General features: G+C 35.5%; 5 protein-coding genes and 1 pseudogene across 11 annotated transcripts; 3 read left to right on the top strand and 3 right to left on the bottom strand.

Moving 5' to 3' along the window:
* Positions 1 to 13,781: 13,781 nt before the first annotated feature.
* On the bottom strand, positions 13,782 to 19,514 carry LOC114177562 (protein NRT1/ PTR FAMILY 8.3-like). 2 transcript variants are annotated; one of them, XM_028062956.2, is made up of 5 exons: positions 19,343 to 19,514; positions 19,019 to 19,124; positions 18,720 to 18,937; positions 17,900 to 18,456; positions 13,782 to 14,791 (listed from the first exon to the last, which is right to left on the bottom strand). In XM_028062956.2, exons 1-5 carry the CDS (start codon positions 19,391 to 19,393, stop codon positions 13,969 to 13,971), a joined length of 1,755 nt encoding a protein of 584 aa, XP_027918757.1. In that variant the 5' UTR covers positions 19,394 to 19,514; the 3' UTR covers positions 13,782 to 13,968. The 2 variants fall into 2 exon arrangements, with proteins under 2 accessions (XP_027918757.1, XP_085527351.1); XM_085671225.1 differs by lacking the exon at positions 18,720 to 18,937 and having other exon boundaries at positions 19,020 to 19,124; positions 19,343 to 19,506.
* Positions 19,515 to 20,603: 1,089 nt separating this feature from the next.
* On the bottom strand, positions 20,604 to 26,452 carry LOC114176463 (protein NRT1/ PTR FAMILY 8.3-like). Its single transcript, XM_028061510.1, has 5 exons — positions 26,139 to 26,452; positions 25,105 to 25,210; positions 24,811 to 25,028; positions 23,571 to 24,127; positions 20,604 to 21,776 (listed from the first exon to the last, which is right to left on the bottom strand). The coding sequence occupies exons 1-5, from the start codon at positions 26,187 to 26,189 to the stop codon at positions 20,954 to 20,956; spliced, it is 1,755 nt and encodes a 584-aa protein (XP_027917311.1). The 5' UTR covers positions 26,190 to 26,452; the 3' UTR covers positions 20,604 to 20,953.
* Positions 26,453 to 29,758: 3,306 nt separating this feature from the next.
* LOC114175095 (pentatricopeptide repeat-containing protein At2g34400-like) lies at positions 29,759 to 31,192 on the top strand. The gene is made up of 2 exons (XM_028059854.2): positions 29,759 to 29,838; positions 30,691 to 31,192. Exons 1-2 carry the CDS (start codon positions 29,759 to 29,761, stop codon positions 31,190 to 31,192), a joined length of 582 nt encoding a protein of 193 aa, XP_027915655.2.
* Positions 31,193 to 38,619: 7,427 nt separating this feature from the next.
* Positions 38,620 to 53,448, top strand: LOC114175303 (pentatricopeptide repeat-containing protein At2g13600 pseudogene; annotated as a pseudogene). 3 transcript variants are annotated; one of them, XR_014993774.1, is made up of 5 exons: positions 38,796 to 40,333; positions 42,823 to 45,625; positions 47,053 to 47,263; positions 47,836 to 47,930; positions 52,859 to 53,448. The product of XR_014993774.1 is annotated as a pentatricopeptide repeat-containing protein At2g13600 pseudogene, transcript variant X2 (transcript). The 3 variants fall into 3 exon arrangements; XR_014993773.1 differs by lacking the exon at positions 52,859 to 53,448 and having other exon boundaries at positions 47,836 to 48,141; XR_003602814.2 differs by lacking the exons at positions 38,796 to 40,333; positions 47,836 to 47,930; positions 52,859 to 53,448 and adding an exon at positions 38,620 to 38,756 and having other exon boundaries at positions 47,053 to 47,192.
* On the top strand, positions 48,593 to 51,543 carry LOC146887535 (pentatricopeptide repeat-containing protein At3g57430, chloroplastic-like). 2 transcript variants are annotated; one of them, XM_085671122.1, is made up of 2 exons: positions 48,623 to 48,818; positions 48,919 to 51,543. In XM_085671122.1, the coding sequence occupies exons 1-2, from the start codon at positions 48,790 to 48,792 to the stop codon at positions 51,395 to 51,397; spliced, it is 2,508 nt and encodes an 835-aa protein (XP_085527248.1). In that variant the 5' UTR covers positions 48,623 to 48,789; the 3' UTR covers positions 51,398 to 51,543. The 2 variants fall into 2 exon arrangements, with proteins under 2 accessions (XP_085527247.1, XP_085527248.1); XM_085671121.1 differs by having other exon boundaries at positions 48,593 to 51,543.
* On the bottom strand, positions 51,671 to 53,386 carry LOC114175305 (uncharacterized). 2 transcript variants are annotated; one of them, XM_028060087.2, is made up of 5 exons: positions 53,313 to 53,386; positions 53,031 to 53,203; positions 52,821 to 52,914; positions 52,413 to 52,577; positions 51,671 to 52,151 (listed from the first exon to the last, which is right to left on the bottom strand). In XM_028060087.2, the coding sequence occupies exons 1-5, from the start codon at positions 53,320 to 53,322 to the stop codon at positions 51,871 to 51,873; spliced, it is 723 nt and encodes a 240-aa protein (XP_027915888.1). In that variant the 5' UTR covers positions 53,323 to 53,386; the 3' UTR covers positions 51,671 to 51,870. The 2 variants fall into 2 exon arrangements, with proteins under 2 accessions (XP_027915888.1, XP_085527249.1); XM_085671123.1 differs by lacking the exon at positions 53,313 to 53,386 and having other exon boundaries at positions 53,031 to 53,228.
* Positions 53,449 to 71,464: the final 18,016 nt, after the last annotated feature.

The raw sequence follows: 71,464 nt of genomic DNA, 5'->3' as shown, positions 1-71,464 counted from the left end.
AGATAATATTGTAGTTGGAAATGGATTGTAGAACCTGTGATGAAACTTTATACTGAAACAACTTATGTATCCACCATTGAAGACAAGAAGATTGCACTTGTTTGGTGTTATAAGGATGTAGGTCCAGACTTTGGATCATGCCAAGCTAAGGAACTTCTTGATCACCTTGAGAGTGTGCTTGCAAATGAACCAAAACAGTTAAAAGTAGCCAAAATAATGTAGAGGTTAAACCATAGGTGTGTACACCAATATTCTCTAGGAATGATTTGTTTTTGTATATTCATTTTATTTCTTGGATATTGATATCAATGGCAACTTCATCACTTATATTTTTGCATCAATTAATTCCACATGAAAACTTGTTTTGCAAGTTAGCTAAACTTATCTTTCATCAAGGCATTTAAAAACCATTACTGTAGTTGAAGTGTCTAGTAAAGGCACCACAATAGGATTAATGAGCCAAAATCAAGTTTGAGTGTCATTTTTTCCTATGAGTTCTTAGTTTAATTAGTACTCTCTTTTGTCCTTAATTATTAAAGAAGACATTGTTGGTCTCTTTTGTAACACATTTTACTATTTCCATACAACTTCAAATACTAGTTAGTGTACTGAATTTCTTTCACCTGTTTTTGTTAAGTAACATAAAAGGAAACATATTGAATGTAGACCCTCTCTTGGTTCACTTTTCGCTTTGTGATTTTGTTTTTGAGAAATTTCAAGTGTTTTGTATCATTTTACTATTTCACTTGTAGTCTCTAACAAGTACATGTGGTGATGTAGGGTGTGAGCAAGGGACTAGTGGCAAACAACTACTTTCTGCCATGCAAGAAAAAGGAATGTACCTTGGTTTTGTTTTGTGCATAAAAGATTATAGGTATGATGAAGGCATGTTTGAGATGATCACCAGATCGTTGGGGGTCGATGATTTTGTTATGTGCATAGGAGATGATATGTTTGATGAAGACATGTTTATGATCATTTAAGGAGCGTGCAGAACAATGATTATAATTATATATTTTCATTGTTATGTATTTTTTTTATATTTACATTGTAATTTCCAATTAATGCACTTTATCTTAAATCATCAATAAAATTAATTTTGGTTAATTTTTGTGAACTAATTTATATATTTTATTTATTATTATAATTTTTTTAAAGTAAATTAAGAAATTATAAATGCAGGAGGGTAATTATAAAGGAGGTGGGCAAATAAAAGAGGTTTCAAACCTCCATAATATAATAGTCACCAATAGAAGAGGCTAAAACCCTAAAAATAAAAACCTCTGCTACATAGCTATGATAAATGTTTTCTGCAAAAGATATCACTAAAATAGGCAAGAATAAACGAAAAATTAAATATATTATAAGAGATACATAGACAACGCTTGTTGAGTCAAACGCTATATATAAGAGCACTGATGGAGAACACTTTTCTTAGGAAGCATGGTCTTTCCAATAATACATACACAACGCTTGATAAGCCAAAAGTTGTCTATAATGTGTCATTAGATAACGCTTTTTTACAAGCGTTGTCTATTAATAGACACCGCTCCAATAGACAACACCTTAAAAACACTATCTATTAGAAAAAAAAACATTGTCTATTAACAATTTTGGCGTAGTGAATATTCCAAAATGTATAATCCTAAAGTCAAAATTGAGTTGTTTTTTCAATTTCTTAGTCCATATTTAAGGTAGTTTAATTAAAACACAATATTACATTCCTTATTGTCACTACTTCACTAATGATTTTTCTTTTATAAAAATGAAATCAAAATTTAGAGTAAAATATCAAATGAAGTTGGTAAGTTATCTCACAGATGAAATTGTGATATTTAAGACAATAAAAGATGAATTAGTTAAAGGTTGAGGCTTTTATAATGAATAATGTAAGTAAAAATTATAAGAAATTTATTAGTTTATGAGAGAAATTAACGAGTAAAAATATTTCTTACTAATTTTTTTGCTAATTAATGAGTGAATAGTGACAAAAAAATATCAAAACTAATTTAAAATTATTTAGTTGTGATATGATAAAAGTATGTCTTTATGTCGTTGTTTCCTCGTTGAGTTCAACATTTTGAGTTACAAAATAAATTATAATCCAAAACTAACACCTATATAATATTTATAAGAAATATCTTATACTATGTTAGAAAATAATCCTGAAGCGATTTTCACACTAATTTATTTATTACAATTCAATCACAAATAAATTAAAAGTAAATAAATTTATTAAGAAAAATCAATAAAATAGATCAACCAAGGATTATATCATATATTGATATATTTTATATAGTGGAGGTTTTTGTTGTGGGTTAAGCCGGATAAACCTAAGTAGGATAGAGAGTTAAGATACTCAACTTGTCCCATACGTTTTCTAGCGGGTTGGTAGGTCGACCCTTATGACCCACCCTAAATTATCATCATTACTCAATACTTATTTAATTAGCCAACAAATAGTTAGTTGCATAGTGAAAGTTAAATTGTAAAGTATTATAACTATTAAAAGAACCTACATTTAAACATTGTAGTCACGAAATGTAGCACAATACATTAACATATTAAACCATTAGATATAAAAGTAACGAGATATTTGTATCCTTAAATAAAATTCAACAATAAAAACACATTAAATAATTACCTTTAGACTTGATTATAAAATCATTGTCTTTACATGTTACAAAATACAACAATCCAAGAACATACTTAAAACTTACTCTACTCAATTCTCAATTTTAATATTTTTTCACGTGTCCTCAAAAGTAGCATCCTCTATTGGATGGAATAGTTACACATTCTCTTTTAAGTGGAGTGATTGCTATATCGTTGCTTAAAACAATGCTAGTGTCCAAGTCAAAAATTTGGGATTAGATTCATTTGAAAACTTAGTTAACAAATCCTATAAAAAAAATACATGGCATTAGACTATACAAACATTGAATGGTTCATACGACAAATAATTTTGTACTATAAAATAATACAACTGCAAAGCAAACACAAGAATCGTCATTGCCTAAATATTTTATTCTACAAAATTGTCCATTCTCCTAATACACATCCTTCACACACATATCATGTAACCATTCACAACAAATTGAATGTGAATAAGAAAGATATATAACTATATATATAAAAGAATGAAGTACTTAATGTTAACTTCATGCAACCATCATTTAACTTTTGAATGATTTTGTCATCAATACAAACTTTTTAAACTTTAAATGATTGCTAAAATATGAAAATTTTCACATAATAGTTGTATCCATCAAAATTGCAAACTCCTCTATAATATGACCAAAAATAATGTTCTAAAAGAAAAAAGCATTGTTTAAGTCATTCAATATTAAATATGTATGTAATTAAAGAAGTAGAAAATAAATAGTTTATCACATAACCTTGTCATGAGATTCAAAGATCTTTCCCCACAATTTCTTGAGCGTGTGGTGTCATCATTGTAAAAAAACCCAATTGGTTGAATCTATTTGATCAATTATACAAACCTTGATCGTATGCCCTACATAAACATGTCAACATATACACATATATCCATTATATAATAATAGAATGTTAAACAAAAAATTTGGAACTAACTTTCATGACACTCTTCTTGCATTTCTCACCAAAAAAAAAAGAAAAAAAATGGAGTTTAGGTATACCATTTTATTATAAATGCAAGCAGTATACCACCATTCATCGTCATCAATGTTCAATAGTACCCAAAACTACAAACACACTTTCTTGTAACAATACAACAAAATTACTAGGCATAGGGCTATCTTAGTAGTTAAAGTTGAAATAATAGGATAATTGTTTAATCGTATAATAATATGAATTAAAATATCATACTTCTTTGTGATCTTTTAGTCCTCATATTGTATTTCTTGTTGTGATAATCAAAATATTGCAAAAAGAATATTGCATTATGTGGCTTTAACATAGTATAAAATAACTACAATGTATTGCTCCTTTTATGCAACAAAAATCTAGTGGTACCTATCTTTTTGTATATCCAATCCATAAAATATATAAAATGTAGATAAGATTGAAATCTAGATCCAATAAAATGGATTTTAAATGGATTATATCAGAACAAAAGTGGATTGGATCAAGAAAATTGAAATTTTTGCCCACCCCTACTTTTCGGATGAGTCTTCTGTATGCAAAGAGTTGTAATTGGTTCATCAATTAAATGTTGCAAACTTTTTGCTTCGCAAGCCACAATGGTTGTGAACGTTGGGTTAGCTACAAATTTTCCTCCATAAGTCATGAGATATTTGGCCCATCATAAACCCTCCTACACCTATAAATAGGTTCCCAATGCTTCCTCCGAAAACACACACAACTCACATCTCTTCTCTCTATTTTTCCTTTCTTCTCTAAACATCTCAGGTTCTAAAATATTTTAGAGTTTCTTACTAGTTTTGAGATCCTTAGAGATATTTGAGAAATTCTTATTGTATCTTGGGAGACTTGTGTAACACGCAACAAATAAGTCTTTAAAGGACAATGAATATACACACCTAAGAAAATCCACTTTATTCGTGCTCTTTATCAGTTCTACAACATTTTTAAGGGTGGGTTGAAGGAACTCATCTCAAATGCTTTTTTTAGAATATTCAGACAATTGACTAATCCTTTAATGGCAAATCAACACTTTCCACACATATTATACAATATAAATATCAAACTACATTACATATCCTATTTCACAAAACTATTATCCTAACAAACCAAATATGAATTATAAAGTTACTTTTTTTAGTTATGTTAGCTTGTCACAAACCACGTTCTAAAATATCTATGTACAATCAATACAATTTTGAACATACATTTTATCTGAATATGAAAAAAGTAATGTTATTGAAAAATAATGAAACTTTGACGCATTATCCAAAAACTAAATATATTTGTTGATAGAATATACCTTGAAAAAACTTGAATTTGCAAAACTGTATATACTAATAAAAATATTTTGAACTTCTCCACGTACAAGGAATGCAAATAGTTCATCAACATAGTTTCCAAATAGAATGCCTTTAATTCAAAAATTATTTTGGAAAAGTAACATTGGTTAAGCAATTTGAAGAAGACAATATCATTTCTAAAAAATATGTATGTTACCCATCAACCTCAATGGAGATGACATTCAACTTTATCCTTTTTTTTTTACTTTTTTTTTCTTACTCTCTTTCACTTCCAATACCTATGAATACTCTCTTGACGTTTTCACAAAAAATAACTTTATTAAACTACAAAAATGTAATTGACTTGACATGTTCAACTATAATAGTTCAACTTATCCATTAAATAGTCTATGTCAAAATTAGGAGCAATAATTACAGAAAGAGGTATATGGTGTGGATTTGTTTCTAGAATCAATTAACTATCAGTTAATGCTACCTTTTTTCCAAATTGAAAGTTAATTTTATAAGGTTGGTGGTTCCTTTTGTAACATCAACCATTTGAAACAATATTGATAGGTTGGATAAAATGCACACTACTTTTAGCAATTTCATTTTAGAATTTGTAAATTAAAGACCTTCTTATTGAAGCATAAATTCTAACTTCCTACATGAAAACTTAGAGTAAAGAAATTACAAATTAGAAGACCTTTAAACTATATAGAGAAGTATAATAGTCATTCTATGATGTAAACAAATTGCGAGATATTACCCACCTTTGCACTCGAGGGTCAATCTTCGTCTGGCCTAAGAAAATCTTTGCACGCCTTCGGTACCTTTAGGGAGGCTTATGACCATAGAAACTATCTACTTGAGATTGTCCCTCGCACACAGGTCTTAGCACAAAATTAGAATTCTAATTCTTTTAGAGTGGTGAATTCTAACTTTTACCACATCTAGATATAAGCACATATATATTATATTAAGATGAAATGTGTATGCACATGTCATTGTTAGAGTAAAATGTAGACATATTATGTAACATGGTCCTGTACAAAATAAATAAAAAATGAAATTGATGTTAAAATTTTTAAAAACACACACATGTATATTATATTAAAATGAAATGCATAGCATAGGTCATTGTTAGAATAAGATGTAGACATATTATGTAATATGGTCTCATGCATATGCATAGGTCATTGTTAGAATAAGATGTAGACATATTCTGTAATATGGTCTCATGCATATGCATAGGTCATTTTTGTTTTTGTTTATTTTTAATTTGTATTAAAAAAATTCATATAATTATTATTAATTTAATATATTATTTATTTATGTAATTCTATAATTGTAAATATAATATTTAAATAAAGAGTTGAATGATATGAAAAAGATTTAAATAAATAACTATGGATGTTTTTATAACAAATTAATTAAAAATTAATAATATTATTTTAATACTGAACTTTTATGTTAAAGTAATAGATTATAAAAAAAATACAACTAATAATACCAAGTAATAGATAATAATAATAATAATAATAATAATAATAATAATAATAGTAAAATTACAAAATAATATTTAGATATGAATTTTTTCCTTTTAAATTATAAAATTGAGAAAATTGATTAATGATGTATAGTAAAATAATATTATTATATGATTAAATTTAGAATTAAAATTTTAAATTATATATTATATTAGAATGAAATATATATATATATATATATATATATATATATATATATATATATATATATTGTTGTTAAAGTAAAATCTAAACATATAATGCAAAATATTCTTGTAAAAAATAAATTAAATTTTTTAAATAAAAACATACGTAGGTAGATATAAACAACTTAAAGGTTGATAATAGAAATACATATAGATATAAACGGACAAAAATATATCAAAAGACATTCACATTTGAAATCATGAATACTTTCTTAATGATAAAAATTAAGATTAAAAATAATATTTTTATATGAATTTATTAATAAATTATAAAATTGACATAATAATTTATTAGTGATATGTAATTATATAATTAAATTTAGAATTAAATCTTTCAGTAAAATATTATATTAAATAAAATAATTTACCTTATTATTTGTTATTAATAAAAACAAATTATTCATATAATTATATTTAAATGTTCTAATTATAATATTTTAATTATAATATTTCAGTAAAGAATATGATAATATTAAAAATAAATAATATTGCTCTAGTATTGAATTTTTTATGTTAAAATAATAGATTATAGAAAATATAACTAATAATATTAATATTGATAATAGTAATGCATCCAAATATTATCCTAACTGAGTATATATATATATATATATATATATATATATATATATATATATATATATATATATATATATATATATATATATATATATATATATATATTTCTCTCCAAATTGAGATCAAATTTGTATAATTATTAATTTAGTCCTTTAATTTTTTGGTTTGATTCAATTTGGTCTCCTTATTATTGGTTGGATCAATTTAGTCATTCAATTATTTAAAAATGTTCAATTTGGTCATCTCCATTAAGTTGCAGTTAACACCGTGTCCGTATATGATACGTGTCAAGCCGTGAAATTTTTAATTTTTTTAAAATTTTTAAAATTTTTTATTTTTTTTAAAATATAGGAAATGACACATGTCAAGTTACTGTCGTGTCACAGGGTAGTTTACCGTCGTGACACGTGACAATGGTAGTAGTTGTTTTCAATTTAGTCTTCTATTTAAATTTTTCATTGAATATAGGACCCTTATCTTTTAAGACGATCCAATTTTGTCTCCTCCAATTTGAGACTAATTTACTAAATAAGCTTAATTACAACTTATATATACATGTTAAAATAATTTTTTTTTTAATTTATTCATCAAATCACTACACCTAAATATTTAAATGATTTTATTTTTAATAAGTGTAAAAAATTATAAGGGTAAAAATGTAAAAATAAAATAAAATAATTTGAGTATTTAGGTGGAATGATGTGATGTATAAATTCAAAAAAAATATATTTTAACATGTATATATAAATTGTGATTAAGTTTATTACTAATTTAGTCTCAAATTAAAGACGATAACGATGAATCATTTTAAAAAATATAAGTACTAAATTAAACCAAAAATTTAAATAAAGGAATCATGGTGCAAGACTTGGGTAGCCATATCTTCCCCTTAAAAAGTATGAGATCCTCATATAAAGAGTAATCAGGAAAGGAAAAAGGGGAGAGTTTAATATCTTACACTTGAGTTTGTGAAAGTCATTATTCCCACGAACATAGTGTTTGAGATCCTATAGGAGATCCATCCGAGTAACAGAGATAATGTATAAAATAGGAGGAACGAAGTCTTCATTAGGTATCACTCTAGAAAGTGCATTGGCTACAATGTTCATTTTCCCGGATTTATAGTGGATCTCAAAATCGAATCCAAGCAACTTTGCTACAAAAGATTGTTGATTTGGTGCAAGAACACTTTGGGAGAAGAGCTCCTTAATGGATTGTTGGTTAGTATATATTATGAAGTGGCTTCCCAAAAAGTATTGGCACCATTTTTGAACCATAGAGGTGATGTAACATAATTCAATTATATAAGTCGAGGAGTTCCTTAGTTTGGGGCAGAACTGTTTGCTAAAGTATGCAATAAGGTGACCCTGTTGGGATAAGACAACCCTCATGCCTACACCCGAGGTGTTTGTTTGGACTGTAAAGATAGAGTCAAAATGGGGTAAAGCCAACACTGGAGCATTAGTAAGAGCCTTCTTGAGATCAATAAAGGTTGTGGTAGCAGACTCAGTCCATATGAAATTGTCTTTTTTCAACAAAACTATGAGGGTAGAGCAATTGACGCATAACCTTTTACGAAGCATTGATAGAACCCCATGAGGCCAAGGAAACCACAAAAGGATTTCAATGATGATGGTATGGGCCAGTCAAGTACAGCTTGGATTTTAGAGGGGTATGGACAAACACCTACTTAAGAAACCACATGCCCCAGGTATTGGATTGACTGTTGCCAAATGGAACACTTGGAGCCGTCTTTCTTTTTGACAAGAAGTACATGATAGGAGAATGGACTTGTGTTGGGAATGATGAAGCCAACATCCAACATCTTCTGAACTTGGATTTCAATTTCTTGTTTTTGAAAGTGTGGATAACGATATGGTCGAACTGAGACAAGAGGTGTGTTAGGGAGCATGTTAATGGTGTGGTCGGTGTTATGGGAAAGGGGCGGGGAGGTAGGTGCAACAAAATGGGAAGAGTATTTGTGGATCAATGTTTATAATTAAGGGACGGAAGACAATGGTATACTTGGGGAGATCGTATTAGTGGAGGGTTGTGTTGGGGGAGTAGGTAAATGGGGAGAAGGCTTTAGAGAAAGTTGGAATGAGACTTCCACACAGTTTGTGTGTTAGAGGCACCGAAGCTGGTGGGCCGTAATGGGGGTAGGGTTAGGGCTTTGGTCTCCCTTAAACTCCGCCATCTTATTTTCCCACGTGAATCGCATAAAGGGCCCATTATAGTCCATGATGAAGGGACTAACTTGAGTGAGCCAGTGAACGCCTAAGATGATATCAATGTAAGAGAGGTAAAATGGGAAAAGATCGACGCGAAATTGTAGGGATGTTGTAGTGGCTTAGGCTTGTGGACAAAAAGTGTGCATGGAAAAAATTCTCCATTGTCGCCCATTACTCAGAATGGGCTTGGTGTGTGTTTCAAAGTAAGGTTAAGAAATTGGGCTACCTTAGATTGAATGAAGTTATGAGGTTTTCCACTGTCCATCGTTATTTAGACCTCATCCATTGATTGAACCAATGATCTTAAAGGTTTTAAGGCTCCACTAACCTAAAAAAGAGAAAAAGAGTGCAAGCTAATTAGATCTGCTTATAGGAAAGTGTCATCTGGTGGTTAATCATCCGAATAAGGTATCATCGCGATCATCAATGATTAAGAGAAGAAACTGGGATTTGCAGCGGTGGCCCTTTATGTATTTTTTATGCAATTGTAGCTAAGATTTTTTTTTTCTCTTCGGGCTTGCATCTTTGCTTCTATTAAGCGTTTAATGTGTATTTTGGTAGAAGGGGTTGGAAGTAGAGGGGCAAGTGGTTTGGGTAAGGTTGGGGGTGTTGGTGGTCTAGAGAATTCGAAAAAGGGTGGTGGGGACAACTTATGCCTATCATCGTGGAGCTTAGGAATCGGCACTGCTTGGGGAATGTCAATGGGGGTGTAACGCTGTAACTTTGTGGCAGAGATGGCACTTGAGACTGGAAGTGAAGTAGTTGAGGTAAAATCTTTTTGGGTAACCAGAGATCGATTAGCAAGTGATTTAAATTTTGAGATGTAGTCTTCGAGCGTTTGAGTCTGTGAAAGCTTGCACAGGGCAGCGATGGGGTCTTCAAATTTGGAGGGGGAAAACACAACTCTAGAGCTCGAAGAAACGCGTCCCACGAAGTGGGGAGGCGATTGGTGTGCATCCACTATTACCAGGCTAAAGTGGGCCCTTCAAGATAGAAGGAAGCTATTTGAGTGCCTTGATTAGAAGGAGTATGGTGGTAGTCGAAAAACTGGGTGATCTTGAAGATCCACCCTAAGGTGTCCTCGTCGTTGAACGAGGAAAGATCGAATGTCGTGGGGAGGGTGTTGGAAGATCCACCCTAATGGTGATGGGGAGGAAGCAAGTTTGGACTCTAAGAGAGAGATACAGGCATCAATGTCGTGGAGGGTGTTGGAAAAATTGGCTTGGGCAAAAAGAATTTGTTTGAGCTTTTTGTCAAGGTAGGAAATGGCTTCAGCCATGAGAGAAGAGTAGGGTCAATGAAAACAACAATGAAAGGTGTCACAGTGAAGAGAGAAGAATAATTTAGAAATTTGTTATATATTTATTGTTCTCCACTCCAATCATTGGGTGGTGTTTATATAATGTATTTCATGCAACATGAAAAACAAAAGGAATATAAAGTTAGTTATGCTCACTATGACATGACCAAATCCTTCTATAACTGTCACATTTTTACTTGGTCACGTAATCCCTGAGGTAAGGAGGTTTATTCGTAATTCTTTGTGACCTCTCTCCATTGTCAATACCCTTTTGGCCAGAATTTGGGCTCTTTTGATTCATTGGGCCTAACAATGAGCCATACTTTGTATACTAGATGTGCCACGGGGGCTTCTCCCTGCACCCCCAACCTTTCTCATGTACTCCCAATAATTACACTTTTGTCCCTAATTAATTTTACCTACCTTGGTGGTTGAAAGCCGTGAAAGAAAATTTACTGCATTGCTACTGCTCCTCTTCTTTTTATTCTTGCAAGTGCCTGCACCCCCAACTTTCCTCTGTTCCGTTCTGTTTTCTTCAGTGTTCATTTCCTCCCAATATTTGTGGTGCTCTATGTCCCTGTGATCCTTGTCTCTATGCTTCAAGCTCCCACCTATGGTCTTGTTTCATTCGTGCTTCAAGCTACTTCTTCCATCTGTGCTTCAAGCTCTTTGAGTGGTGGTCTTGTTTCATCAAATCTCTTAAAAGCTCCTTTCTTCCAAGTTAGTATTTATAATCCCATTGTAATCATACATTAAAATTTACTTTTTATTACCATTGCAAATGTTGACATCTGCTTTAAACAATTGATTTGTAGATATCGACATCCGTTTCTTTTTTTTTGTATTACAGATATCGACATTCGCTTCAGAAAATTGTGTTGCGGATGTCGACATCCGTTATGTAATACTTTTTTGTTTTATTATCATTGTGGATGTTGACATCCGCTTCAGAAAAATGTGTTATGAATGTCGACATCCGTTTCCTTTTTTATGTTTTTTTTTGTATTATGGATGTCGACATCAGCGACATCGTTTCAGAAAAATGTGTTGCGGATGTTGACATCCAATTTAGTGTTTTCTGTATTTTTAATTCATTACGGATGTTCACATCTACTTCAGATATTTGATTTGCGGATGTTAATATCTGATTTACTTTTTTTGTAGTTCTCATGCATTACTATTCGTTATTTTTTTGTTTGAACGCACAACGAATTTTGACATCCCGTTCTAGAAATTGAACTACGAACGTCGACATCCGGTTTTATGTGGTTTCATTTACATCCAAACCGCGGTGGACTTAAAGACGCTCGAGGTGGTGGTGGCTCGTCGACATTGACAACGGTGGGATGCTGGAGATGGCAGGACCCACATCGAAAACCAGTTACACCCTTACCAAGAAGACAATCCCTTATGACTCCATACTGGAACACCTCTCTTCCCTAACAAAATCGATTGCCACGGACATCGGCACCCACATGCTAGAACTCTTTGGCTCTGACGCGAGTTTGACGTTTCAAACGGTGTCGCGTGCTCTGTTGAGGGCGATAGGACTCGACGAGGGGATCCTGCTGAGCGGGTGCCAGGCGGACGAGACGTCGGCGGACATGAACCCTGGCGTCGTCGGAAAAGCCTATGGGGCGTGCAACAACGCGGTGGAAACGGTGGTGAGGGAGGAGGGTGGGTTGAGCAACAAAGAGGTGGTGGTGAGGACGAGGAAGGTGCTACAAGATCAGAGGTTTGATCAGCATCCTTGCCTCTATTGCAGTAATGAGAAAGTTGGTGCTACCTTCCTTGGACATCCTCAGAAAACAGAACACTAATATGTGAGATGTGAGATGTGTTTGTGTGTAGGGAAAACGATAAGGATTACGGCGAGGAACGACAGGAGCGCGGTGGCGAAGGTGGTGGACGAGTGCGACTCCACGCAAGGGTGTGACGAAGAACACGCGAATCAATTGCCATGCAAGACCAACATCGTTAACGCATCCGAAACTTTGTGGAATGACTTAGGGCTCAACACTGATGATGGTGAAGTAGCAATCACGTGGACCATGGCATAAAAAACTCATCATCATCAGCAGGAAAAACATGTTTAGTGCACCATGCCTTTTGTTTTGTTCTATCTCTCGCTCTGTGATAATTATGCGCGTATAAAGACTAGTGACAGGGATCACATCCCACACCCCAAACAACAACACAAAATAGAAACGGATGTCCACATCCGTTGTTCAATTTTCAGAACGGGATGTCGACATCCATGGTGCAAGATAGAGGTCTCTTGTGTCGTTCTCGTCAGCATGCCTGATCATGTGTTTCTACAACTAAATCAAGGTTTCCAGATTTTGAATCGTAGATCCTAGCTATAACTGATGCAACTGGGGCAACAGAAAACACCAGAGCTCGAATTTTCTCATAAGATAAAGGGGTAACAGATTTACATTCATAGTTGTGACGACATGAAGATGTTATCATGAAGTGAGAGTCTAATGGAAAAGTGGGTAATATAATTGCATGTTTGGTTCCTAATTTGAAATCAACATCAACATATGAAACCTGGCCTCTATCAATGGCTAAAATTCGAAAGGCTCTACGGAACAGAGAAGAGAGAATGACCTAGGTCAAGTTTCATCGGGGTTGCAGGGCTGCTGAAGTATAAATAGAGAAAATTTACTGATTGACATTTACTTTTTACTGCAAGGACAAACATGGAATTAAAATGGTTTTTGGAGGTACAGGAAAAATGGTTGGAGATGCAAGGAGAAGCTCCCATGTGCCACATACGTTCGATGATTCTTTGTTTTAACTAAGTTTGGATTTTATTTTTTTGTTTACATCGTTGCAACACGTGACAACAAAATAGAAAGTTAGTTTGTTGTTTTTGAACTATTTACATTCTTTACTACTAAAAAAGTTTTTGTTTTTTTAATCTTAAGGAACTACTGATAGATTTTAACTAATGTTTATTATTGAAGGATGTTAAAGTTGTAGAAAACTTTCTACCAATTCTGATAAAAGACAGTGAAGAATACTTTGTTTGGGAAAATGTTGATTTTATTTTCAATGTTTCTATGCTAGCTTGGCTTAACAAGCTAAGATTTGCACTATGACAGAACATAAGTAAAAGAAGTAGCACATACTTCCAGAAAAATCATGACAACGACAGAAGGACACTGTACATCAGAACATGCTTCCGCCCCAATAGATGCCAGAAAAATCTTAATAACCCTTCTTCTGCTTGTACCTTTTGGCAGCAACAATGTACGCCAACAAATTTAAGAAGCTAAGTCCAGCTAAAAGCAAGAAAAAGTAATCCAGATGACCTTTGTTCAAGTTATCAGGAATCCAACCAAGATTTCCACCTTGTGTGGTAAAGTAAGTTACGGTAGTAAGAATAAAAGAGCTAAAGTAATTTCCCAATGAAAAATTCAGAAGTGGCAGTGCGGTACCCAGAGTCTTCATAGAATTTGGAGCTTGGTCATACAAGAACTCAAGCTGCCCCACAAATGTGAATACTTCAGCTGCCCCTAAGAAGAAGTTCTGAGGAATCTGCCAAAATATACTAAGGGGCACTGCAACAGGTTCATCAACCAGGTCAAACTCTCTTGCAAGGTCCAAACGCCTAATCTCCACAACAGCAGCTGATAACATGCACAACACTGAAAAGAAAAGGCCAATGCCTATTCTTTGCAACTTTGAAAACCCTCTTTCCTTGCCTGTGAACTTCCTTATGATTGGAACAATTATCTTGTCATAGAGAGGGACCCAAATAATAACACTAATGACATCAAAAGTTGAGAGGGAAGCTGGGGGTAATTTGAAGTTACCAATAAATGTATCCATCAATATTGCTTGCTCCACAAACAATGTTGACATCTGAGCATAAACAGCAGAAAAAATTATCCCAGTAGCCCATATTGGAAGCAATTGAATCAAGATTTTCAATTCTTCCACCTGTGTTACTGTGCAAAGTCTCCATTGATTAGAGTAGTCACCACTTTTTCTCTCATAGTCGGATACTATAGCTGCTCTGTCAAGACACCTTCATTAAACAGGAAAAAAAAGAAAACATAAGAATTTTAAGAAAGTCATGTGCAGTAAAGTCCTGTTTGTAGTTGTTAAACGAAGATAACTTAAACCAAACAAACATAGAACCATAACATGAAAAGAGAAACAGAACAATTATCGTATTTGTTGCTGAACCATATTGTATTTCATATTCTGAATCTTATTTAAGAGTAATTACATGAGAAATGATAATCCATCATCGTACTCATACATGGTCTCAGTAAAAGCTCATTACCCACTACATTTAGAGTACAAATCTTTCCAAAATCAGAATATATATCCATGACTGAACATTACCACTAGTGACACAAGAAAACTAATCGAAATAAGTAAACATGATTACAGTAGTAAAAAAGAAGAGTCTAACAGCCCATCAATTTAATACTCCTCCTTATAACTTTTCCTGAAGATTCTCATCTAGCTTCTTAGCTCATTAAACTTTCCACATGTAAGTGCTTTAGTTAAAATGTGAGCAATTTGATCTTCATACCTGCAAGTAGCAATTGAACATTTTCATTCTGCTCAGCTTCGCTTATAGTATGAAACTTATTTAACATTGATATGCTTTGTTCTCCCATGTTGAATTGGATTTTCAGCAAAAAGCTATGACTGAAGTTGCTACACCATAAAACAGTAGCTTTCTCCAATATATAATGATTTAAGTTTTACAAAACATTTTTGACCCATAGCTTGAATTGAAGCAGCTTCAATATATTTTGCTTCAGCTGAGGATTCCATTTTGCCTCTTAGGATTCCATGAGAACACTCCACTGCCAAGTGAAAAAACATATCCCGTTGCACTCTTTGAATCATCAATAAATCAGCCTAATCACTATCAACATAACCTTCAAGCCTTCCATACCAAATACCAAAATCAACATTACCTTTCAAATATCTCAACACTCTTTTGCCTACACCAAAGTTCGTAAAACCTGGTGAGTACATGAACATTGAAAGCAAACTAACAAAGAACATCAAATTTGGTCTAGTTGTAGTCAAGTACACAAGGAAAACAATCAAGCTTCTATATTTACATTAGCCTTTCCATCACCAATTCTTGGACAACTTTTCATTTACAAGCTGAGTTGAAATAGGATTACAATTTCCAATTTGAATTGTTTTAGCATATCATTTGTGTACTTTCTGTGAGAGAAAGATTTCATCTTACCTCAACACTTTTGGAAAGCTATTATCACATACTTTAACCGTAATAACCCCAGAATCATTAGCATCCAAAATGGTGCTGCCATTGTTTTCAAAAGAGAGTGAATATTTTTTTTCTTCAATAGCTGAGCAGTGCTAACAAATTCTTATCCAAGTTTAGAATCAACAAAACATCATGACTAAATTTAGGACCTTTGCGAGTGTGACCAAAAACAGTACCTTTGCTTTCAACTTGAACAATGTCTCCATTTCCAAGCTTAACTTTAGTTTGGACAGCCCTATCCAAAGAGGTGAAGATACTTGAATCCTCTGACATGTGGTTTGTGCAATCACTATCAACATACCATACATCCTTTGAACTTGAACTACATGCTTCAGTAGCCATAAACAAGAGATCTTCAATTTGGATACTATCAACATACCATTCATCCTCATTTAGAACCTTTTTGTCTTAAGATTGCAATTTACAACCATCTCTGAAATAGTTAATTTCTTAAGATTACATGACTCCTTAATAGCAGCAAGTTTCGCTTCAAATTTTTTGGGTAGGCTAATCAACATTTTTTCTATAAACTTGTCTTCTACAACCTCACCATATAGCCTCATTTGATTCACCACACGGGACAGCTTTGAAGTGTACTCCTTGATAGACTATTTCTCCTTCATTCTTAGTATTTCAAACTCTCTTTTAAGAGTCAAAATCTTAGTGGACCTTATCCTTTCATCACCTACACATCTTTCATTAAATTCATCCCATATTTGCTTGGCTTTTTTTAGATGCATAATGTTGGTAAACACCTCATCTGTCAAAGATGAAGGTAGACACATGAGACAACTTTCTCCTTCATAATCTCCTCATGTTGGTCGATTTTTTTATCTATCAAAGGTAATACTTGCTTATCTTGATCTGCATAATCCCATAAGCCAAAGGACTTTAAACATTGTCTAATTTGACAACCCCTATGTGATAATTTTCCCTAAAAAATTGAGAAACAGCCAAAACAACATTGCTCCCTGAAACCACTTGATCTCTCAGTAGTTTTTGAAACCCACAACCAATAAGAACACTGCTCTAGATACCACTGCTAAAAAAAGATAACTTGCACAATATAAACATAAAACAGAACCACATCATGAAAAGAAAAGACTGGTGAAGAGAAACAAAGCAATTTCCGTATTTGCTACCGAACCATATTAAGGGTAACTAAATGAGAAATGACAGTCCATCATCATAATCATACATGTTGCTAGCAAAAGATCGCTACCAACTACATTTGGAATACAAATCTGTCCAAAATCAGAGTAAATCAATATATGAACATTACCACTGACGTAAGCAAACTAACTTAAATAAGTAAACATAATTACAACAACAAAAAATAAGAATTTACAACCCATTAATTTAACAGTAGCTGACATTATGGACGGAAGCATTTTCAAGCAAGTGAGGATCCTACAAATTATTATTTGGAAGAAGAAAAAAATGTTAAGATAAAACAGCTCCAAACTTTAGCACAAGATTTCTCTACCCAACCAAGACAGGATAAAAGAAAAAAGTTTAAACGCAATCTATCCTAGAAGTCTCAAAGACCACAACAAACTTACAATTGGGGAAAGGAGAAAAGATAACAATGAATATGACATAATGGTTACAAAATAACATAAAGCAAAGTGAAGTGAAAAGCATAAAAAGGTTTTCCCTATGCAAATAGATCTAATAGCACTATAAATCAATATAAAAAAAATGAACAGACGGTTTTTGAGAAAACTCTCAATTTGGTCCGGAAAGCTATATCTATTACATCATTAATCCTTCAAAGAATATTAGAAAATCAACATGTATAACAAAGATAATCATACACCTATGTTATGATAATGAAAGAAGGTCATAATAATATATGTCAGACAGTTTAATTACCTTAGATCTTCACTATGCTCCAGTTTGTGACTCCCTCTAATTGCATATCTCTCTTCTGGTAACTCATACAGGAGATTACTGTCCCAAGGGACAACCAGATTACACTTCCAGACAGACGCATACAAAACCTGGCAAATTCTTGTAACAGGACTTCCCCTAGGTTTCTGAAACCTATAAAGACGTGTTCCCAAGAAGAAGCTTACAATAGATAATCCCATAAACAAAGCAGGGATGCCAAATCCAAGACCCCATCCTGCGTTGTCTTGAATCCAAACAATTAAGGTGCATGACAAAATGGCACCTAGATAGATAGAAAAATAATACCAATTGAAAAACGACCCCTTCTTAATTCTTTCCTCGGGATCACTATCATCAAACTGATCTGCCCCAAAAGATGGCACACATGTTTTCACACCACCAGCCCCAAGCGCTATCACGTACAGACCAAAGTAGAACACAGCATATTGTGCAGGAGTAGCTGAAGGGCATACAGAACCCAAACATTCAGCAGGCTTCAATGCTGGTAGAGATGCAGAAAGTGTCAAGCTGCACAACCCCTGCACACAGTAGTCATGCCACTATTACAGCAAGAAAAGAAAACCAAACAACAAAGCATATATGCAATTTAAGTGTTTAATTTTAGAAATCCTCTTTTAAAATAATAATTACAACAGTGAAGAAATTTATCAAGTATACTATAAAGTTGATTAAAAACAGAATCAGGGGCTCTCATGCTGTTTATCTTTCATGATTTTCATATTACTGGAAAATTCAGAGAAACATTCTAGGAAAAGAGGACTATCTGATCTTAGTTTATTACAATGAGATAAATGAAAGAGAAAACAGCAATTGTCCAGTATCGACCCCAGTAACCATCTCCCAGAACGGCTCCAATGAGAGGTGTGAGATAAGAAGTGCCTTGCCAGATACTGACGTTTCTTGCAGCAGAAACGTTTCCTTGATGCAGTTTGGTAGTGAGATAGGTAACAAGATTTGAGGAAATTCCGAAGAAAGCCAAACGTTCACAACACTCATTACCTGAGATTCATGTACATATAAAGGATATAAACAAAAAACTTAGTGTTCAATAACATAACAGAAACATAGAAGCATACCTACCTAGGATAAAAGGACAAGCCCTCCAATTGCCAGTATTCTTCTTAAGAACAGGCCTGCCTCTAAAGTCCTCTGTGCCATCTCCTGTGTACTCTTCACTCCTTTCATCCTTCACAGTTAAATAAACAAGAAAATCATATATCATAGAAAGATACCATTTTCTTGTTTCTTTAATTGGAATTCTTGGACCAAACTATGCTATGAGTATGTGCTGTGTTATGGCATGCTTGTACAGTTGTATTGTACACAAGTAATTAGCTTGACAAGAAGATAAAACATTTGAGGTAAGGGTATGTGTAGAGAAAGAAAGATGGAACGAAGGAGAACCTGAAGAAGACCATCTTCCAGAAGTGGTGCACCATCAACGGTAGAACCCATGTGTTCGGTGAGAACTCTCTCTCTCTCACATGTCTTATTCTAAACTCAGCTAGACTCAGAATATTTAGCAAGAGTAGGTGATTGAAAGGAAGACGGATCTTATCGTGATACCAACATGCATAAAATAATTTAATTAAAGTATCCAAATAATATATAGATTTTTAATTTGATTTTGATAAGGCAGATATATTTTTGTTAGTAGTTAGTTAAAAATTTACACTATTAATATAGTCTAAAAATTTTAGATTGTTTACATTATGGTTTAATTATAACTTGTTTTATATTATTTGTTTGTTTATATAATAATCATTTAAAAATCGTATTTAGGTCAGTCATTGTCAGTACCAGAAAAATATACCATTGAAGAAATAATAGTGTTAGAATATACAATGATTTCCACATTTTTGTTGTCCATTACTATAGTAGCATTTTCTAATGCCTGGACTTAAAGTATGCAATGAACTCAATCCAAAAACTATGAAGAATATACCGCAATGAGATTCTGCATCGTTTGCAGTTCGATCTGGATGAATGAGAATTCAGAGAATGAGGTCACATTTCATTATGCAATTTTTTTTTTTGTTTTGCTTTTGTTTATTATGGAAACGGAAAAGTCTGGCACGTGTGTGGCCCCAGTCTCGGACTCGGTCCTCCATTTATCATTAGCTAATAGCTATCTTCTGTGGTATCCGACACTTTAAAATGCTGCCCAATTATGTGGACAGAGACAAAAAACACTAATGTTATAATTCCAAAAAGCACTCATGGGTTTTCTTTCATTTGATTGTAATTTCTTACTTTTATTATTTTATTTAGGGAACTCGACCTAAATTAATTCAAATGAAATCGAGAAGTTCACTTCAAGTATTATTTCTAAAAGTTTGTCTGACACAAATTAATTATCACTAATCAGTCACTAAAAGTCTCTCCTAAACCCACTAAAAGTCAGAAAACTTATATGTAGTAATTTAAAATTAAATAAAACTATAAAACGTTTTGTGTTATCTGTGCACAGACTAGCTTATCTAATTAAATTCTCTTAAACAAAATGCTCTCGACTCAGTCATTAGTTAAACTGTAAAACAGTGTGAATCTATTGACACAATTATTCCAGTCTAGCAAATGTAGTCAGAGAAAAAAGTATGAATTGTGAGAGGGAATTGGATTCTAAATATATGGTAGGGTTTTAAGATAACTAATTGCACGCAACTCAAACGACAAACAATCCTTGTTGGAATTATGAAACGAGGAGCACATAAAAGTAGCATCAACCTTTTGTACATCAATAATTACAAGTGTGAATGTTGCAATGTAGATAAGTTGAACATTAACTTCCAATAATAAGCTTACAAGAGTATCATGTAATCTCATAACTTCCAGGCTTCATGAGAGTGCAGAGAGCAGACTGTTTTGAAGTGGGCATGACAGAGATTTTCCTTTTTAAGTGAAAGAAACGTACATAATTGCAGAACATCATTATTCCACATACAGAACAATCACGACATTGACATTCGGAAATAGCAGAACGTCCTTCCAGTTCAAATAAATGTTTGAAAAATCTTAAGCAGACCTCTTTTGCTTGTACCTTTTGGCAGCAACAACGTACACCAACATATTTAACAAGCTAAGTGCAGCTAAAAGCCAGAAAAAGTAATCGAGATGACCTTTGTTCAAGTTATCTGGAATCCATCCAGGATTTGCACCTCGTGTGGTGAAGTAAGTGACTACTGTAAGAATAAATGAGCTCAAGTAATTCCCCAGAGAAGTAGTCAGAAGAGACAAGGCACTGCATAAACTCCTCATGGCATCTGGGGATTGGTCATAGAAAAACTCAAGCTGCCCCACAAATGTGAATACTTCTGCTGCCCCCAATAAGAAATACTGAGGGACTTGCCAAAATATATTAAGGGGTACAGCAACAGGTTCATCAACAAGATCAAGCTCTTGTGCAAGCTGCAGACGTACAATCTCCACTATAGCAGCTGCTGACATGCACAGGACTGAAACAAAAAGGCCAATTCCCATTCTTTGCAACTCTGAAAAGCCCCTCTCTTTGCCGGTAAATTTCCTTGCAATGGGAACAATAACCCTGTCGTAGACGGGGACCCAGAAAATAACACTTATCACATCAAAACTTGAGAGGGAAGCAGGAGGAATCCTGAAGGAACCAATATTTGTTTTCATCATCGTCCCTTGTTCCACAAACAATGTTGACATCTGGGCATAAACAGCAGCAAAAACAATCCCAGTAGCCCAAATTGGAAACATGCGAATCAAGATTTTCAATTCCTCCACCTGTGTAACGGTGCAAATTCTCCATTTGTTAGAATAGTCACCAGTTTTGCCCTCAGCATCAGACACTATAGCCGCCCTATCAAGACACCTTCAATGAAATAAAAGAAATAGGGTTTTAGACAATAGAGGACAACATTGAGTGTAAAATCTTCTGAAGAGGATAAGGCTACTTCAACTATTATCGATAGTAGAATAGAAAAACATTATTAGGACAATAGATAAAAAATTTAAATTTTAGTTGAGGACCTCTCAATTTAATAATAATTTTCTAAAAGAAAATTGATTAGAACTTATAGGAAATCTATCCAACACCATAATATTCTTAGGGAAAAGAAAACCAAAACAACAATAAATCTGCCAGTATCCTTCTCAGAAGAGTAGCAACAGTCTGATGTATTTTTTATCCCTCTTGAATAAACAAATTCTTAAACATAGCAAGCTCATTCTTTGATAACATCCAAATTAGACAAGCAAATAAACTTTGTATAGTCACTTCTCAGAATTCAGAATAGGAGACAATTATGTGCAATGTTGAGCCATGAAGGAAAAATTTAATCATGAATAAGAAGGCAACAAAATGAGGAAATAATAATCAGATAAGCATACGTTGATTATTTTTCTCAAAAATATTTGCTTCCATAAGTTCCATATCAAATACACACTGCAATACAAACTTACGGGCAAAGAGAAATAGAAAGAAAACGTGTTACCTATATTCCTAGATATCAAAACGACAGCAATAATATATACCAGTACATTTAATCAGCATTAATAAAATTTATGTATACCGGGCGTTTTTGTACTCCCTTACGTTTAAGACCTTATTTAGCACACTGGAAAGGATAAGATTCACTGGATAAAGAAGGGGTAGGATAAAAACTATTCACCAAATAAGTATTTAAAACTATCATGTTTTGTCGAATGCTAACTAAGACATTCAATTTTTCACTAAATTTTCCATACCAAGACGCTACCAAAATTTTAATGCAACTGTTTTCTTTTCTGTTGTAACTCGAAAAAATTTCACAGACATGGGGAAACACACCTGACAATAAACTTCAACCATAGAACCAGAGAGATGTGAGGAAAGGAATTTGAGATAGGAAAAAAAAATCAGAAAAAAATAAAGGAAAAGAATAATATTTTTCTATTGGGAACAAAAGAAATCTCCATTATGAGACAGTTAGTGACAGTCTCAAACATCTTTGTGTCTTTCTGGCATTTGATACATATTTAAAGATGATGGTTTTAGTTAGTCACAAACCTGCACCTAAAAGATTTGGAAATGTGCACATCCTTTGAAATTTGGATGAGATTATGAATTAATCCATTAGAAGCACAAAGGTGTTACAGAAGTTAGAAATTGTCTGTACTCACCACAAAGTATTCCAACTTCGATGATTGTGACAACTATGGCGTCTAATGAGGGGATGTCAGCTTATGGGTAACAATATATGGCAACAGTCTAGAGTAGAAAAAGAGGTGTAACAAAGGTTACAGTGGGGTGTCACAATAAATTGTCTCACGAGAGTAAAAAACCAGATAGTGTTGTGCTCTCTACTATGCACTCCAAACACCTAATATTGGTTATCCTATTCCCATCTCATCGGGCCTTATCTTGTGTGATAAGGCCTAAGCACTAAAGGTCTAGCTAACTGTAATTGCTTTGTCAGAGCCTAACATGAACAGTCTCTATTTAGCAATCAGCAGTAGCCTTAAACAATCAAGTTTGAATTTGGTTGGAAGACAAATTGCACTTTAAATAGAATATCAGGAATAAGTTAACATGCATAATAAGACACTCCTTTTCCTGTATTGTGAGTTTGTGACCATGTTAGTTAATGGTACTTCAACAGTAAATGTAAAAGTGAAATAAAATTACTTTAGTTCATCACTATGCTCCAGTTTTCGACTTCCTTCAATAGCAGAGCTATTATCTGGTGTCTCATATAGGACACTACTATCCTCAGGGAGAACCAGATTTCGCTTCCGGACAGATGCTACCACAACCTGGCACATTCTTGTAATAGGGCTCCCACCTGGTTTTTGAAACCTGTAAAGGGGCGTTCCTAAAAAGAAACTCCCAATGGCTAACGCCATAAACAAAGCAGGAATGCCAAATCCAAGACCCCACCCAGCATTTTCTTGAATCCAAACAATAAAAGTGCTGGATACAAAGGCACCTATGTTGATAGAAAAGTAAAACCAGTTGAAAAAGGATCCCTTCTTAATCCTTTCATTGGCATCAGTATCATCAAACTGATCTGCCCCAAAAGATGACACACATGGTTTTATACCACCAGTCCCAAGTGCAATCAGGTAGAGACCAAAGAAGAACACAGCATATTGTGCAGGAGTAGCTGGAGGGCAAGATGTACCCAGACACTCTGCAGGCTTGAGTGCAGGAACTGATGCAGAAAGAGTCAATGTACCCATTCCCTGGATGAAACGACCATGTTACATATTAAAATATGTATAGACCACTAAACAACAAAGCATATAGAAGCAATATGCACATAAACAAAATGATGACAAAGAATACCAATATGCTAATATAGAAATCCAAAGTGTTCCAGATTTTAACCCTATAACTTCTCAAATGTGATGATGCATTTGAAAATTATATTCAGTGCTCGAGAAATCTGTAAAAGTTCCTTATTTCATGGTAAGAAACTTGCATATTAAGTAGAGCAGTGCAATGGAAGAAAGAAGTTTGAATCAAAGTACACTCAAAACTGGTCTTCTAATTCTCCTTTTTCCATTTTTTTTCTGACAGCAAAATATTTGCCATTCTTCCACACCCTTCACTATTGTTTTTTTTTTTTGTATTATGTCGTGACAAGCAATGTAAGAGAATTCATATTCTGCACATAAGCAATGCCTAGAAAATGATCCAATAACAGCCTATCAGCACTAAAAATTACAAAGTAAAACAGTACAAAAATATTCCTTGACTGCGTCCACAAATTCTATTCATAGATAAATCCTCAGTGCATGGCAGGCATGTACTTTGCTTTATCTCAATGAAATTGAGTAGGACATTTCCAGCAGTATATCAAGAGAGGGATGTGTGTAGAAATTTATTAGATAAGAAAAATTAAGTTTGCTTTGTTAGTAATTACTAGGACATAAATCATGGAGAAAACAGCAATTGTCCAGTATCGTCCCCAGTATGCATCTGCCAAAACGGCTCCAATGAGAGGTGTAAGATAGCAAGTGCCTTGCCAAGTGGTGACATTTCGTGCAGCAGAGACATTTCCTTGATGCAGCTTCTGCGTAAGATAGGTAACAAGATTTGTTGCAATGCCATAGTATGCCAAACGTTCACAGCACTCGTTGCCTGCAATTCACATTACATAAAAATGCAATCAACAAAAAGAATAATCTCTTAAGCCTAAGGCAATGACAAAACTTACCTAAGATAAATGGGCAAGCTTTCCAATTGCCAGTGTTCTGCTTAAGAACACGCCTCCCTTTAAAGTCGACTGATCCATCTCCTGTGTATTGTTTTCTCTCTTCGTCCTTCAGTATAAAACAACCAACTGTTCATCATGGTGAAAAATACCACGTTCTGGCAAAGATTCAAACAAGGAAGAGACAAGAAAGACACTGGCTATATAAAATATTCCGTTGCCCCACAACTTTATGTTTGACCAGCAAGAGTATAGGAAACCAGGACAGCAAAAAAATGGAAAATTAACTAAATAGTAGATTTGAATATAAAAATAAGGCGCATGACATTGGCACACTATTGAAACATTTGGTTGTGACTGATATTTTATTTTACCAAATCAAGTAACATAATTTTAGACAAGAAACTCATGTTTTACTTACAACTACAAAATATCAAAGTGCAAACAAATTACTGACGACCAATACGAAAAGGGAACAGCAGACAAACCGATGAAATTGTCAGTGCACTTCATATGTTTGAGTTTGAGTTACAACTATATCCAAAAAAAAAAACACACACACACACATGAAAATCAAAAGGATAGGGAAAAATGGAGAGGTGCAGCAATTATTTACCCTACCAAATCACTGAAAAATCCTTTCATCCCATTATTCCTGAATGTAATGAATATAATTTTCTTTGCATATGACAGCCAAAAATCCTTCCATATGACAGCCAAAGATATCTCTTTAACCGATTAAACCTTGCACCAATTTTCATTCCACATTTCCAAGCACTTATAACATGAAGAGATAAACGATTCATCACATCCAAATTTCGCTAATAAGCGACATCCACAAAACAAACACAAAACACAAGTAATTTTGAATTAAACTCCTCGTATGAACCATAAATTACAAAATTATAGAACCTAGACCAAGTCAAAACGCTCTTACGAGGACGTTGATTGAATACAGAAATAAAAAAATAAAAAAAATCAAATTAACAACAACAATTGAACATGGCTACTGAAAAAAGGTAGGGGAAGAAGATGACCTGAAGAAGAGCCTCTTCAGCGAGCGATAGATCATTCTCCGTGGAACCCATAACTCGTTCCTATCGCGAGTATGGAATGTTGAATTTAATGGAAATTAAAAAAAGATTTTTCCTCGGAATGCGTAAGAAACGCCGCAATTGTTTTCAGATAGTACTTGCAAGTTGCAAGCAAAACAATGGAGTTTGTTTCAGAGAGAGACGCAAAGTTATGAGATTAGAGAGAGAGAGTGAAAGGTGTCGTCTTCCTCAATCGAACCCACACCACCGTGAGAAATCCGAGAGAGGAAGCAACCCAGATAAATTAAATAACGAATAAACAAATAAATAAAAAATAAATATCTGAGCTCTATCTATTTTCCCATAAGATGGCGTCACTCACAACAAACAACAAACTCTTGTGACAACTTGTCGTCTAATGTAATTAAACACCTTTGTCATCCTTTTTTTAGCACTTCAAATTACTTTATTTATAAACTCCCTTTGATGTGGTTAATTGGTTAGGAGTTGTTTTTCAAAAAAAAGATGTCATCAATATATTTTATTAAAAGTTTATCAAGATCCTTAGAGTGAAGACAAATTTAAACTTCATGCAAAAACAATTACATTTTATTAATAGTATTTTTAATGTCTTCTAATGATTTACATGTTTATATACATACATATATATATTTATATATATATATATATATATATATATATATATATATATATATAAAGTATGTGTGCGTTGAAAAACACTTAAAAGTAATTATTTTTTCTGTTGATTATATTATTTATTTTATTTAATCTTACTTTTAATAAAAAGGTTTAATTAAGTTTTTCGATTTACAAAAAGTCGTAATGTAATTTTTTAATGTTCAGTAAAGTCTAATAATATTACTCTTTTATTTGTTAAAGCAATGTCAGTGTCATCTGTTCATCTGTTATTTGCTAACCATAACCATTTTATTAATAGTAGATTGAATTGAATAAAATAAATAACAATAATAATTATACATGATTAATTAATAAAATAGATATTTTTTTGAGGCAGTTTAGATATTATTTTGTGGTATTTATTTCTTTTTTAATATTTATCTTGGTCGTTGATAGATTAGGTAAGCAAATAATTTGTTGAACAATGAATGAAACATGTGGTCAAACCATTTTTAATCTGAAATATCTCAACTACAGAAGATCGTTATCCATTATCTGTCTATTATTTGTTCAAAATGAATGCACATGCCTTCAATATCGACCATGTTCAGATTTGCCGATAACAAGTAAACAAATATATGTAATTTTTGTACCAATTATTTTTCCTTTATTTTCCCTAAAATAAAAGTAGAGTTGAGTATTTTTGTTTTTTACCTTTATACAATTTCTTCTAAAATAAACAGCTTAATGTGACTTTTTTTTTTCTCATATATTTTTTTTCTATTTTTTACAAATCTTTCGGATCTAATTACTAATCTTGTGTTTGGACGATAAATTTCAATAATTTCAAAAAAAATTAAAATACTTAGTAATTGAATGATGTAATTGAAATATTTTAAATTTTAATTTTTTTATTTGGATAAAGTAATTTAATTTCTAATTTACAACGAACTTAACTCTATTTTTGAATCTAACTTAACTTAGTTTGACCATAAATTCAATATAACTCTTCTTGACTTCTGGTTCAAGTTGACCTTCCTTTTCACTTATATTGTTACTCTCCATAAACGTTACTACATAATTTTTGTTACAAGAGACCCTAATAACCAGATCTTTTCCAAATATTTATTGTATTTAATGAAAATAATTTTTAAATTTAATTAAAATTACAAAAAAATTACAAAAATATAAAACATCTACATTTAAAATTATGAAAACAAAAGTATAAAATTTAAAGTTATAAAATATAGAATTACAACAATTAACAAATTATTAAATTATAAAAACATATAATTTTATAATTACAAAATTATAAAATATACAAATATAATTTTTCATTTTTTTGTAATTTTAAAGTTTTATGATTATAAATTATAAAACTATAAAATTCTAAAACTAAAACTATAAAATTATGAAATAAAAATTATATTTGGTTATTTTATAATTTTGTAATTATAAAATTCTGTATTTTTATAATTTTGTAATTTGTTGATTTTTCTAATTTTATATTTTTTAATTTTTGTTTTTATAATTTTTCAGTTACATATTTCATACTTTTGTAATTATTTATATATTTATTTGTTTTTAATTTTATAATTTTAATTAAATTTAAAAACTATTTTTGTTAAATACAGTAAATATTTGAAAAAGATCTTGTTATCACCGTCTTTTGTAACAAATATTATGTGGCACTATTTATGAAGGTGACAATGTATTACATAGTTAAGCATCACACTTAAGTGTAAAGACTCAATTGAAACGTTTGAAGATTTTAAAGACAGACCATAAAAACTTATCAAAAAAAAATCAAAAAAATTTCAAAAAAAATTTCAAAAAATCCAGGAACTAACACGTGGCACCCCATTTAATGTCGTTAGTACACCACTAACGGAAATGACTTGATTGCATCAAATTTCCCAAAATAGGGACCATAAAAAAATTTGAGGGACCAAATTGATATTTTGCTACGAAAATGGGAACCAAAGGTATAATTTAACCTTATGTTTATTATTTGTTCTTTGTGTCATTTTGATCGAGTCATGTATTATAACTTTTATTAATGTATAAAAAATATATTCATTATAATTTTAAAAATTGAAGTAAACAAACATTTAATATATTTTAATTTGAATATTTTTTTTCCTTTTATATTTTTCTTAAAAATATTTTTAAATTTGATCAACTAGGTTTCATTAATGTTTGCAAATTTAATAAGCATCTTCCTAATATTGAATATTTGATAATATTATGTTTCCTTTATCGTAATTTTTATTATTTTATAAAAATTAATTAAAATTGATATTAAAGTAGTAAGAAAATAGGTACGGGTATGGGTACAAGATTATACCCAATACCCGATGGGGATGGGGATGAGACAAAAGTTTGATACCCGTTAGATTTGGGTATGGGATGGGGATGAATTGTTTTTACGGGGATGGGTATGGGATAGCGAAACCCGTCCCCGCCCTGCCCCGTTGCCATCCCTACGCCCTCATGTGCTTCTCTTATGAGTGATGCTCTTAGAGAACCTTAGGGAATGCAAAGCCTTTTACCTATAAAAAGATATTGATTCAAGAGGTAAAAGTCTTTGCTTTCCCCTTGGTGGAATTCACTATAGATAGGTGCGAAATCATCATCCTTTTCTTACAATTCATTAATATGATCAAAGTTAAGAAACTTGGCTTCAAGCATGGAAATGAGAGTGTGCCTTCTTGATAGCGCATCCGCCATAATGTTGGTCTTTCCTTGTTTATGTTTGATCACATAGGGGAATTGCTCTAGAAATTCTACCCACCTTGCATGTCTTTTGTTAAGTTTGCCTTGGCTCTTCAAAAACTTAAGAGATTCATGATCACTATGGACCACAAATTCTTTAGATAGAAGATAGTGTTGCCAAGTTTGCAAAGTCCTCACAAGAGCACAAAGCTCTTTATCATGTAATTGAGTAGACTTCCCTTGAGCTTTTCACTAAAGTAGGCTATGGGATGACCCTCTTGGAGGAGCACATCCCCAATGCCCACATTGGAGGCATCACACTCTATTTCAAAGGTTTTGGAAAAATTGGGTAGGACTAGGAGTGGTGCTTTGATCAATTTTTCTTTTAAAGTTTCAAAGGCCTTTGTTTGATCAAAACCTCACTTGAAGTCAACACCCTTCTTAACCAACTCATTCAAGGGCGCAACTATGGTGCTAAAATTAGTTACAAATCTCCTATAAAAGCTAGCCAACCCATGAAAAGACCTTAACTCACTCATATTCCTAGGTGTGAGCCAATCTTTGATGGCCCTAACTTTCTTTTGATCCACATGGACTCCATGTTTGCTAATCTTGAACCCAAGGAAAATCACATGATCCATGCCAAAGACGCATTTCTTCATGTTAGCATATAAAGATTGCTTCCTTAGGGTCTCTAACACACTCCTTAAGTGTTGTAAATGGTCCTTTCTAGACACAATATAGACGAGTATGTCATCAAAATAGATCACAACAAATTTACCCAAGTAAGGTCACCACGCGACCATCGTTGCACCACCGTGCGACCACCGCGAGCTTAAATCGCGAAGGCATATAACAGGTGCATAGAGCATGCACGAACGAGAGAAAAGCAAAAATTAATGGGCAGTTGTATCGTGAATCATACGATAGTTACTACCATGCTTCATAGTACTCTTCAATGTCTCTACATGCCTTTCAAACCCCCCATTGTGTAAACCGCGTCTCCTGTAGCCATATAAAGATTCACAAAGCCTCCCAAAGCTCTCAGTATCCTATTCAAACCTCTTATCACAATTTGTTGCTGCAAAGTCGCTAACTTCAGGTATGGAACTCCATGCCACTTGATTAAGTTTGGATTTTCCCGCCATCCAAGTCTCAAAAACTACCTGGTAACTCTCTATTCCAAGTGTTGTCGTTTTAGGTATGCCCGCAAGCTGGTTGATGAAAGTTCTGAGCCAGATGTGGTTTCTTGGTCTTCATTGTTATCTGGGTATGTGCAAAATGGATTTGTGGAGGAGGCACTGTTGGTGTTTAATGAGATGTTCTTGTTGGGTGTTAAGTGCAATGAGTATACTTTCCCAAGTGTGCTTAAGGCATGCTCGATGAAGAGAGATTTGAACACGAGGAGGAAGGTTCATAGGATGGTTATGGTCAAAGGGTTCGGGTCTGATGGTTTTGTTGGTAACACTTTGGTTGTTATGTATGCCAAGTGTGGGTTGCTAGATGATTCTAAGAGGTTATTTGGTGGAATTGTGGAACAAAATGTTGTTTCATGGAATGCCTTGTTCTCTTGTTATGTGCAAAGTGAGCTGAGAGGTGAGGTTGTAGATTTATTTAAGGAAATGATGAGGAGTAGAATAAGGCCTAATGAGTTCAGCATTTCCATCATATTGAATGGACTCCTTAGGATGGGTCCTATATGATGGTCTATTAGGCAAAGATGATCCTTGGACTAAGTCAATTTGATGTTCTATGCCTCTTAGAGGTGAAAGCCCTTTTGGGGGATCTAGAAAAACATCCTTGAATTCATTTAAGATTATAGACAAGTCTTGAGGACACTTAGGAGGAGGATCCTGAAAGGATGGAGAATACTCACTTGGATAAGCAAGAAAAACTTATTTTTGAGAAAGCGTTACCTTTTTAACTCCTTTGAAAGAGATCAAGCTCTTCTTAACATCCTTGGCGTGCGCCTTTAGTTGTGTATTCTCTTCCTTTCTTTTCTCAAACATTTGTTTTTTGTCATAACTCACTTCCTTAGAAGATAGAGATAATAATGTAATCTTCTTGCCTTGGAAGTTAAAAGAGAATTATTGGTATGGCCATAATGAAAAGCTTTTTTGTCAAATATCCATAGCATTCCAAGAAGTATATGAGTTGCTTCCATGAGCACTAAGTCACATAAGACCTAATCCTTGTAATTTCCAATGGAAAAGGTGATGAGAACTTGTTTATCAACACTTATCTCACCATTCTCATTAAGCCAAGATAACTTATAGGGTTTGGCATAAGGGATGGTTTCCAAGCCAAGTTTGTCCACTACCCTTGTACTAACCACATTCACACAACTTCCTCCATCAATAATGAGGGAGCAAGTCTTTTTGTTGATGAGGCACCTTGTATGAAAAATATTTTCCCTTTGAGATTCAAATTCTTTTGGAACTTGGCCCAACATACACCTCACAACTAAAAGACCTCCTTCATTGGGTTTGATTTCATCTTCACTTGAAGTGGAAGAAGTGTGTGAAGAACTACTTTTAGGGGAAGAAGTGGGAGAAGGTTCACTTTCAACTTCTCCTTTAGATTTCAATATCATGTTCCTTCTAGTAAGACAATTTTAGGCTTTGTGTCCAAAGCCTAAACATTTGAAACATTTGATAGAAGTAGCTCTTGTATCTTGTGGAGAATTTGGTTTATCATGCATGGTCCTAGTTGAATTTGTTTCAGGTGTGGGATCTTGGGAGGATTTGGAAGGTGCTTTGAATTCCTTTTTCTCTTTACCCTTCTACGGCTTAGAGTAGTAGTCATTGTAAGAAGTACTCTTCTTAGCCTTTTGTTTTCTTTTCAATTGGTTTTCAACTTTCAAGGTCAAGTGCAAAACTTTGCTAAGAGTGGAGTACTCATACAAGTCAACTACATCTTGGATTTCCCTTCTTAGACTACTCACAAACCTAGTCACTTTCTCTTCTTCATGCTCATCTTGGAGTCCTACCTTTAAGAGCATGGACTCCATCAACTTAAAATATTCTTTAACACAAATAGACCATTGTTGAAGCCTTTGGAGCTTCAAAAGAGTCTCTCTCCTATGATTGAAGGAATAAATCGTTCGTACATTTTAACTTTAATGTCCATCCAAGAAGCCGCGCGTGGCTCTTGGTTATAAATGTCCATATAAACTTGATGCCACCAAGTCATGTCATACTCTTCAAATTCTAAAACTACTAAGTCAACTTGCTTTTGCTCACTAACTCTATGAATGTTAAAAATTTGATCCACTTTTTGCTCCCACTCCATGTAAGCATTTGGACCATGTTCTCCCTTAAATTTTGAAATTTTGATGGAAGGAGGTTGTCTTGGGGGCTGCATTTGGCGTCTCATATCACCACCATCATTGGGTCTTCTTGTCCTTCCTTAATTATCATGGGACTCCTCGGATGGGGATCTTCTTCGTCCTCTTCCCACTTCAATTCTTTGGAGTTGTTGTTGCAATTGTTGTTGTATGTTGATTTGTTGTTGCTGCACTTGTTGCATGTTGATTTGTTGTTGTTCCATGTATTGCATGTGAGCTTGAAGAGCCCTCTCACTATTGATACTATCTTCTCTACGGTTGATTTCCATTTATTGCAAAAATGAACCAAGATCTCCTATAGTAGTTTGAGTAGCCACAAGTGTGACAATAGGAGGGTAGTATGGAGACTCTAACTCCTCTTCTTCTTCGCAGACATCTTCCAAAACTTGACTTAGATCCATTGACCTATAAAACAAACCAAAAACAACACAAAAATTGAAAGTTAGATGCGTGTGGGGAGGCTAAACCCGAGAGCAACCACATTCCAATGGTGCAGGGTTGCCTAACCCAAGATCAAAGCAAGAGCGAAATTAAATGGGATGTGAATTCCAGTAACACCCGAGACCAAGGCTGGTCACACAAACACTTTCCTAAGTGTTTAAAGGTCACTCTCCCACCCCAAAGCAAGGCCACACTCATGCATTTCCCAAGGATAGTGAAATATCTTTCAATCAAAGAGAAACCTTATCAAGCACCTTTCAAGAGATCCAGACAACACCCCAAACGAAAACAAGGAAGGATACAACTAAGACAAAACTTAAGAACCTAGGGACAATCAATTAAAGCACTAAAAAAATAAGAAAGTTAAACTCTAATGGAAGGAGATGATTGAGATAAAAACTTTGAGCAAGACAAATAAGAAAAGCACAAAGTTCATGGTGGTGCCTCATGTAATGGACGTCATTCCATGACCCTTTTGGTAAAATTCATGGTGGTGCCTTGTGTAATGGACGTAATTCCATGATCCTCTTGGTGAGAGCTCATGGTGGTGCCTCATGTAATGGATGTAATTCCATGACCCTTTTGGTGAGAGCTCATGGTGATGCCTCATGTAATGGACATAATTTCATGACCCTCTTGGTGAGAGCTCATGGTGGTGCCTCAAGTAATGGACGTAATTCCACGAACCTCTCACTAAGATTTCGTGAGGTGCCTCAGTATATAATTGAGTAAGGATTCAAGTAAGGATTGCATTCTGAAGCTCTAAAAAGTTAGTTAATCTCACGTAGAGCGTACTGACTCAAGTAGTGAGAGTAGTAGGAGGCCCTAGTCTTTGGCAGGATAATGGCCTTAAATGTTTGAAGGCTAACCTTATGCGTGGTAGGTGTAACCCATTGGCAATGGCTCTGCAGAGCAATAAAGGCCACCACAAGTGCAAGCATCTAGTGAATCCGACTGACTATATATATCCGGATAATTGAGTCTTAGAGTCTTGCTTGTTTGTTATCACATGTTTGGTTGATTCATGTATTCTTGACTTTTACCTTGCATGCTTAATTATATGATAAAACCTTTTTACTCTGACTTAACCTTTTTGTTTGCTTGTGTGTTTTGTGTGTGGTTTTTTCTTTTTGCGGTGATCATCAATTTATTGATGTGAGCATATGTGGGAACCTCCAGTGGTCATCATGGTGATGGAAACTTCGCAATGTAGCTAATCTTGGGTTTGGATTCCCTTGTTCCGAGTATTTCTTTAAGGCACTATGGCCTATGTACTATCTTGCTCTATGAGCATGTATTATTGGATAATTATCAAACTTTTGTTCTTATTTCTGTTCATAACATCTTGGTGTGCTTTAGATACCTTTTCTAAGTTTACTTTTGGATGACCGTAACCAATGGCGGATCTTGACCAAAAATGTTGAAGGGGCCAAAATAATATAATTTTGAGATCATTATATTTTGTCATTAGTATAATGTTTTAAAAAATTGTTTCTCTACTAAACAATTTGATTATAATGTTTTCAAATATGTGAAGAAGTATAATCTATCTTGTTTTCATCAATAATTTCCTTTTTTATCACTTTGTAATAATGAATTTATTCTTTTATTCTTTATCAATGTATATTTTTTGTACATAATATTAAAAAAAATTTGTCATAATTTAATAAAAAATTGAGGCACATAATTATTAAAAGAAAAATATATTATAGTTAAGTCACAATTAAAAGTCAATTATGAAAAAAATACATGATACATTTTTTTTATATTCATAAAAAATAGATAAACAAAAAGCTAATGAGATAAAAAATAATGTTTTCATTATCAAGTGAGACATGAAACAAGAAAGGAAAAGGATAGATGAGAAATAAAAGCAAAAATAATTTTGTGTCTAACTTTTTTTTCTTAAAATACAAAAGGAAAATGTATGAGATGAAATATTATTACAATTTGTGAAAAAACTAAAAAGAAAATATGAAGGAAAATAAAAATTATATTAATAAATATTTGGTTTAAGTACTTTTTTGATTTATGTTTCTGTTTAAAACTATTAAGTTAGTCCTCCAATCTTTTTAGTCTTTATTTGGTCCCAAATTTTTGAAAAACTAATGCAATTTGGTCTTTTACTTAAATTTCCTTAAACGGGTAGATGATTGTTTCATTAAAATTGAAACTCTTAATATGAATAATTTGCTTTGTTGATGTGATTAATATAATCCTATTGTCAATTTTTTGACAAAAACAAAACCCAAACGAGAAATTAAACCTAAATATTTTTATTCTTTATTATCTATTAACATTAAATACACTATTTAATTTTCATCGATTCCTAAAATATATTACCTATGATTTAAAAAATTCAATAAAATTTTAATATTATATATATATATAATTAAAAAATTCAAAATTTGGGAGGGCCATGGCCCCTTCTTGCTCCAATGAACATCCGCCCCTGACTATAGCGGTGGATACAGATATACTTCACTGTGTGGTCTTTACATAATATTCTATATCATGTTTCATGTAATTAAGTTTATTTATTAAATAGGACGTTAGATATTGTAATTATAATTCATCATTAAGGTATAAAAACTATTGGTTTAATTATGCTTTTGGTCCCCATTTGGGAGTCAAAATTTCAAAATGGTACCCAAATTTTTAAAAGTCTCAAAATGGTCCCCTTTTTTGTTGAAACGTTTCAGGTTTACCCTTCCTGTTAAGTCAAGGTTGACGCCGTTAGAGGGAGTGCCACGTGTTAGTTCCTCGATTTTTTGAATTTTTTTATTAATTTTTTTTTATTTTTAATTTTTTTTTGAATTTTTTTAAAAAAATCAAAAAATTGTCACGTGTCAAGCTGTCATGGTGCCACATGGCAGTGATAGTGACACGTGTCAGTATTACGCCACGTGTCATTTTGTTAGTCTCAATTTGATCCCTTTATTTTAATTTATCTCAATTTAGTCTCAATTTTTGTAAAAATTCAGCAATTTTGTCCCTCTCCAAATTGAAATCAAATTTAATTTCTGTATAAATGTACACAAATATTTCCATCAAAATTGATATTTCAAGTAAAAATTTTTAACCAAATTAAGTTCATTTAATTAATATTTTACATTGAACTTTATTTAAAATGGTTTAAAAGTTGTTAATAGAAAATAATGTTAATAGAAAAAAAAAATCATAAATTACCTAGTTCATGTTACAATAAAACACATATAAATTTAAAATTTGAAAACAATTTTAAGTAAAGTTGAATGTGAAACATAATTTTAACTAAACTTAGCTATGTTAAAAATATATAATAAAAATATCAATTTGAATAAAAATATCAAATTTAATAAAAATATTTGTATAACATTTATATAAAATTAAATTTTGTTTCAATTTGAAGGGAGACAAAATTGCTCATTTTACAAAAATTGGGACTAAATTGAGACAAATTAAAATAAAGGGACCAAATTGAGACTAACAAAATGACACGTGGCGTAATACTGACACGTGTCACTGTCACTGCCACGTGGCACGATGACAGCTTGACACGTGGCAATTTTTTTGATTTTTTTAAAAAAATTCAAAAAAAATTCAAAATAAAAAAATTCAAAAAAAATTAATAAAAAAAATTCAAAAAATTGAGGAACTGACACGTGACACTCCCTCTAACAGCGTCAACCTTGACTTAACGGGAAGGGCAAACGTGAGACGTTGCAACAAAAAAAGGGACCATTTTGAGACTTTTAAAAATTTGGGTACCATTTTGAGATTTTGACTCCAAAATGGGGACCAAAGACATAATTAAACCAAAAATATTCTATTTATATTACAATTTAATGTAAAAAAAGATAATGAATCGTTTTGTTGTCAATTTTGTGTAACACAAAATTATTTCATGACATTTTTTTATATGACAATATAAATACTAATAAATATATACATTTTATAAAAGAATCTTATTACAAAGAAAATAAATCAAAATAATTTTTTATATTTTATTTTATTAAATGACAAAGTAATAAAAATTTATAAAAAAAAAAAAATTAAAATAAAAAACACTATAAATACTAAATACTATAAATAAATATTTTTTAATAATTTATTAAATGAGCAATTAAATACAAATTATAACAAGATAAAATGAAAAATGAAAAAAATATAATATAAAATAAAATGAAAAATGAAAAAAATACTATAAAAAATTTAGTACTTTAAACATCATTCTTTAATAATTTATTGAATGATTAATTAAAATAAATTATAAAAAGATAAAAAATAAAAGCAAAAAAATTAGTGTAGAAATATATTTTTATATTTAAAAAAAATAATTTAAAAATAAAATAAATAGATAAAAAAGTATAAGAACTTTTATGTACACATGACTACAAAATAAATTAAATAAAATAAATAGTTAAATATGTTTTTTGTAACGCCCCAAAAAACTGGGCCTTACATTTTTTGTCCCTCAAGTTGCAGTGAATTTTAGAATTAGTCCCTCTTTGAAACTTTATACCAATTTAGTTTTTTATCTTTAGAAATGTATGGAATTAGTCATTCTTACCAAATTTTATTAAATTTATTTGACATTTTAAAAACATTTTATGATAATATTTGAGTTAACATTGAAGCAAAAATGTGTCAAACGGTATAAATAATTCAAATACTATCATGAAATGCACTTATAAACTTAACAAGATTTGGTTAAAATGACTAAATTCACATATTTTTAAAGATGAAAGACTAAATTGGTCAAAATTTTTGACGAGAGACTAATTCCAGATTTTGTTGAAACTCGAGGGACCAAAAATATTTTTAAGCCTAAAATAAATATGTTAAATAACTAAAAAACAATATTTTAGAACTCCTCTTAACAAAATAAATATGGTTAATTATAGATATGAACAGTTAAGTATTTCATTTTCGACACTCCCATTCTCCTCCACTTCCTTTTCTTTAATTCCTTCCTTCAACCACGTGCTTTAACATGATTTTCCTAGTTAACTATATTTTTCAATCCAATTTATTTTTTTCTAATACTTACATTATTAAAATGAGTCATTTTAATTAAAATATTTTCACTTTGAATAAAAAAAATTATAACGGAATTTATTAGTTAAATGAAAAATACCAAGATTCACAGAAAAATAGATAATGACGAAAGAAGTGTTGGAAAAAAAATACGTTATAAAATATGCTAATAATAGTATTTATGAGAAAAAGTGTTTAAGTCTTTTACTAGTAATAATGTAGGTAGATTTAGTAATTGTGAGTGTAAGAAGCAATAGCCCATAGCTAATAGCCAGAGGAATAGAGAAACCACTAAAACCTTAATTACCCAAAGCAGTACTATGCAGTGAGTTCGCAGGGAGAAGTGAAGTGTGAATGTGGCTGAGAAAGACACCACAGGTCTGTTCGAGGGATAGGAGAAGCAACACCAACACCCAAAACGGACAGAAAAAGAACCATTGAACCACAAAATTGTTCACCAGGTGCGTTCTGCATAAATCTATACCTAGTAACAAACAAATCCAGTGTCGTTTTTTTCTTCTTCTTTTTTTCTACTGTCCAACCGAGCTCGCTGAATCGACTCTAAACTCGTGAGCGATTTTGTCGCACTAAAAAACGATTCTGCGTGCAAAGTTGATTAGGTTCGAGGATGTGGGAACGTAATATGGTGTTGAATCGCGATTTCTCGATAACCCTGATATAGGAGAAATAGATAGAGAGGAAGTCCAGTTTTGAAAAACATTGATTATAGAGGAGGACCAACAGAGGGAAAATTAGAAGCGTGGAACAGATAGACAAGGTCAAGATGGTTATTGTGGTACAAAATTTAGAAGCATACTCGATTAAAGGTCATGTTTCAAAATGCATAGATTAAATACTATCCAGAAACAGAACAAGCATCTTCTTGTTATAATGCACAAAATGACTTAGATTCTTACGGAATGCTTCCTTAATTTCATATTTGAATTCCTTTATATATTCCGAACATATATAGATTTGTCGATCATGTTACTTTATTTTCCACCAAGTCTAATCCATACTGAATATTAATAAGACAGGGACTCGGTTCAAAGAGATAGGTGAATCAACATGATTATAATAATAGAAAAATGATGCTGCTAAAGTTCCTCTTAAAGAACTAAAGTTTCTAGTGGCTATGTAAACATTATTCAAGCTCCCAGTTTGCACGCACCCAGCCAACTTAGTCTCATTATCTTCATCATTTTATAGCATTGTATTCAAATCAGTTTTGGCTTCCTCCAAAACCCCAACTTGTCGTTTCTTTTGACCTTTAAGGCCTTCAGTTATTGAAAAAATGTGTGATCACGTAGACAGAATCGACAAATTCAAGTTCTCGAATCTACAGAATGCCCTACCTTTCAAGGACGCGTCAAATTAATTTATTATATGGTTGGGTTTTACCACCACTTCCAACATGAGCATAATGTTATAAAGGGTATTGATATATTATGAGTATTCATAAAGGGTATTAATTCCCCAATACTCAATGGTCCCCACCAATGCCTAAAACGAATTCACGTAAAGCTTCTCAACTCAAAGCAGTGGTCTAGTCCTTGGTATCAACAAATTCACTCCACTTCTTCCCATGCTAATGCATTAGTAATCAGGTGTACTTCATCCTTCTTCTGCTGATACTCTACCTAAGTATGTATAGCCAATCTCTGAGGTGTGAATAGTTCCTTTATTGGCTATAATGTATAATAGTTAGTTCTGAACCTTTTGAACAGCAGCAGAAAATGAGAGTTAAATTTGATATAAAACACACTCACCTAATTAAAACACACACACGCCACACTCCGTCACACACTAATTAACACACACAATTCTGCACACAAAAAAAGGGGCCCAGGCCCACGAGAAAGAGAGAAAAAACTCACGGGAGAACCCTAAAAAGGCTCTCTTCTCTAAAAAAAGAAAAGGAGAGAAGATTATCCTCTCTCGTTAGCGATTCAAGGAGTTCGTCATTGCCGCAGCTAGGGTTCGAAATTTCTTCTTCCAACACTCGTCCTTGGCCACTGTCTTCTTGTTTCCATACCTGGTTAGAACTACTTGAGTTTTGTTTTGTTTTCTGATTCTGCTAATTGCATTTGCTCGAGATTTTCAGTTTTTTTTTTTGTAATCGAAAGTGTGGTGTTGATTCGGGAGACGCACTGTCTTTGGTTGTTTTTGTGGTTTTGTTGTTCGGTTAGAGAGATTCTCTAAATATTAGTTCCTACTGTGTTTCAAATTGTTTGCAACGAAATGCTAGGTTTCATCAGTACTAATTTAATGTTGATGAGTGGCTTAATTTCTTTTAAGTTTAAGAGTATTGTTCCCGTGATTTCATTCCATTGATTGATGGTTGCTTTAGAAAAATCCGTGGATGAAGTTATGAAATGTTTGGATTAATATAATATAATGGTAGAGCACTCTGTTTTTGTTTTGGTTTGTTAGCATCGGGCTTGATCCAGTAATTGAATATTCTTCAAGCAGTTGAATTTTCTGTGTTTAGTTTTCTTGGAGCGTGCTCATTTCCTTCATTTTGGGTTGTTTTAAGTTTTGATATTTACTTAAGTCAGTGGCAGCAGCTTATGGAATTGTTTATTACGATTTTGCTTATTATGAATGGTCTGTTACTATGGCATGGGTATTGACTGTGTTAAATGATTGAATTGATTATGTTTTGCGCTGGAAGATATTTGATTTCTTGCAAACTGTGTGGTGAATTAAAGGGATGTGGATATATGCGCTGATTTAGAATGTTGGAGTTGGAAAACTTCTTTTATTTTCTGCTTGATGGATGTTTGCACCTTTCGGTTTCATTGTTGGTGAAATGGTAGCAAAGCGTCAATGTGAAACCAATTGTGGAGGAGTTTATGTCATTGGTTTGAACGATTGAGTATTATTAATTAATTGTTAATTGTCGAGGTTTGATTATTGGGGTTCTAATTTGTTTAAGGTTGTGTATTTGAACGGCCTTTGGGGTTGATATTGCAATGCTTAATTTAGAGACTATTGATTCATATAATGTGGGAGTGCTTTATTCTTAATGTGTGGTATTCTGTTGGGATATATAATATCCTATTTTGATTTGTTTGGGAGTGTTTCGTGATAGTAGAATAAATTCCAATCGGAACCCAATTGTTGGTCTCAAAATTTGGGAAATTTATTTGCTTTGATCATAGTGTAGTGTAAATATAAATGTTGATATGAGGGTTTTTATTTTGAATGTTGTATAGTCAAGATTTGATTACTCTAAGACTTGTCGCGTAATAACAAGATATTCATTTACTGATTTGATGCAAGGAGTCTGGTTCGGTGATCAAATTTTATATTGTTATTGTTTGATATTAAGATTGATGCTTGTATAGAGTAATGGATTGCACTATTGAGGAATTTCTTTTGTGTTGGCATTCTGTTTGATTAAAATGTAGTATATATCATTTTCAATCTTGATAAGATTTGATGATTACAATAAAGTTGGATACTTATATGATCGTACGCATCGTCTGGTATCCAATTTTGTTATCCAAATATTTTTCAAAGATAAGTTTTTGGGATGTTTGTATGATTGTCTGTCATCTACATCCCTCCCTGATAAATGTTTTTTGATACCTTTATGTTCGATCACATCATCTAGTGTCCAATTATTTTATCCAAATATTTTTAACGATACATTCTTGGAATGTTTGTGTGACCGTTTGTCATCTACATTCCCGATAAATGTTTTTCGATACTTGTATGGTCGATTGCATCCTCTAGTATCCAATTATTTTATCCAAATATTTTTAACGATACATTCTTGAAATGTTTGTATGACCGTCTGTCATCTACATTCCTGATAAATGTTTTTCAATACCTGTATGGTCGATCGCATCATTTGGTATCCAATTATTTTATCCAAATATTTTTTAACGATATGTTTTTGGAATGTTTGTATGATCGTATGCTATCTAGCATCGCCATAATAAAAGTTTGAGTACTTGTGTGATTGTCTGCATCTTCCTAGTACTCGGTACCTTTCATTTTATTAAAAATCCTAAAAAATATAAAATTTTCAAAAATTAAAAAATATCAAACACTCATCCATTTAAGCCCAGTTTACACTGGCCCTCTCTTTGTTCAAGCCTAGCTTCTGCTGACATATTTTCACAAAAAGTTTTAAAAAGAACTACGTAACCCTGATTCTTTATGACGCATAGAGATACGTAGGAGTGAGGAATTATCCTTGTCGGGCCCTTTAAAATAAAAGAAAAATTTGTTTATTTTATATATTATTTCCTTATTGTTTTTGTTTTTGGAGAAAATTAAGCATCTTGAAAACCACGTCATTTTTTATATCTAATTAAAGGGACTGCCTTAGGGTGGGTGTTGTAGGGTGCTAATACCTTTCCTATAGCGTAATTGATTCCCGGAATCAAAATATGTTTTTCATGTAGCACATTCAAGGACAACACTGACAACACATTTTTATACTAAAATTTCAATTTAACACACAATGCCATGTCACTCAAACTAATTCATTTTATTTTTAAAATGCACATGCAGGTGTATACCAACGGTATATCACGTACAAGTGTACGTTAAACATTTCTCGAAAATATTATGGGAAAATAAATGAGATTTGAATTTGATTAGTGAAGACGAGATATGAAAGTGGTGGTCAATTATATAAATCATGGTAGTGCCTCAAGAGTGCGGTGCAACAAGTAAAGCAAATGTCTTACATGCAACTATCTCAGAAGTTTTACGATGCTTTCAAGCTGTGTGGGACTTCCCTCAAATCCCCACCCATTGCTCGAAAACTTCATGCCCAACTCATACGCTCCGGCTTGGACGCTTCCCTTTTCTTACTCAACAATCTATTGCACATGTACTCCAATTGTGCCATGCTCGAGGATGCTTTTTGCGTTTTTCGCCAAACCAGTCACCGCAACACCTTTACATGGAACACCATGCTCCATGCACTCGTTCATTCTGATCGGATGCACGAAGCAGAGAAATTGTTCGATGAAATGCCTACAAGAATGAGAGACTCTGTTTCTTGGACCACAATGATATCTGGTTACTGTCAGAATGGCCTCCCTGCTCATAGCATCAAAACCTATATCTCAATGCTTCGAGATTCTGATCATGAAATTCAAAACTGTGACCCCTTTTCCTATACTTGTACAATGAAGGCTTGTGCTTGCCTTGCCTCCACTCAGTTGGCTCTTCAGTTGCACGCCCATCTCCTCAAGTTACATTTGGAAGCCCACACTTGCATTCAAAACGCTCTTGTTGATATGTATATTAAATGTAGAGCAATTCGTTTGGCTGAGGTTGTTTTCCTTGACATTGAAAGCCCGAGCTTATTTTGTTGGAACAGTATGATTTATGGATATTCTCAATTATATGGACCCGTTGAAGCTCTCCGAACATTCAACCAAATGCCTGAACATGACAACGTTTCATGGAACATGCTGATATCTATGTTCTCTCAACACGGCCTTGCAGTCCGTTGTCTTAGTATGTTTATGGAGATGTGCAGTCTGGGTTTTAAGCCCAATTTCATGACTTATGGTAGTGTACTCAGTGCATGTGCCAACATTTCTAGTCTAGAATGGGGTGCCCATTTGCATGCTCGGATTCTTCGAATGGAACATAGCCTGGATTTATATTTGGGAAATGGTCTCATTGACATGTATGCCAAGTGTGGATGCTTAGAACTTGCGAGGCGTGTTTTTGACCGTGTAGGTGAACGTAATCAAGTTTCTTGGACTTGTTTGATTGCTGGGGTGGCACAGTTTGGACTTGGAGAAGATGCTTTCACTTTGTTTAACCAAATGAGATTGGATTTTGTGGTGTTGGATGATTTCACTCTGGCCACAATACTTGGGGTTTGTTCGGGTCAGAAGTATGCTGCCCCTGGAAAACTAATTCATGGATATTCCATCAAAAGTGGGATGGAGTCCTCTGTTCCAGTAGGGAATGCAATCATTAGAATGTATGCAAAGTGTGGTGATGCTGAGAAAGCTCGTCTTGCATTTAGATTGATGCCACTTAGGGATATCATATCATGGACGACAATGATCAATGTATTTTCTCAAGACGGAGACATTGACATGGCACGCCAATGTTTTGACACTATGACTGAGCGAAACGTCATAACTTGGAATTCCATGTTAAGCACGTATGTCCAACATGGGTTCACGGAAGAAGGGATGAAATTATATGTTTTGATGAGAAGCAAAGCAGTCAAACCAGATTGGGTCACTTTTGCAACCTCTATCCGGGCATGTGCCGACTTGGCAATAGTAAAACTTGGGACACAAGTCATATGTCATGCCATGAAGTTTGGGCTCAGTTCAGATGTTTCTGTTGCAAATAGTATTATCACTATGTATTCAAGATGTGGGCAAATCAAAGAAGCACAAAAAGTTTTTGACTCAATACATGTGAAAAGCCTGATTTCCTGGAATGCCATGATGGCAGCATTTGCACAAAATGGTATAGGCCAAAAAGTAATTGAAACATTTGAGGTTATGTTAAGAACAGGGTGCAAACCTGACCATATAAGCTACGTTGCTGTTTTATCTGGGTGCAGCCACATAGGGCTTGTAGCTGAAGGGAAACATTATTACGATTCCATGACTCAAGAGTTTGGCATTTCTCCAAGAAATGAGCACTTTGCTTGTATGGTAGATCTGCTTGGTCGAGCAGGGTTACTAGACCAGGCCAAGAATTTAATAGATGGGATGCCTTTTAAGCCAAATGCCACTGTTTGGAGTGCTCTACTAGGAGCATGCCGAATCCATCACAATTCAAGACTAGCTGAAACTGCCGTGAAGCAGTTGATGGAATTAAATGTTGAAGATTCTGGAGGTTATGTCCTTCTAGCAAATATATATGCTGAGACAGGGGAGTTAGAAAATGTTGCTGATATGAGAAAGTTGATGAAAGTGAAAGGAATTAGAAAGAGTCCAGGTTGTAGCTGGATTGAGGTTGATAATGGGGTACATGTGTTCACTGTAGATGACTCCAATCATCCACAGATAAAGGAGGTTTATATAAAACTGGATGAGATGATGAAGAAAGTAGAAGATACTGGAAAATATGTTAGTGTTGTCTCTTCCACTCATAGGAGTAAAAAGTACCATAGTGAAAAGCTTGCTTTTGCTTTTGGGTTGCTTAGTTTACCATCTTGGATGCCTATACATGTAATGAAGAATCTTCGTGTGTGCAACGATTGTCACTTGGTAATAAAGTTGTTGTCTTTGGTCACCTCAAGGGAGCTTATAATGAGAGATCGATATCGATTTCATCATTTCAAGGATGGGTTTTGCTCTTGTGGAGATTATTGGTAGATGAGGTATACATTATTCTTTTCCATACCTGCGGACAATCCCATTGCTTTTGCTTTATTCGTTTTTCCTTCTCAAAATCCGGCAACCATTATTTGAAAATAATTTGTTCACTATACCAATATTGTTAACCTTTTATGCAAATTAAATAACACTTTTGGATATAACTGCCAGCAATTTGATAGAACAGAAATATATAAACTGCTTAACTTATCCTGTTTGTAAGTTGTGGGTTGAGTCAAGACACAACTAATTTCATGACTAATAAATTTTCTTTCCGTATTGTTGAATCACACTTCTCATGTGCTAGTACAAAAGGGTTCAACTTTCAATATTTTGAATGTGGTGTTTTTTCTCACTTAGATGGGATTTGGTGCCTTATCTCTATTTGTTCAAATCTCTTTTCCTGTGTGCTCCCTGTATTTTAAGTTTGATAATGATAGGTTGAGCCAACCGAAGATATGTACACCCAATTTACACTCATTTCCCAGTGCACAGTGGCCAAGCCATCGGCCCATGAAATTTATCAATTCTAGTGAGCGACTGCTTTTTATATCCAATGGAAGTACAGACAAGAAATAAGATGTATGCCAAAAGTTGAATGCTCCTGAAAACCCTTGTTCAAACTTTTGTTCTCCTTTCTCCTTTTTTTATTGTTGTAGTTGGTATTGTAGAAGCATAGAGTTTGTTAGAGAAAGAATAGTTTCCTTATTTGTGTTTCAAAACCTTGAACCCAACCTCAGCGTCCTAAAGGTAGAGTTTTGTTTTCCAAAGACCTTGAAAGTTTGGTATAATCTTTGTGAATAGGAATGAGACAAGAACAAACAAGTTTTAGTGCACCAACCTTGCATCATATTATATGTTAAATGGCAGATATGCAAAGTTTATTTTTCTGAGTTTTCTCCTTTTTTTAGTTTGATTGTGCAACAATATTGGGCACTTCTGGAAGTCTACATATATGAGTCCTCCTTCTACTATGAGCGTTTTGGGTTTCTTTCTGTATTTAGTGGGATTTTTAGATTGACGGTAGACATAGCTGCTTCAAAGCTTGACTCTATTGGTTAGTGCACTAGTTTGTTTTGTTTTAAATCAACAAATGTTATCTTGTTCTGCATCCTTGTTTTTGTTTTCTTGTTTTCATTTGTTGTCTTCTTTTAGTTTTTCTTTCCTAAGCTTTCTTTTATTTTGTCTAAGAGTGCAAAAGTCTAAGTGTGCAGTTGTGATAGATCTTGATTTGTTCCTTCTTTTATGCACTAAATGTATCTATTGGGTATTGTTTTTGTTTTTAATCTTTCATTTTAACACAGTTTTGTAATTTCTAGGAAAAGTAGGACATGAAATGAAAGTAGTTTAAAAGTTGAGGTTTGCTTTTGAAAAATTGCAGTTTGGTACCTTTGACTTTTACTGACTATTTTGCTCATAACTTTTTTCACAGATCTTCAATTGAGTTGTTTCTTTTTGCGTTGGATTCTTGATTCAAGGAGCTTTAATTTCGGTGTCAGAGCAAAATTTTTGGAGTTCTGAGCTAGATGTAGTTTAATTTGGAAAACCTCAGCGGTATACAAGGATTGGCTATCAACATTGTTTTCTCTCTCAGACTTGTATTGTGGGCTGAGCATAGAATGGCCCAAAAAGAAAAATAAAAGGTTAGTTTGGTGTAAAAAGTGGGTAGAGGACAGTGTACGCAATAATACTCTGCTTTTGGGTTTGTGGGTTTTGTAATCATTGGAGCTCCATGGATACTCACTTTCAAATATTCTTTGCAATGAACTATGGTTGATTCTACTCATTCCTTTAACCTTTAAAGGGACAAAAACAAAGCAAGAAACTCACATGACAATTGTTCCGTGGACTGACTTGATGTTGATTCCTATAATGCATTTGTAAGGGGGAAAAGTTAGTTTTTATTTGATGTGTCGGTGAGACAAAAGGCCCCTACCAATGATATATCATATTGTTTATATCATAGATGAATGTAGTTATATATTATTATTAGTACATGTTAAATTATAATATATGTAAATCTTATACATGCATACTATCCTATTTTGTTTCCTGATCCATCATCTCCCCTTGCAAACTAAGAACTTCACTATCCCAACAGGATTGAATAAGTAGTTGAATAAGATAATCATATTCTTTATATTCATCAAACAACTGATTAAAGTAGAATAAGATATGTATCTTATCAGATTTTAAATACTGCTTTCTGTTGCAGTGTCTGCCATGGTACCATTAGCTAAACAATGTGCATTTGAAGAATCTTTCATAAAGACAATAACTGTTGAAAATGTTTTGACATGGCCGCATGTGGTAAGTTCACAATCCTTGTTGTTGCTAGCTGTATACGTTTTGACTTCTCTTTGTAGCAGTAAGATGTTTAAATAACATGCTTGTCTATTCAATAACTATGTTTTCTGCAAGAGTTGTAGTTTGAATAAAGATTTGGTAAGCTTTTTCATGATACATTGTATAAGCATTATTAGTATTCGATGATATGGTGAGAAGCTTGGTTTATATGTTTCCTTTTTCTTCTCTTTTTGTTAGATTTCGAATTATCTTGTACATTTGTTTTTATTTGATGATTCGTGTCTGATAGATTCAGTGGTAAGGGTTTTGAGAAGACTATTATATATAGTCAGGGATTGCGTTTTGGGGAGGTTAGGAAGATTGTTAAATGAAAAGGAAATATATGAGTTCATAAATATTTGATCAAAATAAAATAACTTCTTGGGTGCACCAAGTGTTTTCATATTCATTTTTCTCTTTTAATTCTAATAATAATTTTAGAGGAAGTTACCATTTGCTAAATAGGCTTAAATTTTTTAAATTTTAGGTTCAGAACATATTCAGAAGCACAATTCGACCTACACATACCAGAACCAGAAGACCACTGCACCTCCACACGACCACTGCTGCACCACCGTGAGCTTAAGTCACGAAGGCATATAACAGGTGCATAGAGGCATGCACGAATGAGAGAAGAGCAAAAACGAATGGGCAGTTGTATCGTGAATCGTTCGATAGCTACTACCATGCTTCACAGTACTCTTCAACGTCTCTACATGCCTTTCAAACCCCCCACTGTGCAAACCACGTCTCCTGCAGCCATATTAAAAGATTCACAAAGCCTCCCAAAACTCCCAGTATCCTATTCAAATCTCTTATCACAATGTGTTGCTGCAAAGTCGCTAACTTCAGGTATGGAACTCCATGCCCACTTGATTAAGTTTGGATTTTCCCGCCATCCAGGTCTCAGAAACTACCTGGTAACTCTCTATTCCAAGTGTTGTCGTTTTAGGTATGCCCGCAAGCTGGTTGATGAAAGTTCTGAGCCAGATGTGGTTTCTTGGTCTTCATTGCTATCTGGGTATGTGCAAAATGGGTTTTTGGAGGAGGCACTGTTGGTGTTTAATGAGATGTTCTTGTTGGGTGTTAAGTGCAATGAGTATACTTTCCCAAGTGTGCTTAAGGCATGCTCGATGAAGAGAGATTTGAACACGGGGAGGAAGGTTCATGGGATGGCTGTGGTCACAGGGTTCGAGTCTGATGGTTTTGTTGGTAACACTTTGGTTGTTATGTATGCCAAGTGTGGGTTGCTCGATGATTCTAAGAGGTTATTTGGTGGAATTGTGGAACAAAATGTTGTTTCATGGAATGCCTTGTTCTCTTGTTATGTGCAAAGTGAGCTGAGAGGTGAGGCTGTAGATTTATTTAAGGAAATGATGAGGAGTGGAATAAGGCCTAATGAGTTCAGCATTTCCATCATATTGAATGTTTGTGCGGGTTTGCAGGATGGTGGTCTAGGAAGGACACTTCATGGACTTATGCTGAAGATGGGGCTTGATTTGGATCAGTTTTCCGCAAATGCGTTAGTTGACACGTATTCTAAAGCAGGGGAGATTGAAGGTGCGGTTGCTGTTTTTCAGGAAATTGCACACCCTGATGTTGTTTCTTGGAATGCAGTTATCGCAGGTTGTGTTCTTCACGATCGTAATGATTTGGCTTTAATGATGTTGGATGAGATGAATAGCTCAGGAACTTCTCCCAATATGTTTACATTGTCAAGTGCTTTAAAGGCTTGTGCTGCAATGGCGTTCAAGGAACTGGGTAGACAGTTACATTCTAGTTTGATAAAGAGGGTTGCTGATTCAGATTTGTATGCTTCTGTTGGACTCATAGATATGTATTCCAAGTGTGAAATGATGGATGATGCGAGAAGAGCTTATGATTCCATGCCAAAGAAGGACGTTATTGCATGGAATGCTTTGATCTCTGGCTACTCACAATGTGGCGATGACTTAGAAGCTGTGTCACTTTTTTCTAAAATGTACAATGAAGATATAGATTTCAACCAAACTACTATTTCAACAGTTCTCAAATCTGTGGCTAGTTTGCAGGCAATTAAGGTGTGTAAGCAGATTCATTCAATTTCCATCAAATCTGGAATTTATTCAGATTTCTATGTTATAAACAGCCTTCTTGACACATATGGAAAATGTAACCATATAGATGAGGCTTCAAAAATATTTGAAGAGCGCACTTGGGAAGATTTGGTGGCTTACACATCCATGATAACAGCATATTCTCAATACGGGGATGGGGAGGAGGCTTTAAAGCTATATTTACAAATGCAAGATGCATATATCAAGCCAGATGCATTTATCTGCAGTTCTCTCTTAAATGCATGTGCAAAGTTGTCTGCGTATGAGCAAGGGAAACAATTACATGTCCATGCCATCAAGTTTGGATTTATGTGTGATATTTTTGCCAGCAACTCTCTGGTTAATATGTATGCAAAGTGTGGAAGCATAGAGGATGCTGATCGTGCCTTTTTTGAGATACCAAATAGAGGAATAGTCTCATGGTCTGCAATGATTGGAGGATATGCTCAGCATGGCCATGGCAAAGAGGCTCTTCAGTTGTTCAATCAAATGCTTAGAGTTGGTGTGCCGCCCAACCATATTACTCTAGTTAGTGTTCTTTGTGCATGCAATCATGCTGGTTTGGTATATGAGGGAAGGCAATATTTCGAAAAAATGGAGGAAATGTTTGGGATTAAACCCACACAAGAGCATTATGCTTGTATGATTGATCTCCTTGGACGATCTGGGAAATTAAATGAAGCAGTGGAGCTTGTAAATTCCATTCCTTTTGAGGCCAATGGCTCAGTTTGGGGGGCACTTCTAGGAGCTGCGAGAATCCATAAAAATATAGAACTCGGTCAGAAAGCTGCAGAGATGCTTTATGATCTGGAGCCAGAGAAATCCGGTACCCACGTTCTCCTTGCAAACATCTATGCCTCTGCGGGGATGTGGGAAAATGTGGCTAAGGTTAGAAAGCTAATGAAAGACAGCAAGGTGAAGAAGGAGCCCGGAATGAGTTGGATTGAGATCAAAGACAAGGTATACACTTTTATCGTTGGAGACAGAAGTCATTCTAGAAGTGATGAGATATATGCTAAATTGGATCAGTTAGGTGACCTTCTAAGTAAGGCTGGATATAGTCCCGTTGTAGAGATTGATATACATAATGTGAACAGAAGTGAAAAGGAGAAGCTCTTATATCACCACAGTGAGAAACTTGCCGTGGCCTTTGGATTAATTGCTATGCCTCCTGGTGCCCCTATAAGGGTGAAGAAGAATATACGAATTTGTGTTGACTGCCACACCTTTTTCAAATTTGTATGTAAAATTGTCTCAAGGGAAATTATTGTTAGAGATATTAATAGATTCCACCATTTTAAAGATGGCTCATGTTCCTGTGGTGATTACTGGTAATATCATCATCATCCATTCTCAGTTTCACAAGATACGTAGATTCTTTATCTTTACTACTGCAACTGTTTCATGACTATAGTCACTATTGAAACACTGTTTCATGGCATAGTCACTATTGAAACATTGTGATATCTTCTGTGGGATTATTTGTTGTTTCCTCCCCTCTTTTCTTGTATATTCTTTTTCATATTATTATTATTATTATGATTATCATTGGGTAGTAGCAACTAGGACAAGACTCAAATAAAATAATTGTAAGGTTTGGCCTGAATCTCTGAGAAGAACAGCTTTAACATAAGATTGAAGTATGATATAAGGTGTATGCACATACATAGATATCGCTTTCCATCTTTACAATTGGAAGAAGGACTGATGAAAACAAAGCAAATCAGGCTCAAAAAGCTGCTTCAAGTAAAAGCTAGATAGGTGCTAGCCAAGCAAGCAAGCCATAACACAGCAGTGGTGAATATTTCTTAGCCCTTGGTTCTGATAATAGTGATTGTGCCTCTTCCCTGTGTGTGAATTCTAGTAAGGGCCACCACTGCTTTCCCTGAAAGGCCTGGACCCTCTGCGGACACGCATGGCCGACATGCAAAGTCCCCAACTGGATGCCTCACTGGCCTTGTGGGAGGCATTAGGATCCTCTCATTTATGTCATTTAATGTCACATCACCTTCCCTACCTCCTGGCTTCACCATTGCAAATGGATACACCACTCTTGTTACCACCTTTTTGTTCCCCATTTCATCACTTCCTGTTCATAATAACCACTTGTTCATGTCTTAATACAAACAAATCTATATTAGGACAAAAATTCGATACACTTTCAGCTGAAATGTGCATCATTCTCATGCTGTTATTGGATTAGAATTGGAGTTTTGTATCAGTCATATATATGTTAATTTTTAAAGCAAACTTTTATTACTCATAAATAGATAAAACTCCAATTCTGATAGAAGGAAAACACCAAAAAACAACTATGTAATAGTTAGAAGAGAAAAGGAGAATATAGTACCTGTTGGGGCTTCTGTGGGGTCTGTGGTTTTGCATGTCACGGGTTGTTTGTATGAAGATGAGGATGAGTTTAAAGATTCAGAGGCTGATATTGTCTCTTCCGGTGTTTTAGAATCTGCTAGAAGAATGTTTGCTTCCTCGCTCCTTGATGTGCTTATAAGTTCATCTACAATACATCACATATTTCACATTAGAAAAAGGGTACAAGTAACAGCACAATCATCAACACATTTTTCCTTCATTCTTTTTATTTTTCTCTGGGACCCCTTCTCTCAATAACTTAATTACAAAGGTAACAGCATTATATATATTGTTCAGTGTTTTGTTTGGAATTATAGCATTCTGAACCAAATTGACCATATCATTAAGAGTTCGTGTGGCAATCAGTGAATATATGACATACATATACCTGAAAATCCACAAAACCTTTCTATCTGGTTCATGCAGTAGAAGTTGAAGTTCTCTACTGGCTGGTGCCATAAGGGGTTGAAATTCCAGAAACTCTGAAGTCAAGAAAACATTATGTATATTCAGCCTCAACCCAAGAACAAGAGAAAATGAAACTGATCTAAAGAAAAACTAAAACAAAGAGTATATACATGGTTAATTAATTCTATACCTGCTCAAGGTCATCTATGAAAGTCATGGTATGCTCATCAGTAGTAGTACATGGCAGCAAGCGTCTACGTTTGGAACGTTCACATGATTCAATCAAAGCATCTTCGAGATACCCAGTTGAGAAATCAGAGTGTTGAGGGGAGAGTGATGGTGTACTTCCCTCCATAGCTTCCACTGCATATTGAATATCATCAATCATTGCATTGCAACACTTAGCTAGTTATAAGCATTAGTATCGTTATCCAACAAGGTAGAAATATAAAGAGAAAGAAAAGTATAGTACTTAAAGACATTTTGTCCGCGTTGAGAACTCCAAGGTTGTGATAATCCCAACCTAGGGAAGAACCACAGAGGCTAGTCGTAATGTAATTTTTTAATGTTCAGTAAAGTCTAATAATATTACTCTTTTATTTGTTAAAGCAATGTCAGTGTAATCTGTTCATCTGTTATTTGCTAACCATTTTATTAATAGTAGATTGAATTGAATAAAATAAATAACAATAATAATAATAATACATGATTAATTAATAAAATAGATATTTTTTTAGGCAGTTTAGATATTATTTTGTGGTATTTATTTCTTTTGTAATATTTATCTTGGTCGTTGAGAGATTAGGTAAGCAAATAATTTCTTGAACAATGAATGAAACATATGGTCAAACCATTTTTAATCTGAAATATCTCAACTACAGAAAATCGTTATCTATTATCTGTCTATTATTTGTTCAAAATGAATAAACATGCCTTCAATATCGACCATGTTCAGATTTGGCGATAACCAGTAAACAAATATATGTAATTTTTGCACCAATTATTTTTCCTTTATTTTCCCTAAAATAAAAGTAGAGTTGAGTATTTTTCTTTTTTACCTTTATACAATTTCTTCTAAAATAAACAACTTAATGTGACTTTTTTTTTCTCATATATTTTTTCCTATTTCTTACAAAAGTCTTTCGATCTATTTACTAATCTTGTGTTTGGACGATGAATTTTAACAATTCCAATAAATTAAAATACTTAGTAATTGAATTAATTGCAATTAAATTTTCTTTATTTCTTAAATAAATAGTTTGAATGAAATAATTGAAATATTTTAAATTTCATTTTTTTGTTTGGATAAGGCAATTTAATTTCTAATTTACTGTGAACTCAACTCTATTTTTGAATCTAACTTAATTTAGTTCGATCCTTAATTCGATATAACTTCCTCTTGACTTCTGGTTCAAGTCAACCTTCGTTCCCACTTGTATTGTTACTTTCCATAAATGTTACCACATAATATTTTGTTACAAGAAACCCTAATAACCAGATCTTTTTCAGATATTTATTGTATTTAATGAAGATAATTTTTAAATTTAATTAAAATTAAAAAATAAAAAAAAAGATTACAAAAATATAAAACATCTACCTATAAAATTATGAAAACAAAATTATAAAATTTAAAGTTATAAAATATAGAATTACAACAATTAACAAATTATAAAATTATAAAAACATATAATTTTAAAATTACAAAATTATAAAATATACAAATATAATTTTTTTTGTAATTTTAAAGTTTTATGTGTAAGGCCCCATTTTTCCTGCCCCAAAAGTTAGTGGGCTGCCCTACAGTTTTGGGCCTAAAGGCCGGCCCATAGTATATAAGCCTTAGGTCTGCCCTAAACCTAGGGTACCCTACACTTTCAGAAAAGTTGCCCTTGCCTTGAGCTGCAGCCGCCACCCATCTTCTGCTAGGGTTCCATTGCCGGGAAGTTCCGTTACTCCATGTAAGTGACTCTCGAGTTCGTGCTAGTTCCCTTTTTGTAACTTTTTCGTGATCTGTTGTAAGAGCCCTGGCTAACCCACCTGTCTGGCCCTGTCCTACTCTCATCGCAGTCCTATAGCGCATCCTCGGAGCTGCCGTGCTCGTGGTCACGTAGTAGAGGTCTCCGCTAGGTTTTCCAGGTACGGGAAGTTAGAGTTCTTGGTTTCCAGTCGTTTCGGTCTGTGTTTGCGTTGGTTGCTGTTTGTATGAGTTAATCCTTCGTTTTGATGCGTGAGAATAGCTTTGCATGTGTTATTCGATCGGAAAACATGGCGGTACAGCGAAGAACAGTGGCGAGACCTGTTAATCTCGCCCAAGCGAGTCCATCTCGCCTAGGCGAGATGAAACAGGGAGCTCGCCTAAGTCTTTTGCGCGAAAAGTCGCCCGGGCGGCTCGCTCAATTTTTGAGCGAGCAGGCAACTCGCCCAAGTGAGAGGGATCTCGCTTAAGCGAGATCCCGCGTTGCCCAGGCCCTTGTCTTCTTTGAGCCCTCGCCTAGGCGAAGGGGGGCTCGCCTGAGCGAGCCTATCTCGCCTGAGCGAGACCCTTCAGCCTGAGCGAGGGGTTTGGGCGAGACAACGTGGTTTTGGGTTGCATATTTGTTCTCTTGTGCTTGGATTTGTTTGGGTATGACTGCCATGATAAGTTGCCTGTACTGATGTATGAATATATGCCTAATGGGTTGCTATATGTGCGTGACATGATTCATGAATGATGAATGATGAGTGTGGTGGGGGACTTAGTATGTGAAATGAGTATGCGGTTTGAAACTAAAGGATCATGGTATAAATATGAGACTAGGCCCCAGACTCATTGGGGTAGTGATGATCAGAGGTATGGATTTGGGATGTGATTGATATGAGGATTAAACTTCAAGGGTTGATATGGAATTGAAAAACTTAATTTAATATTCTTTTATTGTCGGTTTATGAATGTTGGTCCGTGTCAGTGTGTAATTTCCTTGGGGTCTCTAGGTGAGACCTCCGGGGTCGCGCTTCAGTGGTCGGGACGTAATTCCATGGCCCCTGTTAGTGGGTGTTCATGGTGGTGCCCCATCTGTATAACTAGGTAAGGATTCAAGGTAAGGTTGCATCCTGACGCTCCGAGGAGTCAGTTAGTCTCACTTAGAGCGGACTGACTCTTGTGGTGGGAGTAGCAGGAGGCCTGAAACTCATTAAGGGCTAACCTTGTGGTGGGAGAGATTTTGATTCATCGTAACACTGGTAACACATAGCTCAGGATCGAGCAGCTCAGGTTCGAGCAGAGGTATCCACACAAGTGCAAGCATCCGCTGAATCCGACCGAGTTATACGTATCCGGATGAGTCGAGTCGAGTCGTAGTGTATTGAATGAAGAGTCATAACATGTTTGGTTGCTATGTGGATGAGATGATGAAAATATATTTGATTGCATGTTGAATATGTTGATTGGCTCTAGCTTACCCGTTTCGTTGCATGTTTGTGTTGTATGTGACTGTTCTTCCTTGCGATGATCATCAACTTGGTTGATGGGAGCAGATGGGCGAGGTTCCAGAGGTCAGCATAGAGATGGAGATTTCGCTGCCTAGTCCGTGTGGATAGGACTATAGTTTCCTTTGTGTTTTCTTCAAGACTATGGCCCCTGTATTTCGTTGTTACTGGATCTGTAAACTCTTAAGTAAACGGTTATCCTGCTTTTGTTGACATCGTGGTGTGCCTAGTTTTGGTAGGGGTTGTGTTAGGGACCTTAAGACTACGCTGATGTACCTTTATCGCGTGACATTTCCTTTAATAATTAAATGGGATGTTACATTTATGGTATCAGAGCAGTTCGTCCTTAGGATGACCTGAGGTTGTGGGTTTGTCGTTCCGTGTAGGCGTAAGTAGTCATGTCTAGTCGAGTTTGTCAGTGAAACCAAAAGTTTAGGAACAGAAAACGCCTTAATAGAGTAATGAGGGTGCACACTCATGACTAGATTAAATGTTGTTTTCCTTTCTTAATTCTGATGGTTCGGGGAAATAGGGGCGACAGACAAAAAGGGGTTCGTTGTCTGTAAGTGATAGATTGTTGCTGGGTATGATCTAGTTTGTCTTGCTGCGCCTCTGTGCTTTGTGTCTAGTGTTTACGGAGATAAGGGGATTGAGATTTAACGTCTTGGGCTAATGAACTGGAGAATATGCTAGAGTTTCCAAAATAAAGATACTACAAGTTTTCTAAAGGGAGTTGAATCAAAAGGGTAATAACACTAAGGGGTATCAGTGCATGCAAGTGCCACATCGTTTGAGGAAATCAAGCTGATTCTACACCCCGACAATGGTGAGGTTCCGAATTATGAAAAATGCATACGGTGTTAGATGGAGTGTCATTGCATATAGTCATATGGTCACATCTGGTACTTCTTGGAGTGGTGTAAGAGGAACAATTGGCAAATCTAAGGTTGCTAAAAGTGGAGGAATTGCTTAGCGACAAGAAAGGTAAGAGGGGAGGAGACTGGGAAGTGCAAAAAGATGGCAAACCTCTAGTGAGAGGCTGAGATGGATAAGGGTTACTGATCAGTCAGGAAAGATGACGTTCCTAAGTAGGGAAAGGAACAATTGATGGATAGGGAAGAAATGGCATAAGGGATTCATACCAGGATTAATAGTCAGCAGGTAATGATAGGTATTTTCAAATTTGTGAGTGGGATGCTTCAAGGGGGAAGTAGTTCCCATGAGTAGGACATCTGACCCTGGGTATAAAGTGAAAGGTTTCACGTACTAGAAGAAAGGGCAAGCCTTTAAAGGTTATTCTCGTATGGAAGGACAACCCAACTGATGTCATAACACAATGATGGGGAAATGAAGAGGGAAGTTCTGAGTGGTTGGCATGGTGTCTACGATGGGTGATGCTAAAGTGGTTAGCACGAATAAATCTCATACAGAGATGCGCCTTACGAAGAGATGCTTGGACTAAGGGCCGATTTTTCTTGGGATCGTGTACTCCTTGATGTCGTCGGTATGGTAAAGGAGTGATGGCTGTCTTTAAGAAAGGACTGAAGTCGAGACGATGGTTTTGCCAAAATTGTGACCAAGTGAAGACCCGCTCGAGGGTATGGTGCCTTCGGGGTGATCAAAGTATTTGAATTTAAATCCGATCTGAATTATGCAATGTTGGGACGTAGTCTCAAGGGTGAATCAGTTGTTTTCTCAATCTCATCCTGATGAGCTAGACAACCCACGAGGTGGTGTTCTTGGATTAAAAAGAGATGATTCAATGGTGGCGATTGAGGTATGGACCAAGCTATATAGTGGGGACAAAGCTTCACGTGAATCAAAGACATCTGACGAAGGAAAGTGGATGATAGACGAAGAGGATCTCAATGGAAAAGGAGTTATAGACGTACTGTGGGACAAGTACCAGAGTTTTGACCTTGGTGTGATAAAATTCCCCTTTGCATTGGTGCCTGAAGAGGAAATTTGAGACAATAGTCCAAAATGGAATGGTTTCTACAGCGAGTCTGAAATAAATACAGAGGTGGAGGAGATGTCGGAGAAGTAGTGGCTTATACTGAGTACGACCACAAGGATGACAGCAGATTTGGTGAACATCAGAGGAAAGGTAGTGGTGGAATAGATTGTTCAAGGGAAGACGTTAGATAAGGAAGGATTGACTTTTCGGACCTATGGTTGTATAGAGTGGAAAACATGATGGAAGTAAGGCAATCTCAAACATGTTAGCTGTGTCGTCAAGGTTTAACGGCGAGTATCCAAGTGCGAACAGAGTCTTTAAAATGTGCAAGAAAGGAGTATTGACAAAGGATGAAGTGCCTAACAGGACGCATAGTTAGGAAGGGTGGATGCAATGTTGCGAAAATGAGACGCTAAGACCATAAAGAGGTGAGTCCAAAGGATTTTACAAGTTGCATAGAAGTTTTGAAAGAAGGTTTCTCGGTGATGATTGATTACACTACTAATGACAGACATGAAAGGGACATCATTTAGAGTAAACAAATGAGTGACCTTTTGTGGTGATCAGAGTAGCGCAGCGAGATGATGGCAAGTGATACTTATGAGGGGTAAAAGGTGTGTGGAAAGAACTATCTTACTTATGAACAACAAATGTGTCGTTCGTATGAGTATCAGTTAAGGATGTTCAGTTACCAGTTAAAGTTGGAATTATGAAGTTGCTCAAAGAAAGTTGTGCAAGAGAAGTAGGGGATGGTTTGAGTTATGATTTCAAGTTAGGGTGCCAACTTGGAAGTGAGGACGTGAGAGTAGATGTTTAGCCAGAGAAGGGAATTGAAGATCCTTGATTTGATGAAGTAAGAGGGAGAGTTGGTTGAGAACCATAAGTGTTTGGGTTGGGAGGAGAATGTGTGAGGGGATTTCATTAGTCTCGTCATCTTATTAGCACTAGTGAACCTCTCAACAAGGTTGAGAAAAAAAAAAAACAAATCGGAATATCTTAGTTTGAGGTGTATCGTGGAGTTGCGTGGTACGAACCAGACTAGAAATTTGAAGTCAATGGAAGTTATGGTTCTGAGGTTTTGTGGAATGTTGCCTATAAGTTAGGGGGGGATTAAAGATGAAGATAGGATGCCGATGCGATATGGTGAAGAAAGCAGTTGAAGGTTTAAATGAGAAGAAAATGTAGGAGTTTCGATATACATAAAAGTGGTCAAAAGTGTTGATGGTGTGACAGTAGGCCAACACTCAAGAGTGATCAAGTCAGCGGAGTGACGCATAAAGGAGTGAACAAGGTGATGTGAAGCGATGACGAGCGTGCCTTGGTTGGAGACTTAAGGTCATCTGAGAAGTTGATAAAAACCTACAAGAGGTAGCGGAGAACACATAGAAAGTGAGTCAGTATGTTAGATACAAGTTAGTGGGGCATGCATGGAGGAGCATTCGGATTTTAAGGTTGGAGGATTTGGAGTGCTTCGAGAGTAGTGACTAATTTAATCTACATAGTTGGACACATATCGCTTAGCACAGAGGCAAAGTTTCCAATGACTATAGGTGTGAGAGTCGTTGTATATGTCGTGTTTGAGTAGTGGTTCCCAGAGGAGATAAGGAGAACATAGCTCCTTTCCTATCTCATCGATGAATTTTCGAGGACGAAAATTTTCTTGTTGGGGAGAATGTAAGGCCCCATTTTTCCTGCCCCAAAAGTTAGTGGGCTGCCCTACAGTTTTGGGCCTAAAGGCCGGCCCATAGTATATAAGCCTTAGGTCTGCCCTAAACCTAGGGTACCCTACACTTTCAGAAAAGTTGCCCTTGCCTTGAGCTGCAGCCGCCACCCATCTTCTGCTAGGGTTCCATTGCCGGGAAGTTCCGTTACTCCATGTAAGTGACTCTCGAGTTCGTGCTAGTTCCCTTTTTGTAACTTTTTCGTGATCTGTTGTAAGAGCCCTGGCTAACCCACCTGTCTGGCCCTGTCCTACTCTCATCGCAGTCCTATAGCGCATCCTCGGAGCTGCCGTGCTCGTGGTCACGTAGTAGAGGTCTCCGCTAGGTTTTCCAGGTACGGGAAGTTAGAGTTCTTGGTTTCCAGTCGTTTCGGTCTGTGTTTGCGTTGGTTGCTGTTTGTATGAGTTAATCCTTCGTTTTGATGCGTGAGAATAGCTTTGCATGTGTTATTCGATCGGAAAACATGGCGGTACAGCGAAGAACAGTGGCGAGACCTGTTAATCTCGCCCAAGCGAGTCCATCTCGCCTAGGCGAGATGAAACAGGGAGCTCGCCTAAGTCTTTTGCGCGAAAAGTCGCCCGGGCGGCTCGCTCAATTTTTGAGCGAGCAGGCAACTCGCCCAAGTGAGAGGGATCTCGCTTAAGCGAGATCCCGCGTTGCCCAGGCCCTTGTCTTCTTTGAGCCCTCGCCTAGGCGAAGGGGGGCTCGCCTGAGCGAGCCTATCTCGCCTGAGCGAGACCCTTCAGCCTGAGCGAGGGGTTTGGGCGAGACAACGTGGTTTTGGGTTGCATATTTGTTCTCTTGTGCTTGGATTTGTTTGGGTATGACTGCCATGATAAGTTGCCTGTACTGATGTATGAATATATGCCTAATGGGTTGCTATATGTGCGTGACATGATTCATGAATGATGAATGATGAGTGTGGTGGGGGACTTAGTATGTGAAATGAGTATGCGGTTTGAAACTAAAGGATCATGGTATAAATATGAGACTAGGCCCCAGACTCATTGGGGTGGTGATGATCAGAGGTATGGATTTGGGATGTGATTGATATGAGGATTAAACTTCAAGGGTTGATATGGAATTGAAAAACTTAATTTAATATTCTCTTATTGTCGGTTTATGAATGTTGGTCCGTGTCAGTGTGTAATTTCCTTGGGGTCTCTAGGTGAGACCTCCGGGGTCGCGCTTCAGTGGTCGGGACGTAATTCCATGGCCCCTGTTAGTGGGTGTTCATGGTGGTGCCCCATCTGTATAACTAGGTAAGGATTCAAGGTAAGGTTGCATCCTGACGCTCCGAGGAGTCAGTTAGTCTCACTTAGAGCGGACTGACTCTTGTGGTGGGAGTAGCAGGAGGCCTGAAACTCATTAAGGGCTAACCTTGTGGTGGGAGAGATTTTGATTCATCGTAACACTGGTAACACATAGCTCAGGATCGAGCAGCTCAGGTTCGAGCAGAGGTATCCACACAAGTGCAAGCATCCGCTGAATCCGACCGAGTTATACGTATCCGGATGAGTCGAGTCGAGTCGTAGTGTATTGAATGAAGAGTCATAACATGTTTGGTTGCTATGTGGATGAGATGATGAAAATATATTTGATTGCATGTTGAATATGTTGATTGGCTCTAGCTTACCCGTTTCGTTGCATGTTTGTGTTGTATGTGACTGTTCTTCCTTGCGATGATCATCAACTTGGTTGATGGGAGCAGATGGGCGAGGTTCCAGAGGTCAGCATAGAGATGGAGATTTCGCTGCCTAGTCCGTGTGGATAGGACTATAGTTTCCTTTGTGTTTTCTTCAAGACTATGGCCCCTGTATTTCGTTGTTACTGGATCTGTAAACTCTTAAGTAAACGGTTATCCTGCTTTTGTTGACATCGTGGTGTGCCTAGTTTTGGTAGGGGTTGTGTTAGGGACCTTAAGACTACGCTGATGTACCTTTATCGCGTGACATTTCCTTTAATTTCCTTTAATAATTAAATGGGATGTTACATTATGATTATAAATTATAAAACTATAAAATTCTAAAATTCTAAAACTATAAAATTATGAAATAAAAATTATACTTGGTTATTTTATAATTTGGTAATTATGAAATTATATATTTTTATAATTTTGTAACTTGTTGATTTTTCTAATTTTATATTTTTTCAGTTACATATTTCATACTTTTGTAATTATTTATATATTTATTTGTTTTTAATTTTATAATTTTAGTTAAATTTAAAAACTATTTTTGTTAAATACAATAAATATTTGGGAAAGATCTCGTTATCACCGTCTTTTGTGACAAATATTATGTGGCACTATTTATGGAAGGTGACAATGCAAGATAACTAATACATTATATAGTTATGAGTCACACTTAAGTGTAAAGACTCAATTGAAACATTTTAAAAGTTTAAAGAGAGACCACAAAAATTTATTAAGGACTCAATTGAAAGTTTTCAAATTTATAAAGGACTTAAAACATAATTAAGCAATTTTTTAATGTATAAAATTTTTAAATTAAATTTTAAAAATATTAGCGAACTTAAAATATTTAAATAATTTATACTCTTAAAGGTCCAGAGAGTCCAGAATGTGAGGTTATGAGTGAGAAAATTTTCAAATTCCACCTTTTTCATTTTAAATGTTTTTTAGTTTCTCTATCCAAACAAAGCATTTCATTACAAAGAATTTCAAATTCTCCAAATAAATGAATTACCGTCTTGAATTGCTTCATCCAAACACACTATAACCTTGTGTTTGGATGAAGCATTTCAACAATGCTGAGAAATTGAAATGCATTGTATTTGAATTGCTTGCAATTAAATTTCCTTCATTTTTTAAATAACTTGTTTGGATAAAAAAATTAAAATAAATGGGTAGCCAAGGGAGGCTGAAAAACGGACCATAAAAAATCAATGAATGATAATAAACATTGCCATTAAACCTTAAATTCGTTTTTGGTAATTATCTAGCTTTAAGGCACCTTTAAAAGGCCAATGTGAGGTAAGAAGAAGGGTTTTGGCAAGCTGTGAGTGTACTCAGAAAACAAAACACGAAATTTGAGAGTAGTAAGGTTGGAGTAAGCTTTGAAGCTGAATTGGGAGAGAAAGTCAAAGGGAGATCATTGAGGATCAAGAGAGAATTCACAACAATTCCAAAATTTAAGCCAAAGGAACCAGGTTAGGGCAGCTGATTAACGTTATTTTAATTGGTTAATAATTAAATGTATGGTGTATCGTATTTTATTGCAAGATCAATGTCTATTTTTGTTGAATTTCGCGTTTTTGGGAATTTTTCCAGAAATCGCCTGGCAGGTGATGAACTGCCGCTAGGCGACACATGCATTTTGCCTATTTTTCTGGGTTCCTAATAGGAACCGCCTGGCGATGAGCTTAGTGCCGCTAGGCGACGCAAGCCCCGCCACCCAATTTTCTGGGTTGATCATGAACTGCCTGGCGGTGAAGAACACCCGCCAGGCGATGCTTTTCGTTTTGATTCAATTTTCGGGATTTGCATGTTCTGGGTTGCTTTGGTTCAATGGAAAAGGAATTTTGACAACATTTGGACCAAAAGAAAGGGATTAATTGTGAAAAGTCATGGTAGTGCGAAGGAATCAAATGAGATTGGCTATGAATGAATGTTAGGGTGGAAGAATTGGGGTTTTCGGAAATTGTATAACAAATTGCGTAATAAACTACAAACTTATTGGATGAATTGTGATCCTAAACCTTTGAGTGGTAAGTATTGCATCGAAACTGAAGGAAATCGGGATGGGTGGGCTGGTTGAGGTTCGTAGGCGCAAGGGAAGGGTTGCTGGAACTGTAGGAACCGCCTGGCGGCAGCGAATTGGCCGCTAGGCGCCAAACCAGAGGTGCGGGGTGTGTTGATTCCCAAAAAATGCTGTTTTTCGTACTTTTTGCGCAACAGTAACCGCTGGGCGGTAGTTTAGTCCCGCCGGGTGCCAGTCGTCCGATTCTGGGCTCCAGGCGCCACCAATTTTTCTAGTTCACGCAGTTTTCATAAAACTGCATTTATTGGTTTGTTAACCGTACTATTTAGGTGGAATTTTGACAGGTGTTCCATAACATGTGGTTCTTCACTTTGAACGGTGGAGATTGGATTTGGAGGTCAGTAGCTAGAGATATACATTGCTTAATATTGCTGATTTTGGAGTTTGTAAAATACATGAATAAGCCCTTGATTAGTTCAAGTAACTTCTAATGAAGCATAATTGGGTTATGTGGTAAGTATTTATCAATTTGAATGTTCCTTTGGGTTAGTCACATGTGGAGAATTGGTTTAGTGAAGGCATGGGTGTCAATATTAAATTGCATCGGTGCATAAGATCATGTGCTTAAAATTGTTAGAGTGTCGCTGCTTATATTTTGTTTGAGCATGCTTGGGATGGTCTATACAACTGGGGGATGAATGCACATGTGAGATGCTATAAGGCCTAGAACATTATAGATGGCAATGCTTTTCATTAGGGGTACTCTAGAATGAGAGCAAATGAGAGCAACCTGTGTGAAGTGTGCTTAAACCTGAACTAAAACCAGTAATGTGCAAGTACTGGTGTAGCGACTGGCGCTACGTGTTCCCTGCCAGGCAATCTGAAAGCCGCAGCGCCTAGCAGTACGTATCCCCCGCCAGGCGATTTTGCTGTAGCAGATTGGTGTTATGCTTGCTATGATGTGCGTGATCTACAAGGCTTCTAGGATATCTTAAAGGTCGGCTTGCTGGTGTTCCTTGAGTTGAGGCTCAGAACGTATCCCTTGAGTTGTGGCTCGAGATAGGGGTTAAGCATGTGGTATTTCTTGAGTTGTGGCTCGGAATAGCATCTCTTGAGATGTGGCTCAGGATGGCGGATGAACACGAGGAACCCTTGAGTTTTGGCTCGGGTTGGCGAGTGTTGTCGGTGTGAGTGTGCTCGTTGTGGCCAGTACGGATGGGTCCAGATAGATTGCCCTCCTCAATAGTTAGTTGACGAGTTTGGTAGTCCTGGGACGTTGCGAACTATGTTCGCATTTGGGAACTCCACCTGGCGCTACGGTGTATGATCCGTAGCAATGATTTCCAGCACGTACTCTACCGGTTGTGGCCGATAGGTATGGCAGCAAGTCACCTCGAAGTAATCACTAGAAGATGTAGAACACAAATAACATGGTGGTGGCCATGTGATGTGATATCAAAGGATGGAATTCCGTTGGTGTGATTGTGTGATTGGTATATGTGTGCCATATATATATGTTTATTTTCTTAGCTCACCCTATCTGCTTGTGTTTGGCGATGATCGTGTACGCGGTACACGGGAGCAGATAATGTTGCAGGTGGATCTGGTGAGGCTTAGCAGCGAAGCGGGGAAAACTCATGGGAACAATTTTATAGAGTTTTATCATTTATGGTTTTTGAATAAAGATGTAATCTATTGTGAGACTGTTTTGGTATTTTATTGAATTTTGAGAAGATTTGAACTTAGTGTTATCTTTATTATGAAATAAATTCTTTGAAATTCCCGCGTTTTTGGAAAATGGATTTATAATAAATGTGATTTTATTATCTTATTTTATATAATATTTTTAAACCTGTAATATCCGGTCGGGATGTTACATTTGGTATCAGAGCAATGGTTTTCAAAAGATTTTTGGGCCTTGGGGAGGGAGCTTGACACATTTCGGTTGTAACTTGTATGTTGTGGTTAAGTTATACTACTTAACTCTATATGTCTAAGCTTAGTAACAATGTCCTTGCCGGGTTTTGTTGAGCGGGCAGGGAATGTTGCTTGTGAGGCTTAGGAAAAGTGACACTCTTACCGGGTTTTGGTGAACAGGTAAGGGTGGGGCTCTTGTCGGGTTTTGTTGAACAGACAAGATTTGTGTTTGTGAGGCTCAGGGAAAACAACACTCTTACCGGGTTTTGGTGAGCAGGTAAGGGGTGGACTCTTGTCGGGTTTTGGTGAGCAGGCAAGGGTTGTTGTTTGTGAGTCTTAGGGTAGGCAACGCTCTTACCGGGTTTTGGTGAGCAGGTAAGGGTGATACTCTTGCTGGGTTTTGATGAGCAGGCAAGAGTTTTTGCTTACGGGTCTTAGTAGAAGCAACACTCTTATTGGGTTTTGGTGAGCAGGTAAGAGTGGTACTCTTGTTGGGTTTTGATGAGCAGGCAAGGGTAGTTGCTTATAAGACCTAAGGAAAGTAATGCTCTTACCGGGTTTTGGTGAGCAGGTAAGGGGTATTACTTGTCTTTTCCGATGCGTTGGTGCGCAAGGGGAGAGGTTCTTTCCAAGAAGCGTTGGTGCGCAGGAAAGGAACTTGTGAACTGGAAGTATTAAAAACAAAAAGTGTCTCGGTAGAGTGATGAGGGTGCACACTCATGACTATATCTGAGATAATTTCCTTTCTTAATTCTAAAGGTTTTGGTAAAAGAGAGAGAAGTTATAGGTTGAGTTTCTTTTCTATACCTTTTCTTGTTATGTTTGCACTTCTGTGGTATATGTTTATTATTTATGGTGGTAAAGGAATGCAGATTCAAGGTCACACTTGATCTGTTTGCCTTGCAGGGATTAGAATAGGCCTTTGAGGTTGTCTCTTGATCGAAGATACAAATATGCAGAAGGTTGTGTATCAGTGTACAAGTGAAGTTAAGTTGTGGATTGTAGGCGAAAAGCACTAGAGGAGTTTAGAAACATCAAGTTAAATTGAGGGCAAGAATAGGTTCTTGGAATGAATACCACAAGTTTTTGTGAGAGGAATCAAATTCAAAGGTTAGAATAAGGAGAGGTGTTCAGTGCATGCTTGTACAACAAAGTTGAGAAGTCAAATGGGTACTACACCCTAACATGGGTCTGAGGTCGGAGTGGAAAATAGTGAAACTTATGAGGCTAAGGCTAAACTAAGGGGTTAGAGACAAAAAAGTGAGAATCTCAAGCGGAAGGTAAAGTTGAGGCAGAACTCGAAAGAATAGGTCGACCAAGCAATGTTCTAAGAAAGGGGGAAAACCAATCATGTGGTAAGAGTACCGTATGTTCAAGGTTTTATGCCGGTCAACCTCCATGAAAGGCAGTTAAATCTTCTCGGCCATAACCACAATTTAAATCGGGAGTAGAATGGATGTTCTAAGTAAGGGGCTCACAAGAGAGAAAGGTTTAACTTGGGACATGAGATGAACGGTTTCAATTATTGAAAGAAGAAGTACTTCGTTAAGTTGTTCTTGTGGGAATGAGGGAATGAGGCAGTTGGTAACATCATGGCACAAGGGAGGATGAAAGGAAAAGAGAAAAGTCTTATGTAGCTGAAGTAGTGTCTCTACTAATTGGTGTTGGATCAGTTAAAGTAAATAATTAAAAGGATACAAGATAGAAAAGTGGTGTTTAGGGTATACGTTTTGGTTTTAATCGAGATCATATACTCCTTGGTATTGCCATTAAGAGAATTGGGTTCTGGTTGTCTGCAAAAGAGAGTTGGTAGTGAGATGTTGGTTTACTCTACAGTTGCGGCTAAATGCGGAATACTTGGGTTTGGTGGTGTCTCGAGATGATCGAAGAATTCATACTCAAGGTTAATTGGAATTGACTCTTTTGTGGAACTAGGACATCAACACAAGAGTGGATAGGTTATTTTCCAATCTCATTCTGGAACGGTGTGGTACTCAACAAGGTGGCGTTCGATGATCCAAAGATATAAATCAACGACGGTGTATCAATTGTAAATAGATCAGAAAGGTGAGGCCAGAATGTTGTGTGAATTAGAGTTACTTAGCAAAGACTAGAGAGGAATAAATGTAGAGCATTAGATGGTGGAAGAGTCATAGACTCATTTTCAAGTAGATGCTAGAATTTCACTTTGGAGTGGTGAAGTTCTTTATCGCATTAGTACCTGAGTAAGAGCTGATGTCAATAGTTTCTAATCGGATGGTGTCGCAGGGAATGCGAAGAAAGAGAAGCAGAGGAATAGATACTAAAAACTTGATGACGAGGACTTAGTGTAAACACTATAATGATTGCAAGTTTTAGTAGATCGCTAAGAAGAAACCAATGAGTTAAACCACTTAAGTGAAGTATTAATCAAGATCAGAATCAGACTATATGAGGCGATGAGTGGTAAAAGAGGCAAAATTTAGATGTGTGAATACTAGGATTGGGAGTTGGCAATTATTAGGCTGAGTTGCTGTAGCAGACCATGGAGAAATCCTGTTTAATCCAAGACTAGATGAACGCGTCACAGAGCAGACAAAAGCTGTATGCAAATATGGGGAGAAGGTCGTGGAAGTTTTAGGATGGAGATAATGTGATTCTCAAGATTACTCTAATTACTGGCAACGAAAGAACGATCAGACTCAAAAAAAAAAAAAATTCTTTTGGACCTTAGTAGATAACACGAAAGATAGGTCTACCAGCCTATGAGATCACTTTACCACTACACTTGGCAAACTTGTATATAGGATTTATAGTTAAGGAAGTACATTGCAAGTTTTACACTTGTGTAAGAGGAGGACAACGTTTAAGTACGTGAGGATCTAATAGTGGGAGTTGGATCAATGAGAATCTTGGATTCTCAAGTCAAGCCACTCAGAGGAAAGGAGATCTGGACTGTGAAAGTCCTTTGGGACGAGGCAACCCAAGAAAGGACTTGAGTGATGGAAGTCCTCACGAGGCAATCCTATCCGCACTTGTTCCCTAATCAGTCCAATTTTTGAGGACGAAAATCCTTTAAGGTGGGGGGAATGTAAGACCCGAGAAATTTGAATAATTAATTAAATAATTATTTAATAAATGCAGGTAGTATGAGAGTACTTTATTATGTGAGAGGATTTTGGTTCGAGTCCTATGTATGCCAAATGTGTGTTATTTATTTGTTTTTATTTTTAAATATATGTTGAGCATGATTATGAAATGATATAATCATTTAATTATATTAGTCATCATGAAACATGAATTGGTTAAATGGTTGAACATTGATTTGGCATTTGTATGGTTATGGGTTCAAGCCTTGGAGAACCCAAATTAAACTTTATTTTTGCTATTTTGGGTTTTGGCTTGAATTTGAAGGGTTAAGGGAAACCTAGATGCATGGGCAGCCAAGGGAGGCTGAAAAACGGACCATAAAGAATCAATGAATGATAATAAACATTGTCATTAAACCTTAAATTCGTTTTTGGTAATTATCTAGCTTTAAGGCACCTTTAAAAGGCCAATGTGAGGTAAGAAGAAGGGTTTTGGCAAGCTGTGAGTGTACTCAGAAAACAGAACACGAATTTTGAGAGTAGTAAGGTTGGAGTGAAGCTTTGAAGCTGAATTAGGAGAGAAAGTCAAAGGGAGATCATTGAGGATCAAGAGAGAATTCACAACAATTCCAAAATTTAAGCCAAGGGAACCAAATTAGGGGAGCTGATTAACGTTGTTTTAATTGGTTAATAATTAAATGTATGTTGTATCGTATGTTATTGCATGATCAATGTCTATTTTTGTTGAATTTTGCGTTTCTGGGAATTTTTCCAGAAACCGCCTGGCGGGTGATGAACTGCCACCAGGCGACACATGCATTTTGCCTATTTTTCTGGGTTCCTAATAGGAACCGCCTGGCGATGAGCTTAGTGCCGCTAGGCGACGCAAGCCCCGCCACCCAATTTTCTGGGTTGATCATGAACTGCCTGGCGGTGAAGAACACCCGCCAGGCGATGCTTTTCGTTTTGATTCAATTTTTGGGATTTGCATGTTCTGGGTTGCTTTGGTTCGCTGGAAAAGGAATTTTGACAACATTTGGACCAAAAGAAAGGGATTAATTGTGAAAAGTCATGGTAGTGCGAAGGAATCAAATGAGATTGGCTATGAATGAATGTTAGGGTGGAAGAATTGGGGTTTTCGGAAATTGTATAACAAATTGCGTAATAAACTACAAACTTATTGGATGAATTGTGATCCTAAACCTTTGAGTGGTGAGTATTGGGTCGAAACTGAAGGAAATCTGGATGGTTGACTGTTTGAGGTTCGTAGGCGCAAGGGAAGGGTTGCTGGGTTCCTGGAACTGTAGGAACCGCCTGGCGGCAGCGAATTGGCCGCCAGGTGCCAAACCAGAGGTGCGTGGTGTGTTGATTCCCAAAAAACGCTGTTTTTCGTACATTTCACGCAACAGTAACCGTTGGGCGGTAGTTTAGTCCCGCCGGGTGCCAGTCGTCCGATTCTGGGCGCTAGGCACCACCAATTTTTCTAGTTCGTGCAGTTTTCGTAAAACTACATTTATCGATTTGTTAACCGTACGATTTAGGTGAAATTTTGACAGGTGGTCCATAACATGTGGTTCTTCACTTTCAACGGTGGAGATTGGATTTGGAGGTCAGTAGCTAGAGATATACATTGCTTAATATTGCTGATTTTGGAGTTTGTAAAATACATGAATAAGCCCTTGATTAGTTCAAGTAACTTCTAATGAAGCATAATTGGGTTATGTGGTAAGTATTTATCAATTTGAATGTTCCTTTGGGTTAGTCACATGTGGAGAATTGGTTTGGTGAAGGCATGGGTGTCAATATTAAATTGCATCGGTACATAAGATCATGTGCTTAAAATTGTTAGAGTGTCGCTGCTTATATTCTGTTTGAGCATGCTTGGGATGGTCTATACAACTGGGGGATGAATGCACATGTGAGATGCTATAAGGCCTAGAACATTATAGATGGCAATACTTTTCATTAGGGATACTCTAGAATGAGAGCAAATGAGAGCAACCTGTGTGAAGTGTGCTTGAACCTGAACTAAAACCAGTAATGTGCAAGTACTGGTGTAGCGACTGGCGCTACGTGTTCCCCGCCAAGCAATCTGGAAACGGCAGCGCCTAGCGGTACGTATCCCCCGCCAGGCGATTTTTCTGTAGCAGATTGGTGTTATGCTTGCTATGATGTGCGTGATCTACAAGGCTTCTAGGATATCTTAAAGGTCGGCTTGCTGGTGTTCCTTGAGTTGTGGCTCAGAACGTATCCCTTGAGTTGTGGCTCGGGATAGGGGTTAAGCACGTGGTATTTCTTGAGTTGTGGCTCGGAATAACATCTCTTGAGATGTGGCTCGGGATGGCGGATGAACACGAGGAACCCTTGAGTTTTGGCTCGGGTTGGCGAGTGTTGTCGGTGTGAGTGTGCTCGTTGTGGCCAGTACGGATGGGTCCAGATAGATTGCCCTCCTCAGTAGCTGGCTGAGGAGTTTTGTAGTCTTAGGACGTTGCAAACTATGTTCGCATTTGGGAACTCCACCTGGCGCTACGGTGTGTGATCCGTAGCAATGATTTCCCGCACGTGCTCTATCGGTTGTGGCTGATAGGTATGGCAGCAAGTCACCTCGAAGTAATCACTAGAAGATGTAGAACACGAATAACATGGTGGTGGCCATGTGATGTGATATCAAAGGATGGAATTCCTTTGGTGTGATTGGTATATGTGTGCCATATATATATGTTTATTTTCTTAGCTCACCCTATCTGCTTGTGTTTGGCGATGATCGTGTACGC

The sequence above is a fragment of the Vigna unguiculata genome, chromosome 3 (genome assembly GCF_037176805.1).
Source record: "Vigna unguiculata cultivar grain cowpea cultivar isolate G323 ecotype 2 chromosome 3, ASM3717680v1, whole genome shotgun sequence".
Lineage (NCBI taxonomy): Eukaryota > Viridiplantae > Streptophyta > Magnoliopsida > Fabales > Fabaceae > Vigna > Vigna unguiculata.
This window is presented reverse-complemented; position numbering and strand designations above follow the sequence as displayed.

Bases quoted from the DNA above. Each gene is read 5' to 3' on its own strand.
- LOC114175305 (XM_085671123.1), bottom strand. From the start codon at position 53,228: ATGATTGATGATATTCAATATGCAGTGGAAGCTATGGAGGGAAGTACA. The intron at 52,578-52,820 runs GTATATGTATGT...GATGTATTGTAG, and splicing joins AAGGTTTTGTGGATTTTCAG to ATGAACTTATAAGCACATCA. The intron at 52,152-52,412 runs GTACTATATTCT...TATTATGAACAG, and splicing joins CCCCACAGAAGCCCCAACAG to GAAGTGATGAAATGGGGAAC.
- LOC146887535 (XM_085671121.1), top strand. From the start codon at position 48,593: ATGAGAGAAGAGCAAAAACGAATGGGCAGTTGTATCGTGAATCGTTCG.
- LOC114176463 (XM_028061510.1), bottom strand. From the start codon at position 26,189: ATGGGTTCCACGGAGAATGATCTATCGCTCGCTGAAGAGGCTCTTCTT. The intron at 25,029-25,104 runs GTAAGTTTTGTC...TGTGAATTGCAG, and splicing joins AGCTTGCCCATTTATCTTAG to GCAACGAGTGCTGTGAACGT. The intron at 21,777-23,570 runs GTAATTTTATTT...ATTTCATTGAAG, and splicing joins GAGCATAGTGATGAACTAAA to GTGTCTTGATAGGGCGGCTA.
- LOC114175095 (XM_028059854.2), top strand. From the start codon at position 29,759: ATGACCCTCTTGGAGGAGCACATCCCCAATGCCCACATTGGAGGCATC. The intron at 29,839-30,690 runs GTAGGACTAGGA...TTGTCGTTTTAG, and splicing joins AAAGGTTTTGGAAAAATTGG to GTATGCCCGCAAGCTGGTTG.
- LOC114177562 (XM_028062956.2), bottom strand. From the start codon at position 19,393: ATGGGTTCTACCGTTGATGGTGCACCACTTCTGGAAGATGGTCTTCTT. The intron at 18,938-19,018 runs GTAGGTATGCTT...CATGAATCTCAG, and splicing joins GGCTTGTCCTTTTATCCTAG to GTAATGAGTGTTGTGAACGT. The intron at 14,792-17,899 runs GTAATTAAACTG...TGTTTAATGAAG, and splicing joins GAGCATAGTGAAGATCTAAG to GTGTCTTGACAGAGCAGCTA.